This window comes from Megascapheus bottae, chromosome X (assembly GCF_031878675.1).
Source record: "Megascapheus bottae isolate mThoBot1 chromosome X, mThoBot2.hap1, whole genome shotgun sequence".
NCBI classification, from domain to species: Eukaryota; Metazoa; Chordata; class Mammalia; order Rodentia; family Geomyidae; genus Megascapheus; species Megascapheus bottae.
Genome location: NC_143547.1, coordinates 42102016 through 42174104, shown reverse-complemented (window position 1 = coordinate 42174104; position 72089 = coordinate 42102016). Strand labels below are relative to the sequence as shown.

The 72089-nt window shown below is 42.5% G+C and overlaps 1 protein-coding gene across 1 annotated transcript; it reads left to right on the top strand.

The window, feature by feature from the left end:
- The first annotated feature begins 37958 nt into the window (after nucleotides 1-37958).
- Nalf2 (NALCN channel auxiliary factor 2) lies at nucleotides 37959-64195 on the top strand. Its single transcript, XM_090327233.1, has 3 exons — nucleotides 37959-39247; nucleotides 62943-63114; nucleotides 63513-64195. The coding sequence occupies exons 1-3, from the start codon at nucleotides 38378-38380 to the stop codon at nucleotides 63896-63898; spliced, it is 1428 nt and encodes a 475-aa protein (XP_090183359.1). The 5' UTR covers nucleotides 37959-38377; the 3' UTR covers nucleotides 63899-64195.
- The last annotated feature ends 7894 nt before the right edge of the window (nucleotides 64196-72089 follow it).

Below are 72089 nucleotides of genomic sequence, written 5' to 3'. Positions count from 1 at the left end.
TTCCAAGTTCTAAGAGTGAGAACACAAGTGGTAAGAGAGCTGTATCTAGAACTCCTGGGGAAAGAAAAGAATCAATCCTATCATGATCATATGCTTTTTTTGCCCATCCTGGGCTTGAGCTCAGGGACTAAGCTCTGTCCTTGGACTTTCTCAAGGCTAGAGCTCTACCACTTGAGCCTCAGCACCATTTCCGTTTTTTTTCTATGTATGTGCTACCGAGATATCAAAACCGGATCTTCGTGCATGCTAGGCAAGCATTCTACCACTATGCCAAACTTCTGCCTCCTGCTTTTTGTTTTTGACCCAGCATCTCTTCGGAGCATCACCCCTCCCAAATATGCTTCCCTAATTAGAATCTTTCCTTCTGTTAGCCTTTAGCCTTTTGTGGTAAATTGTATTGAATTCAGGAATAAGACTTCAACAGGGAATGTCTTATCCCTTCTCATCCAATCAGGGAACTATAGTTCAGAACTTGTAGGTGGTGACAGAAGCCAGAAGGAAGATAGGAAGGGTGCATATTAATTTGTTCAAAATGGGTTAAGAAAGTCTTTCCAATGAACCTCCTCCATGATATTTTTGCTGGCCATGTAAGCCTGGAGCTGAGAGAGGCCATCTTTATTACCACAAACACTGCAAAGCAGGAAGTAAAGACAAAAGATTGATACAAGCCCCTTGCAGGTGGTTCACACCTGTAATTCTCGTTGCTTAGGAGGCTGAGATCTGAGGATCATAGTTCAAAGCCATACCTGGAAGGAAAGGCCATGACATGCTTATCTCCAATTAACTACCATAATAACTGGAAGTGGTTCTGTGGCTTAAATAAGTAGAGCACTAACCTTGAACAAAAAAGCTCAGGGAAAACACACAGGCCCTGAGTTCAAACTCTAAAACTGGCACACACACACACACACACACACACACACACACACACACAAACACACACACAGAAAGTGATACAGAGAGAAAGAGACCGAGCAGGGGATTCACAAAGGTGCTTGTTGATTCAGTCTGTGCTGTGTTCCAGCTATAACTGATGCCAGTTTCGTTACTGTCTGACAAGTTGGGCTTTTGTTGCTTGAAATTTCCTGGATGTAGCCCTTGATAAATATTGAAAGATTAATGAACCAATAAAAGCACCATTGTGGTAAATACATAGAACATTCTATCATTCTCCCAAAATATTCCCCACCACCTCCTCCATGTCCAGCCTTACAGTTCATAACTGGAATACTTTTGAACCTGTACCTCTAACCATGGTAGTTGTCTGCTCCGTGCCCTGCAATTACTTTCCATCCTTCAGGAAATTAAGTGTCCATTTATTTTTGTGCCTTTCAGTACCCTTTGTGCCCTAAATCTTGCACCTTGCATCATTTGGTCCTCTCTCAAGATTCTGTTGTAGCCACCTCGGCCTTCTCGTGTTTACAAAACTTGTCTAGCCATTTTCCACCTCTAGACCTTTTGTTGTAATTTCCTCTTCCTGGTATCTTCTTTTCCCTATTATAATAATGACTTATCACCTTTCAAATCTCTATTTAAATGCCACTCCTTCAGAGAAGTCTTCCTAAACATCATCAAAATAGACTTCTCTGATGACAGTCTTTCAAGGTATCCCTAAATACCTTGCTTCTGTCTTCCACAGCTCTTATTATCTCACATGGAATGTCTGTTTGTTATTCATGGTAGAGGGATCATAGATCTTTCCCCTTCCTTGCTGTATTACAGTGTTTACCATACATCAGTCACTCAATAAATATTTGTCACAAGGCTTAATGATGCATTAATATACTTAGAAGAGATCCTGGCATAGAAGTACATGTGTGATAAATATTATTTTCCTTTGCTAAGCACTATTCACCTTTCTCCATGTGTGAGAAAGTTCATATATAAAATGTTAACAGCATTTCTATTGGTGAAAACTGAAAGCTTTCCTCTAAAGATCAGGAAAAAGACCAAATGCTCTCTTTTTCCATTTCTAGTTAGCATAATATTGGAAGTTCTAGCTAGAACAATTGATAAGTAAAAGAAATAAAAAGGTTGGCTGGGCATCGGTGGCTTATGCTGGTAATCCTAGCTATTTAGCATGCTGAGATCTGGGGATTGTGGTTTGAAGCCAGCCTGTGCAGGAAACTCCCTGAAACTCTTATTTCCAATTAACCAACAATAAGCTGGAAATGGAGTTGTAATTCAAGTGGTAAAGTGATAGCCTTGAGCAAAAAATAAAAGCTTAGGGATAGTTCAGGCCCTAATTTCAAGTCCCAGGACCAGCACACACACACACACACACACACACACACACACACACACACACACACACACACAAAAGTATCCAAACTGGGAAGAAAACAGAAAAAGTATCTCTGGTCATAGATGACATGATCTTATAAGTAGAAACTGCTATTGATTCCAGAAAAAACAAAACATGAAAGAGCTACTACATATATTCAGCAAATTTGCAGGATGCCAAATCAACATGTAAAAGTCAATTGCATTTTTATACTGATGAACAATTCTGATGAAAGGAAATGAAGAGCTAATTCTATTTATCATATCATCGGAAGGAATAAAATTATTAAGAATGAGTTTAAATGAGGTGTCAAAAGACATGTATATTGAAACTACAGAAAATTTCTAAAAGAAATAACTTATAAATAAACACAAAGATGTCCTGTGTTCACGGAGTACAAAATTCAACAATAAGATGACAATGATACTCAAAGCTATTTGTACATTCAATCTGACACCTGTCAAAGCCCAAGTTAACTTTATTAGAAAAACATCATTCTAGGGGCCGGGAGTTTGGCCTAGTGTTAGAGTGCTTACCTAACATGCACAAATACATAGAAAAAAGTCAGAAATGGTGTTGTGGCTCAAGTGGTAGAGCTCTAACCTTAAGAAAACTCAAGTACAATGCTCAGGCCTTCCAAGCCCAGGACTGGCAAAAACAAAACAAAATGAAACAAAAGAAAAACAACTTCATTCTAATAGTCATATGAAATCTCACGAGACTCTAGCCAATCAAAATCCTTCTGAAAAGAAAGAATCAAGATGGAGAACTCAGCAGGCACTGGTGGTTCACACCTGTAATCCTAGCTACTCAGGAGCATTAGATCTTAGGATCATGATTCAGTGCCAGCCTGGGAAGGAAAGTCTTTGAGATTCTTATTTCTAATTACTTACCAAAAATCTGGAAGTGGAGTTATAGCTCATGTGGTAGAGTGCTACCCTTTAACCCAAAAGTTCAAGAATAGTTCCCATGCCCTGAGTTCAAGCCCCAGAACCAGCAAAAGATGAAGAACTCATATTTCTTGATCTTAAAATTTGGTACAAATCTACAGTAATAAAATTAGTTTAGCATTACAGTAAGAAGAAATAGATTAACTAATACAATAGAAACTCCAGGTATAAAAACTCATGAATAAAATAAACACCTTTTGTTTTTAAAGAGTTGAGCTTTCAGTTCTTTACCATTGAATATGAAGTTAGCTATGATGTTTATCATATATGACTTTTGTCACGTTGACAGAGTAGTTAAGGACTGGCAGTGGAAATCAGTATTTGGTATACTTATAAGTATGTTGCCAGACACATGTTAATGAGCAATGATGTCATTCAACAGATATTTATTGTATGCCAATTGTATGCTCTAGACACTATTCTATAATAAAGAGTAAAAGCATCACCTTTAAGCTGGGTGAGGTGGCTCACGCCTGTCATCCTAGCTCTTCAGGAGGCTAAGATCTGAAGATCACAGTTCAGAGCCAGCTAGAGCCCAAAAAGTCCATAAGGCATTATCTCCAATTAACCAACAGAAAACTGGAAGTGGTGCTGTGGCTCAAGTGGTAGAGTGATATCCTTGAGCTGAAGAGCTCAAAGACAACTCAGGGACAGCACCTAGGCCCAGAGTTCAATACCCCCCCAAAAAAATCACCATTATAATAACAATAAAATATTTTTTAAATTATAAAATGGAAAAACAGGAAGTAAAAGGTTTACTCAATAAGGAAAAATAGTCTTTCTTTTTTTGTGTGGGTCATGGGGCTAGAACTCGGCCTGGGCGCTGTCAATGAGCTTTTCAGCTCAAGGCTACCACCCTACTCCTGGGCCTGGGTGCTGTCCCTGAGCTCTTCAGCTCAAGGCTACCATCCTACCCTTGAGCCAAGCCCCACTTTCCATTTTCTAGAAGTTAATTGGAGATAAGAGATTGTGGATCTCTGTTTTTTCTTAAATAATTTAGAAGTTATTGTTTGTTTTAAAAATGTGAAATGCTTTTATATTCTAGTTTTTCACTTGGTATATTAAATGATTTTTAAAAATTCAAAAAAAAAGAGTCTCTAGTCCTTTTGTGCCCGGGCTGGCTTTGAACCCTGATCCTCAGATCTCAGCCTCCTTAGTAGCTAGGATTATAGGCATGAGCCACCGTGCCTGGCTCTTTCTTTCTTTCTTTTTTTTAAAGATTTTATTAACACTGATTTTTACATCATATTTCAAATGTCATTTTAACAAATAAGTATTCAAGAAGGGAATCTCTGCCCGGCACACTAAAGTGCCCGGGCACTAAAGGCTGTGAGAATCTTATCTCCAATTAACTTCTAGAAAATGGGAAGTGGGGCTGTAGCCTTGAGCTGTAGAGCTCAGGGACAGTGCCCAGGCTGAGTTCTAGGCCCATGACCCACAAAAAACAAAGGAAGGGAATCTCTATATGCAATCACTAGATTGCAAATCACCTAGATTTTAGAATATAATTAGAATTAAGCTGTGGCTTTGTATGTCATAGATACATATCAATCTATATAATATAACATGTCTATAGAGTATATATTCCATCACAGGTTTTTATGTCTATGTAGTTATGTTCTATTTCTCCAAGACCGTGTCCATAGCATTGGGTACCCAAATATTGAGTGATTGCTCTTGTACTGTTTGTATCTAATATCCACATATCAAGGAGACCATGGGCCTTTTGTTCCTTTTGTCTTGACTTATCTCATTCAACATGATTCGCTCTAATTTCCACTTCCCAGCGAATGCCATTACTCTATCTTGTCTGTTGGCTATGTAGAATTCTATTGTATATATGTACCACATTTTTTGTATCCATTAATCTGTAGTAGGGCATCTGGATTGTTTCCATCACCTGGCTCTTGTGAATAGTGCAGAGATGAAGATAGCTGAGCAGGTGTCCTTATCATATCTTGGGTTATGATGTTCAGGGTAGATGCCCAGGAGTGATATGATGGGACCGTAGAGAAGGTCAATTTTCAGTTCTTTAAGAAACCTCCACACTGCTTTTCATAGTGGCTGAACTTGCTTACAATCCCACCAACAGTGCAGTAAGGTTTCTTTTTCTCCACAACTCCGCCAGCATCTGTCATTGTCTAAGTTCAGAATATTGGCCATTCTAATTGGGATAAGTTGGTATTTTAGGATTGTTTTTATTTGCTTTTCCTTTATAACCATGGATGATGCGCATTTTCTCATATGTTTTTTTCTGCCATTTTAACCTCTTCTTTTGATGTCTCTCTTTAGTTTCCTTCCCCATTTAGTGATTGGTTTGTTGGGTTTGGGGGGATTAGTTTCTTGATTGGTAAATATCTCTTACCAGTTAGTTGGTTGTCTTTCTATTTTAGTAGCTATGCCTTTCTCTGTGCACAATTTTTTTTTAATTTTTATTGTAGTCTTGTTTGTTGAGTCTCTCTCTAATCTGTTGTGACCCTCGGACTATGTTCAAGAAGTTTTTCCTGTGCCTATGAGTTCCAGTATCTTTCCTACTCTATCATTCCGCAGTTTCAGGGTTTCAGGTCTGATATTGAGGTCTGTGATCCGTTTTGAGTTAAAGCTTATGCATGGCGATAGGCTGGGATCAATTTTTAGTTTTCTGCATGTGGCTGCCCAGTTTTCCCAGCACCAATAACTGAAGCTGTGTTTATTTCACTGTATATCTCTGGCTCCTTTGTTGAATATAAGTTGACGATAGGTATGTGGTTTTATTTCTGGATCTTCTGTTCCATTGATCTTCTGGACTATTTTTTTGTGTGTGTGAATTAATACCTATACTCTTTAAACTCCCAAGAAATAGAAGCAGAAGTAAACTCATTTTATGAAGCTAATATCACATTCATCCCCAAACCAGGGAAAAACCTAACAAAAAAAAGAACTACATACCAAAATTTCTATGAACACAGACACAAAGCTCCTCAGTAAAACAGTAGCCAACAGAATCCAGAAACAAATTAAAAAAAAAAAAAATTATACACTACGATCAAGTAGGCTTCATCCCATAGATGCAAGGCTGGTTTAACATTTGCAAATCAATTAATGAAATAAATACATCATATCAGCCAGGAGTTTGGCCTAGTGGTAGAGTGCTTGCCTAGCATGCACGAAGACCCGGATTAGATTCCTAGGTACCACATACGTAGCAAAAAGCCAGAAGTGGTGCTATGGCTCAAGTGGTAGAGCCTTATCCTTGAGAAAATCCAGGGACAGTGCTCAGACCCTGAGCCCAAGCCCAGGACTGGCAAAAATAAATAAATAAATAAATATATACATACATACATACATACATACATACATACATCATATCAATAGAGCTAAGGTTAAGAATCATATGATAATTTTTCTTAATGCCGAGAAGGCATTTGACAAAATATAGCATCCATTCATGTTGAAAGCACTAGAGAAAATAGGAATGGGAGGTTGGAAATGTAGCTCAATAACATAGCGCTTGCTTATAATGATTAGGCCCCAAGTTCAAACTTCAACACAAGTAAACAACAGAATGTAACGACAATGCACAAAATGAGCCAAGTTGTTTACAAATCATATATTTGATAAATGAATAATAGCCAAGATATGTGAATAATTTCTACAACTTATGAACAAAAGAAACAATCCAATTTGAAAATGCACAAATGTATTGAAAAAATATTTCCCCAAAGATGGTATGCAAATGACCAAAATCACATGAAAAGATATTAAATGTCTATTACTAACGTTTAATAAAAATGGAAAATAGTTCTTGTCAATATTTCAAGGGTAAATCAATAAATAAAATTTTCTAACAAGAAAATACTAAATATCACTAGTCATTAAAGCGATGGAAATCAAACTGACAATGAGATACTACTTTATAGCTATTAGTATGGCTATTGTTTAAGAAAATACAAAAATAAACATCAGGAAATAGGCTAGGGGTTCATGCCTCTTATCCTAGCTATTTAGGAGGCTGAAATCTAAGAGTCATGTTTGAAAGCCAGCCAAAACAGAGAAGTTCTCTAGACTTTATCTTCAATTAACCAGACCAAAAAAAAACATACTTGAAGTAATAGAGTGCCAGCTGTAAGTGAAAACAAGTCAAGCACATGAGAGCATCTGAGTTGAAGTCCTTTTTTATTTTAAGAAACAAGCACCCAAAGTGCCAGTAGCATGGCGTAGTGATAGAGTGTTTGCCTAGCATGCACGAAGCCCTGGTTTCCATTTCTTTGTACCACACACACAAAAAAGCCAGAAGTGATGCCGTGGCTCAAGAGGTAAAGTATTAGCCTTGAGAGAGCTCAAGGACAGTGCTCAGACCCTGAATTCAAAGCCCAGGACTGGCAAAAGCATAAAACACCCAGGAAATAAGTGCTGGACAAACTGGAACCCTCATGCATTACCAAGGGAAATACAAAAAATGTAGATACAACGGAAAGAAATTTGATGATACTTGCACATAGAATTTGCATGTTATCCATAAATTCCACTAATAAATGTATCCAAAACTGAAGTTAGAGACCAGGCCTGTGGCACAGCATGGATGAATGTTAAAAAGTGGTGTTAAGTGAAGTAAACCAGTCACAAAAGCACAAATATGATTCCATTTTTGAGAGACTTGGAATGAGCAAATTTAGAGACAGAAAAGAGAATAAAAGTCACTAGGAACCAAGAGGAGGGATAAACTGGCAGTTATGGTTTAGTGGGCACAGTTTATTTTATTTTTTTCATATGTTTTTATTGTAATTAATAGAAGGGTTACATTATATTCACCAGAGAGGAAGTGCATTACTTCACAAACATTAATATCCTTTCTCATGTTTTGGTCCCATTTCCCTCGCCCCACCCCACCTCTCCTCTTGTTTTTCCCCCTTTCCCTATCCTATTTCAAATAACCAAATAAGCATATATACAATATATCAGATAACAAGATAAGATACTGTAACAATATGAGATAACCAAGGGACAGCAAAAGAGATGAGAGATAACATAGTACATTAAAGACAACAATCCCTCATTATATGGCTTTTGTTTCTATATCCTGGAAGTCCTTTCATTTAGCGTCATCCTATATGGCCTTATGTATCTAGGTTTTGCCCTATTGTAATCCTCTGCTAGGAGAGTCCAAGGTTTGTGCTAATTATTGTAAATTAGGGAAACCATTGAGCCTATGTTCCTTTGGGTCTGGCTTACTTCACTTAATACGATTTTTTTTCCAAGTTTTTCCATTTCCTTACAAATGGGGCGATATCATTCTTTCTGATGGCAGCATAGAATTCCATTGTGTATAAATACAACATCTTGTTGATCCAATCAACTGAGGGACATCTGGGTTGGTTCCATATCTTTGCTATGGTAAATAGTGCTGCAATGAACATCGGTGTGCTAGTGGTAGAGTGCCAACCTTGATCAAAATGCTTAGGGACAGTGCCCAGGCCCTGAATTCAAGCTGCATAACTACTACAAAAAATGTTGAAATGGCAAATTTTATTTTATGAGCATTGCTACATTAGAATGCAAATAACAATGATGATATTTAAGACAGAATCCTTTCTTGCAAAGAATAAAGGATTGGAAGAAGATATTATACCATGCTGATAGTAACCAAAGAAAGTTATAAGTCATATACAAACATATCCATATGCATACATAATAAATAACTTCAGGACAAGGAAAGTTATCAGCGATAGAACAGACTTCCCATGATGATAAAGGGGTCCATATTTCACTTCACTCTTTAATGCAAATGTGTTAATAGAAGGTTAAAACACCTAAGGCAAAAAGCATTTCATAAGGAAATAGACAAATCTACAGTTTTCTGTGGCAGGTTTCAACAGACTTCTTTTAGGAACTGAGTAAAAAAAAAATCAATGAGGATATGGTGACACTGAAGAGCACCATCTATCAACTAGATCTAATTTACATTCATAGACTACTTCATCCAAGGAGAGCAGAATACAGGGGCCAGGACTTTGGCCTAGTGGTAGAGTACTTACCCAGCATGCACAAAGCCCTGGGTTTGATTCCTCGGTACTACATAGGTAGAAATGAGTCTCACTATCTTCAGTACCTGGGCTGGCTTTGAACCGTGATCCTCAGATCTCAGCTTCCTGAGTAGCTAGGATTTCAGGCATAAGCCACCGTGCCTGGCAAAACACCTATTTTTAAAAATAGAAGCCTTACCAAAAATGTTCTCATTCCAGAGTAGAATCAGACTAAAAACTCTATAAACAGAAAGATACATGGAAAAATTCCAAAAACAAAATAGAGATTAAGTCACACATCTCTAAACACATGAGTCAATGAACTCACAAGGGAATTTTTAAAACACTTTGAGCTAAATGAAGTTATAACTTGTCAAAGTTTGTGGGATGCAGGGAAATTTATAGCATTAAATGCATATATCAGAAAGGAAAATCTAAAAACAGTAATCTAAGCTTCCACCTATGAAACTAGAGAAAACAGAGCATCTAAGCAGAAAGCAAACAGAAAAAAGAGAAATAATAAAAATTAGAGCAGAAAAATTTAAGAAATTCTTTTTTTTTGCCAGTCCTGGGCTTGGGCTCAGGGCTTGAGCACTGTCCTTGGACTTTCTCAAAGCTAGCACTCTACCACTTGAGCCTCAGCACCACTTCCGGCTTTTTGCTATGTATGTGGGGTACCGAGGAATCGAACATGCTAGGCAAGCATTCTACCACTAGACCAAACTCCCGGCCCCAAATTTAAGAAATTCTAAAGGGAAAAATAATACAGAAAAATTAGCAAAAGTTGATTTTCTGAAAAGTTAGGAATGGTAGATAATATTCTAGTTAGGCTAACTAAGAAACAAAAGCCATATAACAATTGATTGTTGTCCTTAATGTACTATGTTGTCTCTCATCTCCTTTTCTGTCCCTTGGTTATCTCATATTGTTATAGTATCTCACTTTGTTATCTGATATATTGAATTTATTTGTATTTAGTTATTTGAAATTTGATAGGGAAGGGGGGAAAACCAAGACGGGTGGGGGGTGTGGGGGGGAGGGAAATGGGTACCAAGATATGTGAAAGGGTATCAATGTACGTGAATTAATGCACCTTCTATCCGGCAAATATCATGTAACCCTTTTACTAATTACAATAAAAAATGCAAAAAAAAGCAGGCACAAATTCCCAATATGGCAAATGAATGATTAGAAGGATAATAAAAGAATATGAACATTGATCAATTTCTTGAAAGGCCAAGAGCTACAAAAGTCATACAAGAAGAAAGAGCTAATCTAAATTGGCCTACATCTAATAGAGAAAGGAACCGTAATCAGCTGGCTGTCGTGGCTCACGCTTATAACCCTAGCTACTCAGGCTGAGATCTGATGAGCACAGTTCAAAGCCAGCCCGAGCACAAAAGGACCTAAGACTCTTGTCTCCAATTAACGTCTAGAAAATGATAAGTGGGTCTTAGCTCAAGGGTAGGGTGGTAGTCTTGAGTTGAAGAGGTCAGGAACAACGCCCAGACCCAAAGTTCAAGCCCTATTACCCACAAAAAAAGAAAAAGAAATCAGTAGTTAAGAGCATTATAAAAATGAAAAATGCAGGTTCAGATAGTTACACTAATAAATTCTACCAAACATTTCAAAAAAACATGGTAGCAGTTCTCTACAATATCTTCTAGGATATAAAATAAAGGGACTACCTCCTAATTCTTATGAGGCCAGCATTATCCTAATGATAAAGGTATTACAAGAAAAGAGAACTATACATTATCTCTCATAAACAAAAATTCAAAATTTTCTACAAAATAGTACCAAATCAAATCCAATAATGCTTAAAAAGATGCACAAGATCAGGAGTTTGGCTTAGTAGTAGAGTGCTTGCCTAGCATGCACGAAGACCCAGGTTCAATTTCTCAGTACCACATACATAAGAAAAAATGCTGGAAGTGGTGCTGAGGCTCAAGTGGTAGAGCTCTACCCTTGAGAAGGCTCAAGGACAGTGCTCCTCAGGCCCTGACCGCAAGCCCAGGACTGGAAAAAAAAAAGAATTACACACATGACTGAATGGAACTCATTCCTAGTAAACAAAACTTGTTTAGCATTGAAAAAAATCAATTAATGTAATCCATCATAACAACAGCCTAAATAATAAATACCATAATATCGTATTGATAGACACATACAATTTTTTTTGAAAATCTGACATCCTTTGCAATAAACTCTCAGCAACTTAGGAATTAAGACAAGTACCTAATTCTTATTGTGTAGTTCTTGGTCTTGAATTTAGGGTCTAGGTACTGTCTCTCAGCCTTTTTTCCCCTGAAGGCCAGAATTTTACCACTTAGGCCACAGCTCTACTTCTAGCTTTTCAGTGGTTAATTGGAGTTAAGGGTTTCAAAGATTTTTCCTGCCCAGGCTGGCTTTAATCTGTGATCCTCAAATCTCAGCCTCTTGAGTAGATAGGATTACAGAAGGGAGCTCCGACCTCCCAGCAAGATGTATTCAATTTGATAAAGAACATCTGCAAAAATCCTACTATTAACATCACACTTCATGGTGAGAAACTGGATGATTTTGCCATAAGGTCAAGAATAAGACAAAGATATATTCTCTCACTACTCCTGTTCGACATTGTACTGAGTCCTAGGTAGTTTAATAAGGAGAGCATCACATAGAGCAAGTTAAGCCACATATTCTTGCTCATTGATGAAGTATAGATCTACAACGATGATGATGATGATGATGATGATGATAATGACAGTAATGGTAATGGACACTGAGAGATGAAGAGAATCCAAGAACATTACAAATGCATAAACACTATGCTGTATTCATATGTATGAAGACATTAAACATACATAAATATGAGAACATTATGAATATATAAATATGTGATATTCATAGGTACCTATGAATACAATATAATGAAACCCACCAAATGCTATTTGAAAAAGGAAGAGGACATATGGAGGCAATGAAAATATGGCAGAGGGGTGAGTTGGTTCAAAGTGCATTGTGTATATGTAAGGAACTAACGCAATGAAACTCCATCTTATTACAGATATATGCTAATTCAAAAAACAGAGAGAATATACAAATTGGGAAGGAAAAAATAAAACCCTTTTTGGTTACAGATGGCATAAAAGTATCCAAAAATGAATCTAAAAAGTCAAGCCTCTTAGAACTAATAAGCTGCTTCCCTGTATACTAGAAATGAGCAATTAGAATTTGAAATGTAAAATACAGTAACATTTATAACAGCACCAAACCCAAAGATAATTACATGTAACTATCATAATGTGTGCAGAATTTATATGCAGAAAATGATAAAAATCAGATGAAAGAAATTTTATTTTTTGGTCTGTCGTGGGGCCTGGACTCTGGGACTGGGCGATGTCCCTGAGCTCTTCAGCTCAAGGCTACCGCCCTACCCCTTGATCCACAGTGACACTTTCGGTTTTCTAGGGGTTAATTGGAGATTCGAGTCTCAAGAACTTTAGTGCCCAGGGTGACTTTGCACTGTGATCCTCAGATCTCAGCCTCCTGAGTAGCTAGGATTACAAGTGTGAGCCACCGGGTCAGGATAGAAATTTTTAGAAGATTCAAATAACTAGGAAAATGTTCTGTGTTTGTGCATTGTAAGACCTGATGTTAAGGTCTATTCTTGATCTGTACATTCAATGTAATTCTTACTTTAAAAAATCCCAGCCATGCCAGGAGCCTACAATCCTAGCCAGGGCACTAAAGGGCACTAAAGGCCGTGATACTGTTATCTCCAATTAATCACCAGAAAACCAGAAGTGGTGCTGTGGATCAAAGGTTAGGGTGATAGCCTTGAGCTGAAGAGCTCACGGACAACACCCAGGCCCAGAGTTCAAGCACTACGACAGACAGAAAAAAAATCCAAGCCATTAATTTTGTAGATATAATCAGGTTCTAAAATTTAGATGGAGAAGCATAGATCTCTGAATAAGCAACAAATGGGAAGACTAATTGCCAAGCCTCAAGACTTACTAGAAAGCTAAAGTAATTGAGTCAGTGTGCTATGAGAGAAAGAATGCACAGAAGATATCAATAAATCAGAATCCACAATCGAGAAAAGAGACTAATGAAAACCTAGCTAATTGATGTTTGATTAAGGAGCAAAGGCTACTCAATAGAGAAGGGATAATATTTTCAACAACTTGTGCTGCAAGCACCTATGTATCTACATGAAAAATATGTAGAGAAAGACATTCTATCTTTCATAAATTTAAATCAATGTAGAACATAGATCCAAACATAAAGTACAATATTATAATCCAAGTTATGTGCATATGATCATATCAAATGATACTTATCAAAATGAACTCCAAGAAATGGAAACAAGTGTTTTTTTAAAAAAATATTATTTGTGGCTCTCTTCTTTTTTTCTCTTTTTTTCTTTCTTTCTTTTTTTTTGTTTATTGCCTTTTGTCACTGTTTTTGATTTCTGTACACCTTGTCTTCCATATAAGTTTATCTGATTTGGGTAGGGGGAGGGGAAGCACAGAAATGGTGGGACAAAGGGAAATGTATTCATTCCCTGACTTATGTAACTGTAACCCGTCCATACATCACCTTTACAATAAAATGTTAAAAAATTTAAAAAAAAACCTTCTAGACAATGAAGGAAAAAAAATCTGCGTAACCTTGGATTTTGTAATTAGATACAACACCAAATTACAAGCCACGAAAGTAAAAGATTGATATTAAATGCACTTTAGTAAACCTTTAAATTTCTCAGTGAAATACATTGTTTAGAATATCAAGACAAATCACAGCTGTGTGCCAGTGGCTTATGCCTGTAATCCTAGCTACTCAGGAGGGGGAAATTGGGAAGATCATGGTTTGAGGCTAGACTTTAGTGAGAAAGCCAAGGGAGAGATTGAGGCTCTGAGTTCAAGCCCCAGTACTAGCAAAAAAAAAAAAAAATCCTCCTTAAACCCATTAGAGGCGCACAAAGAGTGAATCTTTGAATCCAGTATGCATTGGGTTAACATCATGTAGGAGGACAATGACCCCAGGAAAGAATGCAGATTGTGCCAAGAAAATCTCACAGCATCACAAATATATGAAGCACCACTGAAAGGAATGGGGTCATAGAGTCTGACCTAAATAACTTGAGAAAGGTACGAGCCTGTGAGACTAGCAGGAAGAAAAGTTCATAAGCATTGTAATCTAGTTGATAAAGTCTATTTCCCATGGGGGAGCTATTTTTTAGCAATTCTGATAACAACTATGCTTGTATATTGAAACTGAACAATTAGCTAAATACATACCAGATGGTGGGACTACATTTCTCACTGTTGGCCTGGAAATTTGTAGATAAGGAAAACAAGGAGCAATCCATGTGGCAACACATTAGAGTTGGAGACATCAGTATGAACTCAGGTTCAACTTAATATAGATAGGGATAGTTACATGCAGAAGTGTTTGTACATATACATACTGGTTAATATTTTTCACTATATTTCTGCAATCTCTCAGCTGAGAGGACCTAACAGCAATGACAATGCAGGAGCCAAAAGCATATTTAGCATCTTGATTTCTAATGCCATTCTTCACCAAAATGAATGAAGACTCCAGAAAAATGTATGACTCTAGGTCCAGGACAGGAAGAAATCATACAGGATGAGTCATCTAGAATCTCAAAAGTGAGGAAGTGATAACACACACACACACACACACACACACACACACACAGATTGATTGGGGTATATAAGGAGACATAGGAGCCTAATGAAAGAGCTTCTGAGAGCTAAAGCTAGAATAAATTTGAACAAAATAAAGTAGTATCAGATTGTACTGAAAGTATAAAATGAAACTCCATGAGTCATTCATGCTGATAAGTGAATACACTAATAAATTTGGAAAATAAACATATCCATGCACAAGATTTAAAATAATTTCTATAGATTAAGGACAGAGAATCCCATGCCCCAGTCCTCCTAACGTGTAGGCAATCTATAACAATTTCCTTTAAAAAAAAAAAAAGAATGGGACACAGAAGGGGAGGGGTGAGTGTAAGCTTACCATCACAAAAAAATATTGAGGAGGCCAATATCAATAGACACAAATCATTTTGATAATGTCTCCTGAATGTGATGTCATGAAAACAGTAATTCAACCATGTGCTGTTCCTCCCAACAGTCCATAACCCCAGGTTTCTCTCTTGTCTATGAGAAACATCAGACAAATACCCAAGTAAGGAATTCTGCAAAACACCTAACTAGTATTCCCCAATTATCAGGGGAACTACAATAACCAAGAGGAGTCTGAGAACCAAATAGATTTAAGATAAAAGCTAAGGAAATCTGAATACAGTATGAGTTTTAGTAATAACAATGCTTCTGTACTAGCTCTTTAATTGTGACAAATGGATCATGCATATGTAATACTGTTCATTATAAGAGAAATTGAGTGTAGCTTTTAAGAAACTAGAAGGACTTAGCCAGGCACCTGTAGTTCACAGTTGTAATCCTTGCTACTCAGAAGCCTGAGTTCTGAGGATCATAGTTTAAAGTAAGCTCTGGCAGGAATGTCCATGAGACTCTTAGGTCCAATTAACCACCAAAGAGCTAGAAGTGGAGTTGTGGCTCAGGTGGTAGAGTACCAATCTTGAAAGCAAAAGCTAAGCAAGAATTCAAGCCTCAAGTACAGCACAAAAGAGAAACCAAGACCATCTTCAAATGCTTGATATTTGATAAGCTAAAGATGGTAAAGTCTACCTTATGTGTTTCTTATTTGCATTTGTTTAATGAAAGATGATATGGCACAGCACTTTGGGGATGTATATTTTTGTGGATGCATATTTTTTAGTGATTTTCCTATTTGTATCTTTTTTTGCCAGTCCTGGGGCTTGAATCTAGGGACTGAGCACTTAGACTTTCCTCAATACTAGAGCTCTAGCACTTGAGCCACACAGCAGTACTTCCAGCTTTTTCTGCGTATGTGGTACAGAGGAATCGAACCTGGGTCGTCGTGCAAGCTAGGCAAGCTCTCTACTACTAGGCTACTCTCGGCCCTCCTATTTGTATCTTTTGTTCACGTTCCCATTTGGAATACCTTTGTTAGTGGTTTGTGTTGAACAAAATTAGTCATTATAGTGCTCTCTCCACATCTGTGATTTGCCTTTCAGTCTTCCTTTCTGAAATTTTCTGATGCATAGGAATTTTTATTTTTATGTATTCAAACCTGTCAATCTTCCCTTTATGGTTCATGCATTTCATATCATGCTCAAAAGGGCTTCTGTTACTCTCAGAATAGAAAACAATCCACTCATATTTCCTTCTACTGCTTTCATTGACCCCCTTTTCACATTTTTATATTGTCATACCAAAATTTGTATGGTACAGTAAGACATTAAGCCTCATTTATTTTTGAAACAGATACCTAGTTCTACCAATTGTATTTATTGAAGACTTCTTTTCCCAACAAGTTGCAATGAAAGTTCTGTAACAATAAATTCTACCTAGAGAGACTTATTTCTGGATTTTCTACTCTAATTTTACTGTTCTCTCTCTATTCTTATGATAACACTACAGTATTTTAATTATTGTAGCTTTGTAATAAATTCTAATATCCAGCATGATAAATCCTCTTATTAGTTTGAATTTCCAAAAATTCCTTGCCATTTTTTAATCTTTATTCTTCCAGATAGACCTTAGAATAATTTTGTAAAGTTTCAAACACTAAATACAAACCCCAAACTTTTGTAATATTTATTGATATTTTTTACTTACAAGTTAATTACAGAATAATTGGTAGCTTTCACAATAAGGAGTACTCCTAAGAACAAGGTATGATTTTCCATGTATTAATGTCTAATTTTAGTGCCAGGTGTGTAGCATGGTTTGTGAGTCAATAACCTAACATAAGGCCCTGGGTTTGAGCCCCAGCAGCAGAAAAAAGGAGTCTTATTTTTGGAGTGATAAAAAATCAGGGCCTTTTTGTGTGTATGTGTCTTGGATTATGATTTGATCTCAGAGACTCATGTCATTCTATTTGCTTCTCACAGCTGGTGCTCTACCACGTGAGCCACACACCAGTTCAGCAATTTTCTGGTTTATTAGAGATGGAGATTTGAAGACTTTTCCTGTCTAGAGTGGCTTCAAACTTTGATCTTCCCATTCTCAGCCTTTTTAGTAGTTCCAGGCATGAATTACCAGTGACCAGCTTAATGTCAGTTTCATCTAAAATATTATTTGACTATATAGCCATTATTTCTGTTTTACTAGTTGTCTTTTAGTTTTGCAAAAATAATCAAGTGTGGGCCAGGAGCATAGCCTAGTGGTAGTGTTCGCCTAGCATGTATGAAAATCCTGGGTTTGATCCCTCGGTACCACTTGCTCAGAAAAAGTTGGAAATGGTGCTGTGGCTCAAGTGACAGAGCACTAGCCTTAAGCAAAAAATAAATAAATAAAAATCAAGTGTGTGCATATATATATATATTCTTATTTTCTTCAGAGTTTATAAAATAAATTGAGGGATTTTTGTCTTATTCTCTAGGAGACGTGTATGAGATTGGATTTATCTGTTTATTGAATATTGATAGAAATCACCTGTGAAATCATTTATGTTGTAGTATTTGGAATGGAGGGGGTAGAGTCTTAACTAATTGACTCAGCTTTTAAAGTTTATAGATTGTTTCAAGTTTTATACTTTTTTCCTGTACTATTTTAAATTATATTTGTTAAGCTTGTCATCCAGTTTGTTCAGAAATTCAGATTTATCACAGGGCACCGGTGGCTCATGCCTATAATCCTAACTACTCAGAAAGCTAAGATCTGAGGATTGTTGTTCAAAGCCAGCACAGGCACAGAAGTTAGTGAGACTCATCTCCAATGAACCACCAGGAAATGGAAGTGGTACTATGGCTCAAGGGGTAGGGCGGTAGCCTGCCTTGAGTTGAAGAGCTCAGGGACTGCGCCCAGGCTCAGAGTTCAAGTCCCATGACTGACCCCAAAAAAATTCAGATTTATCAATATAATACAGTTCATAATAATAACTTATTATTCTTCAACTATTCTAGATATCCTGGGCTTCTAGTTAGGAACACTTTAACATTTTAAAAACTACTTATAGCCTCATATTATTGGATTTTAAATGAAGTGAATGAAATACAGTATTATAATTGTTGAATTATATCCATCTACATTTATTTTGATCATCATTTCTGTTTTGTATGTTTTAAAGGTTCTCTATCTTTTTACTACAATCTGTCCAAATATACTTTATCTTATGTGGCCAGGGATATTGTTTGTACCCAATTGATACCCAAAGGCCCAAGTGGTGAAGTTTTAGTCACTAGTCTGTAGTGTTACTGGGATGTAGTAGAACCTTTAGGAGGTGAAAGGAAGTTAGGTCATTTGGGTCATGACCTTGAAGGAGGCATTGAAACCCCCTAGCACATTTCCCTAGCACATTTCTCTCTCTGATTCCTGGCTACCATGAGGTAACCAGTTTAGCTCCATCTCTTGCTACTTGCTGTGATGTTTTGCCTTACCACATTCCTCCAAACAATGGATCTATCCTATCACGGACTAAAACTTCTGAAAATGTCAGCCAAAGTTAACTTTTTCTCTGGTATTTTGTCAGAGTGACAGATACATTCTGCCTACATTTTCTTATAACTCTTGAAGGTACCAAAACATGTCTTTCATCAGTAAAGAAAAATAATGCTGGACACTGGTGACTCATGCCAGTAATCCTAGCTACTCAGGAGGCTAAGATCTGAGGATCATGGATCAAAGCCAGCCCGGGCACTAAAGTCCATGAGACTCTTATCTCCAATTAACAAGCACAAAACAGAAGTGTCACTGTGACTCAAGGGGCAGAGTGCTAGCCTTGAGCTGAAAAGCTCAGGGACAGAAGCTAGGCTCAGAATTCAAGCCTCACAACTGACCCCCCCCCCAAATAAAAGAAAAGAGAAAAATAATCAGCCATTAATTTTTGAATCTGGTTCTCTCATTTTCTGCATTCTCTCCACCTATACATGTAATTAGATTTTCTCACTCTGTTATAAACTAATTCATCCCTTCTCTTCCTACTGAATATACCCATAATTGAGCAAATAACACAATAGTCAACCAAAAGAGAACTCTGTGAGATAGAAAAAGGATAGCAGACTTGATAGAATGGGATAAAACTTGTACAATCAATATGTCTGAATATAAAAAGAATCTGTATAAGTCAGTGGTTCTCAACTAAGGGTGATTTTTTAGTTAATTTTATTGTCAGGGTGACATATAGAGGGGTTACAGGTAGGTAGTGAGTACATTTCTTCTTGAACATAATTATCCCCTCTCACATTTTTCTCTCCCTTTCCCTCCCGCAATCCCCAGGTCCAGGGTGATTTTTGTCCCCTGAGGACAATGGCCAATTTCTGGAGACATTTTTGGTTGTCACAAGTTGCGAGAGGTGGGTTCTGGTAGAAGAGAAGATGATGCTAATTATCCTCTAATGTGATGACTGTCCACCGTTCCACAACAAAGATGATGTGGCTCCCAAATGTCACCAGTATGGTTAGTGACAAACTCCGTTACCTAAATCAATAAGAAACGGGCAAAAAAAAAAACCCACTATTTTTAATGGGCAAATAAACCAAACAGAACTTTCACAGATGAAAGGATTCCTAATCTTTAGTCTTTGGTATCAGTTCAACCCACAGGATGCAACTACTCAACAAGAACAATGAATAAAATAATAACACTAAATGACAAGAAAAATGTAACAGCACTGAACTTCCCATAATTAGCATACATATACAAGTATTTGAAAAGGAGGTTGAAATAAGCCTGTAAAGTTATACATACTCATTTTTATTTTTACGTGTTTATCTTCAAAGATATAAAAATACATTCTCAAAAGGTACATACAACAATGCTTATAGCATCTTTATTTGTAACAGCTCTAATTTACAAACACCCCCAATATCCATTAAACAAGAGGAGAGATAAATTGTTGTATATCCATATAATGAAATACTCTTTACTATTTAAAGAAAATAAAGTTAAAAAAATGAGAGGGGCCTGAGTTGTGTCCTAGTGGTAGAGTGCTCACCTAGCATGCGTGAAGCCCTAGGTTCAATTCCTCAGTACTATATAATCAGAAAAAGCCAGAAGTGGTGCTGTGGCTCAAGTGGCAGGGTGCTAGCCTTGAATGAAAAATGTCCAAGGACAGTGCCCAGGCCCTGAGTTCAAGCCCCAGAATGGGCAAAAACAAATACAAATCATAGGATACCCCTTGACATCAGGCAGGATAGCTACAGTCAAATTCAGGTGATAGTGTTGATGAAGATGTGGAAAACTCAGAATTTTTTATGTTAGTGGGGGGAGGGGGTTGGAAAATGGTGCAACTACTTGAAAAAGGGGGTTGGTGGTTTATGCCTGTAATCCTGGCTACTCAGGAGGCTGAGATCTGAGGATTTTGGTTGGAATCCAGCCTGAGCAGGAAAGTTCCTGTGGTACTCTTATCTCCAATTATCCACTCAAAAAATGAAAGTGAAGCTGTGGCTCAAACTGGTAGAGTGCTAGCCTTAAGTACAAAGGGGCTCAGGAATGAGGCCCTGGGTTCAAGACCAATGACAGACAAAAAAAAGAGAGGTAGCAGTTTGTCGAGCAATTAAATATATTTGACTTAACAATTATACTCTTAGTTAGCTAAGAGCAATAAAATATATAACCATGGAAGAACTTGTATATGAATATTTATAGCAGCATTATTTATGTTAGCTAGAAGATAGAAGAAACCTTGTGTTCATCAACTGATAAAGAGATATACAAAATGTGGCATATATATACAATGGCATTTTATTCTGCCATAAGAGGGGGTGAGAGAGGGATAGACCTCAGTGGCAGAGTATTTGCCTAGCTTATCTACAGCCAGTGCAGGGAAGGAAAAAGAAAGGAAGAGAAGTGAAAAGGAAAGGAAAGGAAAATAAAAGTAAAGATAATAATTAAAGTAATGCTACATGCTACAACATGCTAAATTAAACAAGTCTATCATAAAAGACAACATGTTATATATAACCTCATTTAGATGAAATGTCTACAATAAGTGAACCTGTAGAGCTAGAAAGTATTCTTCTGAGTACTTGGGGTGAGATTGGATGGGGGATGGTTAAGAGATACAGAATTTCCTTTTGATATGATAAAACTTATAACAGATTGTGATGGTGGTTGGACAGCTCTGTGAATACACTAAAAAACATTGACTTGTACATTTATGTGTGAATCATATATTATATTCATTTTATCTCATTATAGCTGCTACAGAAAGAGAACGGAGTATCTGATTCACAAACACCCATCATCTGATGAAAACAATGAGACTAAAGAGCATAGACTCTGCTATTCCACTTACATGAGATTCTAAAAGTGTCAGAAAATATATCCATGGTTACAAACTGAAAGTGAAAATGAGAGAACTTTCAAGTGTGGTGGAGACATTGTATATCTTGATTTATAGTGAAAATAGCATATATATGTATATATGTATATATAGAGAGATGTGTACTAGAACTCATTGGAGTTGTACACCTAATACATGTATGATCCATTGTATCTGAAAGTGGAGACAGGAGAAAAGAAAACAGTGACAAAGTAGGAAGGGGGAAGCTGAGAGAAAGAGAGAGAGAAGGGTGAAGCAGGTTTAAATAATGTTCATTAAATAGAATCTGTACACTTGAAATCTGATTGAATAGAAAAGATCAGAGAGAAAAAGGGGCCGCAAGAAAAAAGGGTAGAAGAATAATATTGTAAAGGATTCCTGACTTGAAAGTTAAAGAGCTCCTCCAAGGCCCTGGTTAATAACTTCACCTCTTCAAGCTTTCTTAGGTTTGTTTATTCATGTTATACAATAACAACAACAATAATAATATCTCTTTCATGAGACTTTAATGAGGATTATGATGCCCAGATTTCTAAATTACCCCCCACAAGCATTTGCTCCCTCTCTGAATGAGATCAGTCTTGAATACAGAAAGCAGTTGTGTAAAGGAGAGCCAGAGAAAGGATAAGCAGAAGTTTCTTAGCATACTGACAGCTAAACTTGAAATCTAGGAACAAGTTTGCTAGTTCTACACTTAGGAGTCATCATTTCTCTACCAGATTCTTTGTTCTTTAGTTCTTTTTTGTGGTGCCAGGACTAGGCCTTGAACTTAAGGCCTTCATGTTCTTGGTGAGCTTTATCTACTCAAGGCTGACTCTACCACTTGTGTCACCATTCCACTTTTGACTTTTCTGCTGATTAGAGATAGTCTCAGACTTTTCTGCCCAGGATGACTGCATTGTGATCTACAGATTTCAGCCCTCTGAGTAGCTAGGCTACTGCCAGGCTCTATATTAGATTCTTAAGATAGAGAGAGGGGATGCTGTTAGCATCCTTACTCAGAGATCACCCTTCAACTTTTTATCATTACCAAGACTACCAAGCTTGGCTTTGGAATTACTTTCTCTGAATGGACAGATGGAGTTGTATCCTCTGTGAGTGCAATAGATATTTCATTAAATTGGTAGCCCCTATATCTTTCTATCTTATCAAGTCCCTGCATCCCCTTCCATTCATACACCAATTTCTGCAGAACTCTGAGGATGGCTCTGGGGAATCTCTGGCTTGTCAGAGCCACCAGGCAAAGCACAATAGAATCTGAGTCATAGTTTCTGGGTTAAATTGAGGGATACTTGTGAAGGACCATGCTCTCTTTGAGATGGGTGTTTGGGTGTCATAGAGGCTTCTGGCCTGAGATTTTGAGCAGAAGAACTAAGAGAAATCATATGAGAAGCCATCCTATTTCTCCCATCTCCTTTGTCTGTTCATTTCTTACATCCCAGAATGCTGATCTGAGAAGTCCAGATATAAACCAAAAGGAGAAACAGTTTCTCAGTCATGCCAAATTTCACCAACTTCAGGAGGTGACTGAATTGTGTTCTGACCCTGTCCTGGACAGCCATGTTCCTGGAAGCACCGAGGGAAGAGGAAGCAGTAAAAACCTTGGGAAAGGGATGGGAAATTTGAGAATCTAACAGCCTTTTTTAAGCCTCAGGTGAAGAGAAGTAACTTCAGTTGCCATAGGGGGGCAGCAGAGGCCAGTCTACAGACCCCTGAGTGGAGATTAGGAACTTGTGGGTTAAAATATTTGGATCTGTGAACTAAGTAATATACAGGACCAACTCAATCCCACGCCAACCTTACGTCCCTGTAAGCCAGGACAGACTTGGCTCAGTGAGGGGAGATGTGATCCAAAGAACAACCAGAGAATCCAAAAAAAGGAAAGGTTCCAGGACAGTAAGACAGCCCTGGGAACCCAAAATGTCACCACAGAAGAGTCTATGGTTAGGGAAGAGGCTGCTATTTACATATAACGTACTTCAGCCCTTACTGTCTATGCACAGAAATCTCTCTTGCCCTCATTAACTCTCACATAAGTACATTCTTTACCATGATTGATATTCCAGGCAGATGCCTCCCAGAATTGCTCAGAAAAGCTGCTACAACTCCAGCAGATCATCTAGTAATGACTTTTCCCCATGTCCTCCATGCTAGCCTCTATAGCCTGGAAAAAGATACCTTCTTAGTTTTATAGTCCATGGATTTAGAGTTTCTAGATATTGTAAGGAGAGAATTCAGTGATTCTGGAGAAAAGCTCATTTCCCCCCTACTTTAGTCTACAGGTGATTTGTTAAGGAAGGGGATGAGACTGGTAACCCGGGTCTGCTTGATTAGTTACTAAACTCTCAATCCTGGCCATTCACATTCTAAAAGTGAGCTGAAAGCCAGAAGCATTCCTGAACCAGGGGAGTTCCAAAAGCAAGCTCAGGTTTTAGGACACAAAGAGAATCCCTGCAGATATAACCAGGATAAGCAGGGTGAGATGCTGTCCATTCTGGATACCACACAGCTCATACAATTTGGCTCAAATATGAGTTCAGATCATCCAGTGCAAGCACTGAGATTTCCCTGGGGGAATGTCCTATGGAAGCCTCACTTGCTTTCCTCCTACTTTTCCAGTTCACGTGTCAAGTCTGGATCTACTCCAAGGATCTGGCTTCCTTCCTGCAAACCTAGGGATGAAGTCATTTCCTTTCCTCCTGAAAGCTGCTGTTACCATTCTATCAGTTTGCGGGGTGGGGGGGGTGGCGGGAACATGGCATTTCTTTGGGTGAGATATTGTCATTCTAACATTTCTCCTCAAATAAAGCTAAAGGCAATCCTCACATAAAGGCTTCAGTTGACCGTATCAGACAAGACAAAGATAAGAAAAACTATGCATTGCACCTGCCAGGCTTTGTGACTTGTTAGAATGGACTAAACCTAAAATGACATAGGCTCCAACGTCCAAAGTCTACAGATAGCTGCAGGCTGGGGATTTATATCCCAATTCCCCTCCAAAATGGCCACTTCAATTTCTTCCTTCCCCTTTCCTTATCCTGAGGATGGGGGATTATATGTCCCTACTCTCCACCCCCGACCTACCCTAATACCACACATTCCTCTGAACTCAGTCAAGAAGCAAAGACACTCAAACCCTGTTTCTCTATTTGAAGAAACCACATCTCTGGAGATGTTCACCCTGGGTGGTGACAAGCGCCCAACCCACAAGCCTCTGCTATACTTAGAAATGGTTCCCTCTGGGATTTTCCTCCTAGCAGAGAATCAGACTTAATATCCTGCCCATGAATGTGTCTCTAGCAATAGAACAAAATAGAAAGATACCAGGAGAGAAGCAAAGTAGAATGCTTAGCCTGTCGTGCGATGAACAGTACAAGGTGGACATGTAGAAGATATTGTAGCGCCCTCAGGATAGTTCATCTACACAACAAACTTAAGAAGCAGTTGTGGCACACATTTGAAAGAGAAATGGGCTCTGATCACTTGTACTCAGTCTAGGATGTAAAGCCAGGCCTGTGTGACTGCAAAGTGGATGATGTTTCTAGGATCAATGTGCTCTTCTTTTTAAGATGAGGAGGGGAGGTATCGAGGGCTCCCAAAGCCTTAGGCCACTTATAAGATCAATGGACCATGACCCAAACTGCAGGAAGAACATTACATTTCAAAGGACAGGACAACCTCAGGTTGGGGTTAGAGGCGTGGCTCAGTTGATAGAGGGCTAATCAGTGAGAGAAAGCATCCGGTACTGAGTTTGAGTCCTGGTCTTGGATATGAAAAAGAGAAAGAGAAAGAAAAAAAGAAAGAGAGAGGGGGAGAGGAAGGAAGGAAGGAAGGAAGGTAGGAAGGAAGGGAGGGAGGGAGGGAGGGAGGGAGGGAGAGGGAGGAGAAGGACAGCCTCAGAGCCAAGGTGAAACATGTGCCAAAGTATATATCTTATACCCTCCCCCAAAGGCAGTGAAGATACAGGTTCTTAGAGTTCCTGAAAGAGAGGCCCTTGAGTCTAAGCAAACTAAACTTGGTTTTGTCTTGAACTCAAAGCCTAAGGATACATGTGAATCAGTATCCAAAATGACATCAATGGTAGTGCTTGGGTCATAGTTTGAAGCCTTAGGACCTCTACTAGACTCCCCTCTTTACTCACCTCTCATAGATGCAGGAGGGTTAGATCAGCAGTGGTGTCACTGGAAGTGATTCTGGAAGATGGAGTTCCTTTCTTGCTCCCTGATTCTACCTTTTACCATCTCCATGAGGACACATTCCTGGGAATAATGATGCAGATTGGTGAGCAGGGGTGTTTCTTTCCTTTCTAAGCTATCTGTGCCAGGTCTCAGATGAAAAGCCTCTCAAAGTTTTGCTCTGCCTAGGAACTGGCTCTAAAGATGGTCTGAAGAGCAGTGCTCGATTCTAATGCTTTCACTACCAACTGTCTCTTGTCCAATGTGAAGGATGGAACCATTTCTCTAGAGAGAAGAATCCCATTGCTTCTCTTGATAAGCAGCTTGGACAGTTTGAATATCTGCTTTCCCCCTAAAGCCCAAGGGCATACTTTATTCTTATGGTTTTTTGTTTTTGTTTTTTTTTTCAGTCATGGGGCTTGAAATAGGGGCCTGGCTGCTGGTCCTGAGATATTCAGCTCAAAGCTACCCCTTGAGCCACCGAGCCACATCTGGTACTCTGGTGGTTAATTGGAGATAAGAGTCACACAGTCTTCAGTGCCTAGCCAGGCTTTGAATTGCAATCCTCAGATCTCAGCTCCCTGAGTAGCTAGGATTAGAGTTATGAGCCACCACGCCCACCTGGTCACACTCTATTCTTACTTCTGTCTTTCCTCTGGTAAAATAATCTTCCAGACTGGATTACAAAAGGTCTTGGGGATGAGGACATACAGGAGAGAAGCTCTTGCTCCCAGTATTAACAAAGTTGGCCCCATGACAACAGGGCTTTATGACTTGACAGATTTTTCCCTCCCTCCTCCCCTTTCTCTCTCCAACCCCCCCTCTCTCCTTTTCCCTCTCCCTCTCCCTCTCTGTGTATGCACACACCTGTCCTTGGGCTTGAATTCAGGGCCCAGGCACTATCCCCGAGTGTTTTTTTTTTCTCAAGGCTAAAGCTCTACCACTTGAGCCACTTCTCTACTCGTGACTTTTTCGGTAGTTACTTGGAGATAAGATTTTCATGGAAGCCATGAACTGGTGTCTCACACCTGTATTCCTTGCTACTCCGGAGGCTGGTATCTGAGGATCATGGTTTGAAGCCTGCCCCAGCAAGAAAGTCTGTGGGACTCTTTCCTCCAATTAACCTCCAGAAAAGTGGAAGGGGTGCTGTGACTCAGAGTGGTAAAATGACAGTGCCCAGGCTCTCAGTTCAAATCCCATGATCGACAGAAAAAAAGGAATCTCATAGATTTTCCTACTTGTGCTGGATTCAAACCACAGCCCTCATATCTCAGCCTCCTGATTAGCTAGGATTAAAGGTTCGAGCCACTGGTTCGTGCTTCACAGGCATCTTATGATCTCTATTGTAACATACACAGTCTCAAACATATGTCAGTGGGTTAACAGTGTCTGAGAGGGACACGAAGTTTATCATAGATTTCCGACCACTCCCTCCCCCCCCCCCCCCCCCCGGGGCTTGGTGCAGGCAATCGGAAGTATTTGTATACAATACTCAAAAAATGCAGAAGACATTTAACACTCAAAAATAAAAAAATATGTGAATAAAGAAGACATTTCTGTGAGAGATAGAGTGAAGGAACTTGACTTCACCAGGAAGAATCGCTGAAGGAATCTGGCCCTGAGGAAATGTTGCTAGAATCGAGATCTAGGAATTGGATGACACAGCCATGCAATGGATGCCTCCTGTCGGGGTCCTTCATCCCCAATCACTCTTGAGGAGGGATGGGGAAAAGCACACCCCAACCAGTCCAAGCCGGGAGAGGAGAGGGCCCACTGTCCTCCCGCACTCAGCCTTGCTTCCCGGAGCACGAACAGAAACGCCATGCAGCTTCATCAAGGCAGGAATCTCCTCTAAAACTCCCCTCCTTATATTTGGTGCAGTAGCCTATCAGCACAACAGGTGGGCAGGATAAAGAGGTCCACTTGTTTACCCCTACTACAGGTCTCAGCAGAAAGTTATTAGAATGGCATTACTCGGCCTCCAACAGCCGCCAGTGATGGGTAGAGACTGAAAAGAATGTTCCATGAAAAGGAAACAGTATGCCCCAGGATGCTGTGACCAGTGAGGAATGAATGAGGTGATCCATGGGTCTAGAATTATAAAGTAATTCTTCCAAAGCTTTTTTTTTCCCCTGAAACTGGAATGCGAACTTCGTATCTGAAACTTGCTTTTGCTCACTGGCTGATGCTCTGTGAGCTGAGTCACACTTCCAACCCCTCTTATAAAGCTCTTTACAAGAAATATTTGGAATTGAAATGGTCATTTTTGGCTGAAGGACTGAGCATAAGGTAGAAAGAGTGTTGTATGCTGAGACTGGAGAAGCAAGTTTAGTCAAGAGCTTACATGACATGTTAATAATTTTTCATTTCAAATGTCATAGGGAATTATTGGAATGTTTTTATGCAAGATGGTATGAAGATGATATGATCAGATGTATTTAACTTTTGTTTTTATTTTATTTTGTTGATACTGGGGTTTCAACTCAAGACCTTACACTTGCTAGGCAAATACTCTACTATTTGAGCCACCTCCAGTCCTTAGAATGAACTTAGAAAAAATGCTTTGGCAATGTAGAAATGTCGTTGTCTAGGAACAGTGTGGATGTGTAAAGAGCTTATTGTAGGAGATAAAATGAGAGATGGTAATAATGTAGACAAAGATGGTGGTTGGCAGTGTAACTCCAAAGATGGGTATGTACCAGAAGGCCTTTGAAAAAAGTAAAATACTGCATATTTAGTGTCAGATTGGATATGAGGATAAGAGATTCCCAGGATGACTCCTAGTCTTCCGTATAGCATGACTGAACAATTAGGGGGCAGGAAGGCAGAAAACCAAATTGAAGAGAAAAGAACATTGGTTTAGTTTTCCATGATTGAATTTGCATTGTTCTTCTGTCATTTAAATGAAGATATAGACCCTAGAAGCAAGTGATGAAATGAATGAGCTTTCCCAGGGAAAAGACAGCCTCGAGGACCTCCAACATTTAAAAGGCAGAGAAAAATAGACCCTTAAAGGAGACTGGGAAGTTCTCAGAAAAGCAGGAGAAAAATAAAGGAAAGAGACTACAAGAAGAAAGTGTCTCAATAAACAGGAGGTAGTCAATAATGTCAAATGCCAATGAGGAGTCAAGTAATAAAAGAACTAAAAGTGGCCTCTGGATTCGGTGACCTGAAGGTCAGAGTGGAGATGAGGTGGAAGTGACATTGAAGTAGGCTAAGATGAAAGCTAGACAATTCTTTTGAGGAGTTAATTTGGAGTCAGGGGTGGTAGAGTACATGTGGATGAATGTGGAGACATTTGCTTCTCTAAATTTTAACTAAGAAAGTACCAAGATATCTAGGTGCAATTCCCTGGGTTGGTAAGTGTGAAAATGTCACCCCTCTATCTCTCAGCCCTTCTGTCCCATCTCACCCACATCTTCCAAACACTTAAGAAGTGGAAAAGGTGATCATGTCTGTGAATATAGACAATTATCCAGAATCATGCCTTTTCTTTATTCTTGCTTGTTTGCCAGTACTGGGGGTTTGAACTCAGGGCCTTCTACTTGCTAGGAGGTTGCTCTCACCTCCAGCCCTGATTAGACTGGTTCTTCCTTCCCTCCCTCCCTCTTTCCTTCCTTCCTTCCTTCCTTCCTTCCTTCCTTCCTTCCTTTCTTTCTTTTTGTGGGTCATGGGGCATGAACTCGGCCTGAGCGCTGTCTCTGAGCCCTTTAGCTCAAGGCTACCACCCTACCCCTGGGCCTGGGCGCTGTGCCTGAGCTCTTCAGCCAAAGGCTACTACCCTACCCTTGAGCCAAGCCCCACATTCCATTTTCTAGAGGTTAATTGGAGATAAGAGTCTCAGATCCTTTTGTGCCTGGGCTGGCTTTGAACCTTGATCCTCAGATCTCAGCCTCCTGAGTAGCTAGGATTGCAAGTGTGAGCCACCGCGCCTGGCTTCTTCCTTTCTTTCTCTTTGTCTTTGTCTTTGTCTCTCTCTCTCTCTCTCTCTCTCTCTCTCTCTCTCTCTCTCTCTCTCTCTCTTTCCTTTCTTTCTTTCTTTCTTTCTTTCTTTCTTTCTTTCTTTCTTTCTTTCTTTCTTTCTTTTCTTTTCTTTTCTTCCGTGCTGAGCCTGAAGCTTGGGCACATGGCCCAGGCATTGTCCCTGCGCTTTGTTACTCAAGGCTTAGCATTATCACTAGAGCCACAGCTCCATTTTGAGCTTTTTGTTAGTTAATTGGAAACCATAGTCTCATGAATTTTCCTGCCCAGGCTGGCTTCAAACCAAGGTCTTCTGATCCTAGTTTCCTGAATACATAGGATTATAGGCATGAACCACCATTACTTGACCTGGTATTCTTTTTAGATAGAAATCTACTACCTGCTCTGTTACACACCTGGGTTCAATTTGCCTATTTAGATTTCTTGTCTAGCTAGGATGGCAGGCACACTGTGTCTATCTCTACACTGAGAAAGAATCTCTTTAACTTTTATCTAGGTTGCTTTGAACCATTAATATTTCCTGCCTCAGACTCATAAGTAGTTAGATATACATTTATGAGCCACCTGTGCCCAGCTAAAACTCTTCTTCTGAGAGGAGACAAGGTAAGGTGAGCTCATGGACTCTGGAGTCAGAGTACATGTATTCAAATTCTGTCACAGCTGCTTACTACTTCTGTGACCTCTCTGAGCAGTGACTCAAACTGTTAATTTCTTCATCTGAAAAATACACACAATAATAATTCCTATATAACATAATTATTGTCACAGAGGTGTGTAATGGTAGCTCACACCTGTAATCTCGAAACTTAGGAGGGTGAGATCTGAGGATTGAGATTCAAAGCCAACCTGGGTAGCAAAGCCCATGAATGTCAACTGGCAAAAAGCCAAAAGGAGAGCTATGGCTCAAGTGATAGAGTACTAGCCTGGAGCAAAAATAGCACAGGGACAATGCCAAGCCCTACATTCAAGCCTCAGGACTGGCACAAGAATAAAAAAGAATTATTGTCATAGAAAAGTTAATGACTTTATAGATGCTTATCACAGTACTTGGTACATGTTGAGCCTATATGTAAATACTACATTAGTATTTATTTGGATCATTATTTATTCTCTCATCCTACCAGTTAATCACTTGATATTACTCTGCTTGCTCTAATCTCCCTGGCTTGCAACTTGATCTGAGTAAGCACTTCTGAACCATCACCTAAGTGAGGTTTGTTTACCACTAGTTCAAATAAGCCCAGGGCCTTCAGCTATTTCTCATGTGCTCTTGCTGTTGCTGTACCAGCTGAGTAACTCAGCTTTGGACACCTTGTATTTCATCACTGTATGTTAGTGTAAATGGATTGTCCAGAATGATCACAGTGCTCCAGGTGGGATGTGACAAGTATAGAGAAGCAGAAAACCATCACATTCCTTGTTCTGGTTTTATACTACTATTAATGCAGCCTCAAATCTAATTACTTCTTTTGGCAGCATCATCACTCTGTTGGATTGCATTGACTTTACAATCAAATCAAGGTCTTTTTCCCATATGCTGTTGTTAAACCAGACAGGTCTTTTCTAACCTGGGCTAGAGGAAAAACACTCAGCTGCAGTTGCTAGGAGAATGTCTAGTCCAGTAATCAAACCACTGTATCTAAGGGAGTTTAGAAATAAAGCCATATGGTCCAGACACCATTGAGGGGTTGGAGATCATGACAATTCTACTATCTTCCTGACTTTTCTTCTTTACTTGTAGAATACCCAACATTTGCTCAAAGTATTGTATTAGCTGGGTGCAGTGGCTCACACCTTGTAATCCTAGCCACTCAGGAGGCTGAGATCTGAGGATCTCAGTTCAAAGCCAGCCTGGGCAGTAAAGACCCTGTGACTCTTACCTCCAATTAATTACCAGAAAACCAAAAGTGGAGGTGTAGCTCTAGGGGTAGGGCTATAGCCTTGAGCTGAAGAGCTCAGGGAGAGTACCCAAGCCCAGCAGGGAGAGTACCCAAGCCCAGGGTTCAAGCACCATGACCGACAAAAAAAAAAGGGTATTGTACTTCTCAGTTTCCTTCACATTTAGCAATGTCCTTATGATAGATCAAGTAGATATACAACAGTGTCACTGCAGAGAATTTCTCTTCCAATAAACAGATAAACCTTCTCTGCAATGTCCTATGTTCTTAGCCTTCTTGTCCCCTGATTTGTTTCTTACTTTCTGTCTAGAACAAAGATATGAAATCCAGAGCTGCAGCCATTCACTCAGTCAAAAATAAGTGAATAGAAAGGATAGTGCAGATAAAAAAACCAGGGACTCTCTCTCTCTCTCTCTCTCTCTCTCTCTCTCTCTCTCTCTCTCTCTCTCTCTCTCTCTCTCTCTCTCCTTCCTCTCTCCCTCCCTCCTCCCTCCCTCCCTCTCTCTCTCCTTTCTCTTTTTCTTTGTAAAATAGGATCTCACTATGTAATCCAAGCTAGTCTTGAACTTTTAATCCTGCTTCCTCAGCTTCCTAAATAAGTGGAATTACAGGTGACTGCTGCCATCCATGTCCAGTCAAATTCATTGGATTGCTACATGAGCTCTGGACCACTTATTAAGAATGTTTGTTAAATGATGCAAATATGTCTTTATCTGTTTGATTTGTAAAGGTGTCTATTGCTTGTGATCAAAAGCATTCCTACGAAGAAAATAAGGGATCCACATAGATGGCGAATGTGACTATAGCAATCAGGAGAGGTGTTTAGAAATACAGGTGGGTCTAGAGATCAGAAGAATCTCTCAGTGATCATCAGTCATTAGGTGGAGTTTCTGGTTCCCCAGATGGCAGACTAAAAGAAAAGAGCAAATTCTGAGCCATGTCAGGGTATAGGTAGATAGGCAAAGACTTAGATTCAGGATAAAGGACTGAAGGCTAGGAATAAGAAGTTAGGACTGGGGCCGGGAGTGTGGCCTGGTGGTAGCATGTTTGCCTAGCATGCTCAAAGCCCTGGGTTCGATTCCCTGGTACCATATACACAGAAAAGGCTGGAAGCTGTGCTCTGGCTCAAGTGTTAACCTTGAGAAAGCTCAAGGACAGTGCCCAGGCTGTGAGTTCAAGTCCCAGGAATGGCAAATAGAAAAGAACTGAGGACTGAGGTAGAGGCTCAGTGGAAACCTGACATCAGACTCAGACCAGCTTCAAAGGAACAACCTGATCATGCTGAGCTCAGTGGGCAAGTTAGGGCAACTTCAGTGTTCTCAGGTGTAGCTTGCAGACGGGAGGAAAATTACTCCAACTATACAGGGAAGATGGCATCCAGACAGAATCTGAGGAGCTTCAGTTCAAGCTGCCCTTTAGCCATCTTGACACTTAGAAGTTTTTAGATTCACCATTTATTACATGCCCTTCTGTTGGTCTTTTGCCCATGACCTTTAAAGACCTGGGCTTAGGAGAAAGCTCTTGTGTATCTACACTGGTCTCCAAATAGCTCTTGCTTTATCTTCCTAATTGTCAGTATTTTCATTGTGGAAAACCTTTCATACTTTCCTGTACTCCATATTGTCTGTCTCTTCACCTGTCTGGTTTGAAGGTGTACTTCCTGGGCTATGTGATGTGTCTGTAGATTAATTCTCCTTTATCTTCAGCTGGGCTGGGGGACATGTGGGAAGGAAGGGTTGAAAACAAGGCTACCCAGGGCCTACCAGTTACAGGAAGTAAAGGATCACTCTATCTGCCCCAGCCACCAATTAAGGACAATATTCTCCCTGACCTGATCTGGTTTGTGTCCCCTAGACTGACAGAATGACAGCCTCCTCTGACTGCTGGTGTGCTACCACTTCTCCTTTTTGTGCAGCAGGTAGTGTGGTGGGTAAGTTATTGTTATATTGTGCTTCTGTGATAAATGGACTTTCATGATACACTTTTTGCCATGTGTGTGCTGGGGGGAGACAGAGGGAGTCTTGCCTGAGTGACTTCTCACAGAAAGCTTCAGTGGTGCTCAGAGCTGATAGCCTAGGACTGGCAGGTTGCTCTTTCTTTGGCACTCAAGAGTGACAATCACCATGGCTCTGCCAATCAGCTTTAAACTAGGTATCTGTAAGTGATTAGACTTCTTTGTTAAACATAACTCTGAACTCTCCAAGGACTAAACAAAGAACGGCTCAGAAGAGACAATTCCTAAATGGGCAAGGGCAGCTGTTCCAGTGTTATTAACTAGATCTCTGACTTTTCACTTCTATAGGCCACATCTTGTGTTGCTTTCATCTAGGCCAGCTGTAAGTCCCTTCAATTCTACTCCTTTCATTTCCTTTCTATATGCATATGCATTGGTTCTCTCCATTCCCACCTTGATGCCTTTGTTTAGCTAGCCCTCAACCACTCTCACCTGTCTTCTAACCATTCTCCGTGCTTTCTACATATGTGGGAGGGAGTGGCTGGGTACTGGGGCTTGAACTCAGGGCCTGAGCACTGTCTCTAAGCTTTCTCACTCAAAGCTGGTGCTGTACACTTTTGCCACATCTCCACTTCTGCCTTCAAAATGCAATCCTCAGATCTAAGCCTCCTGAGCAGCTAGGATTATCACTGTAAGCCACTGGTGACACACTTAAGGCTAGGTCTTTAAAGGTCATGGGCAAGCAGAAGCCAGAGGCTCATGCCAACAATCTTAGCTAATCAAGATGCTGAAATCTGAGGATCAAGGTTTAAAGCCACCCTGGGGAGAAAAGTCCATGGCATTCTTATTTCTAATAAATTATCAAAAAGAAAGCCAGAAATAGTGCTTTGGCACAAGTGGCAGAGCACTAGCCTTGAGCAACAAGAACCTAAGTGACAGTATCCACTCCCTGAATTCAAGCCCCAAGACTGGCACTACCCTTCCCTCAAAAAGACATAAGCAAAGATCAACAGAAGGGCACATTATAAAGGGAGAACCTAAAATCCTGTAAGTATCAGGACAATTAAAGGCAGCCTAAACTTTAGCAACTTTTGCTCTGCCTAGATGCTATCCTCCATCCATTCCTGTCCCCATAGTTGGAAGCACTTTCCTTCTGTCTGTAGGCTACATCCATCATAACCAAGAAAATTTTATATTCACCCAAACAGCCTACTAACCTTTGCATTAGGTTGCTTCTCAGCTATTAATCTGGCAGGGGAAGAAAAATCAAGGGGAAGAGAGGGCCTAGAGTGGCCCACTACTCTTTGCAATAGGTAAGCTCTAACCAACCTTGTCAATTATTCCTCTCCATTCCCCTATCAACAGAGGTGAAAACCAGGGAAGCTGGTTACTGGATAGGTTAAGCCCATTCCAATTCAGTCTCCCTGTAGTAGCCAAATCAATCTTTTAAAAATAAAAACTCATCTTGTCACCTCTTCCTAAAAACTCTTCCGTCTTGTTCATGACTTTTAGTACCCTTGACATAAACTCCAACTACTTAGCATGGCACCCAGAGCTCTTCATGATTTGGTCCCTGCCAAATCCTCAGGCTTCTATTTGGCAGTGCTCCTACTTCCCTTCTAGTCACGATGAACTACTTGGCAGGTTTCTGAACATGCCTTTCCTAGCTGTGGTACTGGGCTTTTACCTATGATTTGCCTATGGCCACATTGCCAGTCCCCATTCATCCTTTACGAGTTCAACTCATCTCCCACACATCTTTTTACCTCTGTCAGTATTGTTGATGCCTACCTACCTAGTATGCCGTATGGAGCACAATACACCCGTGACAGATGTTTGTTAAATGAATGTATAGATATCTCAACTCAGGTGATCATGGGCAAAATCATCTCTGAGAGACAGTAGAAGGGTTGACTTGTTCCTCTTTCCATAGAAGGGAAATCTCTCATCATTGTCCTATTGAATAAGGGTATGATTCTTTCCTTTTGCCCCTGGAGTTAAATGGTGAGCATCTCAAAAGCAAGGCTATGTTCAGTCCACCTCAGTATCCTTTGTCAGTTCCAGCAGTGTGCTAACATAGTGACTGAATAGGCCTCTATTCAATGTAAATAGTTTTGTTTGGTGTCTCCTCTCCCTCTACTACCCATTAATGATGTGCAGCAACTATTACAGTTTTGTGTCACATTTGTGGCCTCACAAACATACATTGTTGATTTTCATGAATTCCTTCACTTGTAACCCTTACCTGAAATATTGTGGACACTCTTCCAGGAACCAGCGCCTGTTCTTTTTCTTCCAGAAACTTTTCATGACCTTACTATAGTCAACAATTTCTTAATAGACCTAAGAATTCCCAGTAATCTCCTTTGCCCTTGGTATCTTGTCATGTTCCTCAGGGAAAAAGCACAATTCAAAGAGAAAGGATTTAAGTCAGAACTATAGTAAATTCAGTGATGGAATCTATGTTTTCAATCTATGAATTTTTCCACTGGCGTGGATGTATGTATGTATGTATGTATGTCTGAATTACTTATATAGGCTGTGATTTACTTTAAACCAGGTCCATGTCTCCTCCCCTTTCATCTTTCCATGGCTTTACTTAATTTTTAGAGGGCTCTTACAGCTTGTCTTTCTATCTAGCTGTATCTGTTAACTTAGGCCATGTAACCTCTGTAAATCTTGGCTTTCTTCTCTGCAAATGAAGAGTAGCACTTATCTTATAGGAGTATTTTAAACATTACTAGGTGTGTAACCGACACAAAGTATCTAGTCAGAATCCAGCACATACCATCTGGTCAATAAAGGCTATTTTCTTTATTGTTAGTACTCTTAATATTAACAAATCTTTGCCTGTAATAGTTGGTTGAAAAACTAGAACACAAGAGTTAAAGAGTGTAGGAAGGAGCAAGGAGAGGAAGTAGATCACAGGAGCAATTTGAGATGTTGGGGAGTGCAAACAAGGTTAGTGGCGCGACAGGACGTTTATGTATCCCAGTTCCTAGTGCCATGTGACTCTGTGAGGGCCCCAAGCACATGGTTCCATCCCGGCAGCGCGGCACAGCTTGTCTAACTCTTGCACAGCTTTTGTAAGCAGCCTGTAGGGGGAGCCAGTAAGCCAGTGCCGGGGTTGGGGGGGGTGCTGCTGGAAATCTTCCTAAGGGCAAAAATGACACCCCACCACTACTATCCATTTAGCCCCACTGTCAGGCTTCCTTGAGGAAGCTCTCTAATGACAGCCTTATTCCATAGCCAAACTGGATGGGAGCTGTCCTTCAGCACCAGGGGCCGCCTTGGCCTCGGGCAGGACAGTAAGGGCGACAGCAGAGTTAGGGACACGGGACCAGTAGGATCAGCGGCGGCCGGCTTCGGTGTCTCCTAGTCATGGGGACAGGAAAGCGACCCAGGGAGACAAGGAAATACTAGGGAGACACTTCTTGATTCCTGCCTCCTAGAATCACCCTCAGAAGTCTCCTCACCCTCTGGGGACTGAGGGGAGCGAAGGGCCGCCCTGGGGACGAAGGCTGGCGCCGGGGTTGGTGGGGGAAGGGGAGTGCCGGGGCCTGGGACTCAGCGTGTGGCGTGTGCACGCGGGGAGCGGGCGGATGAACGGAGGCGCTGAAGTGAATGGAGTTGGGGGTGAATTGGAAACATCCCCAAACAGCACAGGCTGCGGCCGGCGGGGGTGGGTTGGGGGGGGTGAGGTGGGGGGAGAATAGTCCTGAGGCGCAGGCGCAGTCGGGGCCCCAGACCCGTTCCCTCCTCCTCTTCAGTGCCTCTTTCTCCGCCCCGCTCCCCCCAAACACACTCGCACACGGGCTCTCAAGGTGTTCTCCGCACAGCGGAAGATGGCGACAGACTGAGGGGGCATGGCCAGCAGGAGCCACGGGGCCGTGCCTCTGGGCGGCCGCCACAGCGGTGTGAACGAGAGGCGGAAGCGAGAAGCGCACTAAGTAAAGCTGGGTGTCGGCGTCCGGCGCCTGTGGCGCTGCGGGGAGCCAGGTGGCCCGCCGGAGCCGGTACTCTGGGAGCAGAGGGTGCAGAGCTAAAGCGGAGCCGGCCCGGGACCGACCCCGGTCAATGACCGGAGCACAGGAGAAGCTCTAAGGGTTGACCAGTAGTCCGGCCGACTGGCCTAGGAGGGTGCGAGTGAGGCAGGGAGCAGCGCGGAGCGGACAGCGGGCGGCAGGGCAAGAGCGGTGTGGGGCGGCGGCGGGGCTAGGGGAGCTGAGAGAAGCTGTGCGCGGCGCCGGTGGGGCCCGCAGGCAGGCGCTGAGGGGCGCAGAGCTGCGCTGAGCCGAGACGGCCGGAACAGAGTGCCAGGCGGGCGGCCCGCCGGGGTGGAGTGCAGTGGTGCGGAGCCGAGGACAGCTGAGGGGCCCGACACTATGAGGAGTGCGGCGCCGCCGCCGCAGCCGCCACCGCCCCAGTGTCCCGCACCGCCCCCCGCAGGGACTCTGGGCAGCGCCTAGCGGGGGCCGGGCGGCGGCGCCCCGGCGCTTAGCGAGGGAGCGCGGGAGGGGCGCGGGGACGGCTCGAGAGCGCTTCAGCACCCTGGCCTGAGTGAAGGGGTGGGGAGCCCCCGAGGCCGGCCGGCCTGTGACACCATGCGGCCCCCGAGATAGACCCTGGACGGCACTGAGAAGCGCGGAGCGGTGCGCAGCCAGTCCGCTTCAGACGAGACGGCCGTCCGGCCTCGCGCCTGCCTCCTCCCTCCACCCTGGACTCCTCTGAAATATGTTCTGGGGCGCTTGGATGTGGCCCGAGAAAGACGCCGCCGCGCTGACGATCTGCTGCTGCTGCTGCTGCTGCTGGGCTCCCAGGCCGAGCGACAAACCTTGCGCCGACTCTGAACGGGCGCAGCGATGGCGACTGTCCCTGGCGTCCCTGCTCTTCTTCACCGTGCTCCTCGCTGACCATCTGTGGCTGTGCGCGGGGGCCCGGCCCCGGGCCAGAGAGCTGAGCAGCGCCATGCGGCCGCCCTGGGGGGCCGGCCGGGAGCGGCCGCCAATTTCTCCACGAGCGCCGCAACCGCTGCCGCCACCGCTGTCGTCGCCAGTTGAGCCCAACGCACCCCGGGGCTCGTGCAGCCCCCGACACAGCAACCTAACCAAAGCCGCCCCCGCCCCCGGCCCCGGGCCGGTCTGCGGCGGCATTCCTGAGCCTATGGGACTGGACGCAGCTTGCACCAAATTGGAATCTTTGCAGAGACTTTTCGAACCGACTACTCCGGCACCCCCCCTGCGGCCCCCTGACTCGCCTTCCCGTGCCCCGGCCGAGTTCCCCTCCGCCAAAAAAAACTTGCTCAAAGGCCACTTTCGGAACTTCACTCTCTCCTTTTGCGACACCTACTCGGTTTGGGACTTGCTGTTGGGCATGGATCGCCCCGACAGCCTGGACTGCAGTCTGGATACCCTGCTGGGGGACCTGCTGGCTGTCGTAGCCAGCCCGGGCTCTGGAACCTGGGAGGCATGTAGCAACTGTATCGAGGCTTACCAGCGACTGGACCGACATGCTCAGGAAAAATATGATGAGTTCGACCTCGTGTTGCATAAATACTTACAGGCAGAAGAGTACTCCATCCGGTCCTGCACAAAAGGCTGTAAGGTAGGAATAGGCAATCGCGGCCACGACTTCTGGGCCTGAGAAAAGGGGTCAGGGAGCAGACAGCTTCCCTCTCTCCTCACCATTCCCTGAACAGCACTGTAAGCGCCGCCCAGAGCCCCTCCCAAGAGAAGGGTCCCATGGGTTCAGGATAGGTAATCAATCACCTGGCCAACTTCTATTTATTCGGGTTTGGACTTCTTAGGGCTGCGCCTTCCTGGAGCCCCACCCCTCAGGAGGAAAGAAGGGGGAGAGGTCATGGGTCTTGGGCTGGCCTGCTCAAGAGTCTTCCTGAACCAACCAACCTTCCCTCCCCCAATCCTCAGCCAAGCTGCCTCTCTCCTGCTCCTGGGTTGAACTTCCTAGGACTGTCCAGTTCAGGGGAAGGCCAAAAGTGGACAGAAGAACATTTTAGCAACCAAATCAATACCCGTTGGCTCCTGATACTACTGGTGGCAGAGCACACCACACTGCTGACCTTATATGACCTGAGGTAACTCGCCACAGCCTATGCAGGTGGAGCCTAGAGGCACCTGCCTTCTCCCTAGAACAGAACCTGCAGACCCTTGTCCTCTGACAAAGGAAGTCGTGGGGCACAGCACACACCAGCTGTAAAAAACCACCAAAGGTTGCTGCAATACAAAACTCCCACTACCTTCTATCCTAGCATCCCAGGTTGGTGATGGATGGGAAGAAACTACCTTTTCCTACTGCTATCCACAGGCATCCAGAGGAAGCAAGAGGGAAGGCAGCTGCAGAACAGGCCTGCCTAGGGAAGAGCTGAGAAACTTCTTCACCAGAAGGGTTGTTCTGAATAGTATGTGGGTGAGGGCTGTCAATAACTGGGTTCTAATGCTACTGCCCTCTTCTCCTCACCTGGCCAGGTAGTCTGCTTTGGGGAGGAAACAGAAAAGGCAAGGTCATAGGGTCAAGTGACAAGGAGACTAGATATGATAGTGGCTTCACACATTCTGGAGCTAAGGCCAAGTGCTGAAGGGAGAGATGGTTGCTTCCTAGCCCACCTCATCTCCCTCCAAGGCTTTGGGGAGGAACAGAAATTGTCTCCTTCCAGTTAGCATGACTGTCATAGACTTCTGCAAGGTTCCAGCTCTCTTGGAGGGTTCCATCTAGATTTGGGGCAAAGGATTGTGGAGGAAAGGGGTAGCTCCGTGATCCTGACTTCACTTTCTCCTCCCTTTTCCTGTTCTCGTAACCTAGCAGTCTCCCTCCCTCCTCCCTCAGCCTCAGCTGACTCACTGCCTCACTCACACTACCAAATGAGATATTCCACTTCTTAAAGGTGTACAGACAGACACATACACAGAGAGTCAGAACTCTACCACCACTAACCCAGGCAAAGTCATGTAGACAGCCAGAGAGTTTTTTACAACCTCCAACAGTGCCACAGATGCAAACACTGTCACACACACACACACACACACACACACACACACACACACACACACACACACACACGTTTCCCCATAGTGTCCATAGTGTCAGTACCAGTTGGTGGAAGTGCTGTCACATGAAGAAGACACATTTTGTCACACAGAAACATACCCTTAATATCCACCATAGGCCATTCTCTCAGTGGGAGGGAAGAAATATAGTCCTCCAGAAGATGGAATAAATGATTGCAGGGTCTTGTTCTCTTCTGTCCAATCCCATGGCCCCAACTGTGTACCTCCCCATTATCATCAGGATGAATGACAGCCAAATCATAACTTTCACATGGGGTTTTCTTTATGTTGCAGTTTGCTCCAAGTCCCATCTGATTCCATACTCAATAGTAACTCCTCACATTGTTTTTCCCAAGCAGTTTGATATAAAAGAGAACTGATCTGATTTAGGAGGCCTCTACAACTTGTTAGCTGTGTGACTTTGTGCAAGTTACTTCCCATCCCTAAGCTTTCATCTCCTCATTTGTTAAACTAGAATCATAATCCTTGTTCTACCCACATCTTGAGTTTTCTCTAAGGTGTAAATGGAAAGAGGTAACTAATAGTATTTTGTAATAAGAATTTAACATCTAACATTAATACAATGAGTAGGAGTTTCAACCTCCTCCGCACATGTTAGGAGGCAACAACTACCTAGGAATGTTAGTGATATTAGCACCATGACCCCAATTTGCAGATGGGAAAACTGAGGTGCAGAAGTACTGAGCATTTTACCATAAAGTCACACCACCAGTGAGCAGAAGTTCTAGGACTATAAATTATATATTTCAGTGCTAAGTGCATGACCTCTTGTCAAGTTCCCTAAATCCCTCCCTCCTATCTATTGTCTCCTTGTCTCTGACCTGTGAGCTAGTGAACTCCTTCTGCTCTCCTGCTACCTGCTGTGCAGACAGAAGGGCAGTGCCAGCTCTTCAGCGCTCTTCCTGTCTTTCCCACCTCTTCCAAAGCGATCTTCCTCAACTGAGGCCTGGAACCACAGGGCTATCAGTTCTGACTGTATTATGAATACTAAATAGAGGAGAAAGACAGCCCTGCTCTACTTCTTGCTGTCCCCTTTTTCACAGTTCCGCATCCCACTTCCCTCACAGCTTTCTTTGTCCATCTCTGATCCTGATCCTAAGCTCTGACCCTGTCTGTCCAGCCCCTACCCTAAATGAAATTGCTGTCAGCAGATGCCCCAGCCTCACAGTCAGCGCTCTTTAGTGGAGAGCTCACAACCAAAGGCCAGGATGAAGAGGCATCTTCTCATCTGGAAACAGAGCCTGGAACCTGGTTTTGAGCCATGTGACCCAAGACCCTCAGGGCTCTTCTTTAAAGAACCTTAGTTAAATCCTTCCTGGGTGGCCCCAAAAACCTTGTTTTCTCCCTCTGAGATATCTGCCCCTGTTTTTGGGCCCCACAGGGCCCCACAAATCATACCTGTCTTCACTGCTGTCTGTGACACCTCCCAATTTAGTACCAGCTGCAACATTTCCTTAATGTGTGACTGACTTCCTCTCGCACAGCAGGGCAATGTTAGCTCAGGCAGTCTGATGCCATCCCCATCTTGGTCTCTCCCAGCTCTTGGGACCATGCCTGACCCCCAATCATCTCCTTCTGTACTCCAAAGTTCCAACTATCCCTTAGCTGTGCCTGGGAGTATTGGACAACCACCAAATTCCCCCAGCGCTCCATCTTCCCAATCCTGCCATGCTCCTGTCCCTTATTTCTTACACCCCCAACTTTGCCTCTTTCTACTCCCAATTCAGAGCAGACTAGTAGGAGTAGTAAAGATGGGAGAAAATTCTTGGCCTCTTCTGTCATAGCTCTTCATTCAAGAGGGGCTAGTAGCCACTAATGGCTGCATTGATCAAGATTACTGCCAGGGAAGATGTAATAGTTCTGCTCAATTCTGAATTGATCCATACCTACCTACCACACTGTTTGGTTCTGGGTCTCAAACAAGTCAGGTCACAAAGTAGGCTGGGCTCCAAATTCTCCTGGAGAGAGTAAGATCAGTTTTACTCAGAGAAGAGGAGACTCAGGATGATATAATCTGGTCTCAGATCCTATACCTCAAAAGAGTTGTTCTGGTACAAAAGAAGAAATACGTCCTGCTTGGCCCCAGACAGACTTCATGGTTAGAAAGGCCTGTCTTCCATCCTATCTTCCTCTTTTCTTACTGGTGTAAGCTTGAGCTAAGTACTTCAACACTCTGAGCCTTCCTTTTCTCACTTGTAAAATGGAGCTAATTAATCAAAACAGCCCTGTGTGGTCAGTATTAATGAGAATTCTGTATAAGAGCTGAGTCTGGCACATGAGAGGCACCCACTGCACAGTATTTTCCTTCCCAAGGAACAGGCTGCCTTAGAAGGAGGTTCATTCCTGATCTTCGAAAGGTCTGCCTTCATTCCTGGGTAAAACTAGTATAGAAGTGATTCCTACCAGATTATGGGAGTAGGATTATATGGCCATTGGACCAAGTGGCCTCTGAGATCTCTCAGTGCAATGTTTAGATGGATGAATATAGTCAGGTCCCTGAACAGTGGCACTGGATAGGGAGGGATGACAAGGAGGTTGGGCCTCAACACCCACACCCACACACCCACACACGGAGAGTGGGGGGCTGCCAGAGCCTGCACCTCGCCTTCTGCCCATACCCACTGGGGCCCTGCTCTTCCTCCACTCCGGCTGGCAGCTGTTTCTGCCTCACTGCCTTCTCTCCTCCCACCTGCCACAGCTTTCCTGCCAAGCAGGACTCTGGTATAATGGTGAGAATGGGGGCTGCTGAGAGCAGGGAGCTCAAATTACTGGGCAAAGGGAAAGAGCCCCAGGTTGACCACTGGTCCCTTGTTGTCACCTATGCTGACATTCAGAAAGCATTGCACCACAAGTGTACTTCCTAATCCAGAGCTCTTGAAGCTTAAAGTGGTGCCCTGATTCCTGTTTAGGGGTGGAGGAAGAGGGAGGCAGTCAATAAGCAGCTAGCTGCCTAGGAACCCTGGCAAATCCAGCCTTGTGGGAGGGACCTCCAGATCCATAGGCATTCATCCTCTCATTACTGAGGATTATGAACATGGGGCTCTGAGAAGGACCAGGAACCAGGAATTATAGAGCAGAGACAGAGACGAGGCAATGCTTATGGTATTACAGCACATAGGCTGGGAACGGCAAAGCAGTCTCATGCTGGAACATACTTCTCCAGATTCCCATTCTGAACTACTCCTACCATAACCTCATGCTTCTCCCCCATTTTAGCCCATACTCAACACTCCCACACATATGCCAGTGACCCACCACCTGCCTAATCTCCTATTTGACACCATTTCCAAACAATACATGCTCCTTATTTTCTAATCCTTATCCACTGTACTCACAATCCTTTGCTCCTCTCCAAGCTTACCTCCATTCTCCTACACACTCTAAGTGTGAGCCCTTTCCATCCTTTATACCAAATTCCACACTATCTTCTGGCTTCCCTACCTCACCTCCTTGGCACTGCGCCTCCTGCACTCACACTTCCAAGCCCCCTCAATCCGTATATGCTTCACTTTCCACTTACATTTCCCCTCTCCCTCACTCATCCCCCATCTCTCTTCCTGGCCCTCATCCTCTCTTCTCCTGCCCCTTTCTCCTTCCTGCTCCCCTAACCCTCTCCCTCTCTGCTCTCCTCTCTTTTCCTCCCTTCTTTCTCTTCACTCATGTTGGACACGTGCATGTGTGTATATGCACACTTAGGCAACAGATACTCATATACATATGCACACGCATACACATTTCCCAGTCTTCATGGCTACTTCCCATCCTTCCCGCAGGCTGGTGCCTAACTACTATAGTCACCATAGCAACGGGAACTTCCAGAAGGATATACTGGTATCTCCTGATGATGGGGGTTGGGAGAGTTAAGGAAAGAAGGGAGCCTAGCAGCCTCCCACCCAATATCATGGTCTGGCTAGAAGAGTCTCCTGGACATGGTGAAGGTGGAGTAAGGAAAAGTATGATAGAGGGTGGGGCCTGAAATCAAAACAGGATGATCTCTGAATTCATCACAAAGAAGAGACAGTGCTTCTAAGCCATGTGGGGTATAATCCAGACATTAGAAGTCATTAGTACCTCAGGAAAAGGTATTCCCACTATTGTAGGGTGGGGTGAGGTAGGGATGCAGACTGACACTTCACACTAACGACTGGGAGTTTTCCCTAGAAAAACTTCTCCCTTAGGGCAGTTCTTTTGTGTTTCTCATCCTCGAATGTTATTCACCTGTGGTGTGCCTATACAGACTGGGCCTCCAACCCATCCTTCCAGCTCTCCTCTCAGTCACATGTGGACCCTTGTAGCATATGTTTCTGAAATCTAGGGGTAACCTCAGCTTCTGAGGATAAGTCTGAGCCAAGAAACACCATTTTCCTATGTTGACCAGGTAGATTGGGGAAATGGTTAAGTTTGGCTTCTTATGGTCACAAGGTGCAGAGTCTACAGTCTGAGCAGGTAGCAAGGGATGGTGGACTAGCCTCTTGTTTCTGGGCATAAGAGGGTTCAGAGTAGCCTGAATTCCTGAGACTTTGAGCTGAGTAGGTGCTTAGAGGGGAGAGCAAGGACACCAGGTAAACTGTTCTTGTGGAGTGACAGGGATTGTCTTGGCCAATTCTCCTGCTAGAATGGATTCTGGACAGAGAAACTGGAGCCTGAACTATAAGTCTTTGGGCCAGAAGATGAAGCCAACTGGCTCCAAAGAAGAAAAGGATAAGAAAAGGAAAGAGAAAAAGAATATATAGGTGGATGCCAATGGTACATACCTACAATCCTAAGTTGGTCAGAAGCATCATAGTTCAAAGCCAGCTGAAGCAGGAAAATACATGAGATTCTTATCTATAATTAACCACCAAAATAAAAAGAAGTGAACTGTGGCACAAGTGGTAGAATGCTAGCCTTAGGTGAATAGCCTAAGGAATACGGCCTAGGCCATGAGTTCAAGCCCCCAGTACACACGCACACACACCTACACACATGCACGCATAAGTAAATATACTTACACAAAAGAATATATATATATATATATAATTTAACCCTGACAATTATCTTAGCAGAAAAGTACTATCATTATCATCATTTTACAAATGAGACAACTGAAGCTCAGTGAGAGGAAATGATCAACCCCAGGCTACATAACTAGAAAGGAGGATAGCAAGGATACAAACCCAGGTCTGTCTGTACTTTCTCTAGTGCATGGATTTGTAAAGAAGATATTAATAATCCCCTCCAACTGTCAGAGGCAATTCCCAGGTGGCTAGAGTGAGAAGCTGGACTGACTGGAGGGCGGTTCAGCAGAGCCTATTGGCAGCTTAATGTGGCTCAGATCCAGAGTGAAGATTCACCAGCATCCTTTTTGTTCTAGATCTCAGACTTTTGTCCTTGAGACCCTGTAGTAATTACTGATATCTTGGGATAGTGATGGAAATATAGTCATGAGTATGAGAGATATTTACTCCCTCCTTGTACTACAGGCACAGCAAGAAGGAAGGGAGGAGCCAGGCTCCTCTTGCCTGGAGAGACAGTGTCTCTATTAAATTCTCAGCTCCAATCTGAAAAGATCAACCAGGGAAATAAAGAATAAGATGCCCTAGGCAGGTCTAATGCAAGCCTGACCCCTATCCCGTCCTCAGCATGTGCTGGTAGAGCTGGAAGGCAAAACAAATGCACTGAGACCTTATCACCTCAGCCTGCTGAGGCCTGCCATGGGATTTGAATGCCCAATTGCCACACCAGGTTTTGAAGCTTAGACTCCTAGACTTCTCCTGAGTGTCAAAGTACAGGCCAACCCATTGAGTTCTACCTGTAGAAGGACAGTTGGTATGAGTTTTACCACTTCCTGTTTTCCTTGGTTTGAAGCAGATAGAATGGCTACCAGGCTGATTTGTGAAAAGTGAGCATGTCTGTTTAGTGTTGAATTCTATTAAATCTTCCGACCATGTTAATCTTTCAGAATTATTATTTGGAATTATTTTTTCAAGTATCTTTTTCCTGATTACAAAAACTGTGCTTTAAGAAATTCTGGAAAATAAGAACATGATAGGAAAAGAAGTCCAAGAGGGGAGGGCTCCAAGACGTCCCAGGGATTTTTCATTGTGTTAAAGTAACATCGAATTCACTATTTTCACTGCTCAATGCCATTGAGCTCATTTCCAGTGTTGTAAATCATACAACACTGTTCATGATCAATTTCTAAAACATGTTTTATCCTTGCAAACAGGAATTCTGTGCTCATTAAACAATAATTCCCCATTCTTCCCTCTGATCCATCCCTGGTAATCACTAATCTACTTTCCAACTCTGAATTTGGTTATTCTAGGTAGTGCATAAAAATGGAGTCATATATTATTTATTCTTTTTTCTGTCTGGAATATTTCATGTACCATGATTTCAAGATTATTGATGTTTTAGTATCTATCAGTCCTTCATTCCTTTTTGTAGTTGAATAATATTCCACATTTTGTTTATTCATTTGTTGTTGGACCTTAGAGTTATTTCTACCTTTTGGCTATTATGAGTAATGTTATCATAAATGAAAATATCTGTTTAAGTCCCTGCTTTGAGTTATTTTTACTATAATCAGGCATGGAATTGCTGAATCATATGATAATTCTGTGCTTTAACTTTTTTGTTTTTTTTGTTGTTGTTTTTGAGACAAATTCTTATTGAGTAGCCCAAGCTGGCCCCAAAATCACGTCCTCTTGTCTCAGCTTCCCAAGTATTAGGATTACAGTTATGTGGCATCATGCCCAGATTATGATTAACTTTTTAGGTACTGCAGTCCTGTTTTCCATGGTGTCTACACCAACTTAAATTACATTCTATACCATTTTACATAAATATCAGCAATCTACAAATGTTCCAATCTCCACATTTTTAGCAACACTTGTTATTCTCTGGGTTAATTTTACCATAGCCATCCTGGTGTATCTACATGTTGCTACATAGTTGAGACAGTTTTGCATCTGGCTTGTACATTAAATACCTTTCTATGTAATTAGATATTCACAAGCATTATTCTTGATGAGTATACATAACTACTACAAAATTTATTTAACTGATGCCCTTACTGTTAGATATTTACATTAATTCTGACTTTTAGATTGTTTGGGGTTTTGAGATAGGGTCGCTCACTAGGTAACCCAAGCTGGCCTGGAACTCACTGTAGACTCTAGGCTGACCTCCAGCTCATAATTCCCATTTCAGCCTCTCAAATGCTTAGGTTATAGGCTTGTGCCCAGCTTTACCTCCAACTTTTTATTATTAAAATAATGATTATGAGGAATATGTCTTTTCATATATTTGTGTCAGATCTATGAATTATTTTTTACTACTAAATGCTATCTCAACCATTTTCTTATTTCACTATTCTGAGTTTTTCAAATCACAGAAAAATTTATGTTCATTGTACCACATCTGACAATATAGAGGCTTATAAAGTAAACATTAATAATCTCCCTATTCACTCACTCCTAGTCCCACTGCCATGAGGTCACTGATGTTAACAATTATGTGTGCATTCTTCCACCCCTCTCTCTAGGCTTACATAAACATCTACACACAAAAATGACTATGTCTTCCTTTGTTTTGCATACAAATAGGAACATAAACATCAATTCTGCAGAATGAAGTTTTGAAACTAGATTTACAGAATCAAAGATTATTAACCTTTTTAATGCTCTTGACATACATTTATAAATTTCTTTGAAATTACTGGATTATTCTAGTTTATGCTCTTGCCAAAAATGTGAGACTAATTTTCTTGCAAAACAATATAGCTTTGGCTTTTCATTTGCATTCCTTTGGTCAGACATTTGTTTTTCTTGTTTATAGACCATTTGTATTGCCTGCATGTAAATTGTCTGTTTCTGTTTTTCTTGATGATTTCTATGTATGAATATTGCAGATCACATTTGTGTCAGATTTTAAAAGTTTATTATTTGTGTCTTAGAACTGAAAGAATGAGAAGAAAGGAAGCTATCCCAGGCATTCCATACCCTTATCATATTTGATTCTTACATCTGCCTTGTGAAATGCACACATATTTTCCCATTATCTGTTAGAGTAGACGGGCTCATAGAGGTCAAATGACTATCTCAAGGTCATCCAGCTAATAAGAGTTGAAGCTTAGATTTGAATAGAGGTCAAATCCAGTGATTTGAATGCTAGAAGACAGTGGTTGTATTCAATATATGCTTATGGCTTACACTACAGGTAAAGCTTTGCACTATTACAGATATCATTTATGGAAAAGGAAGGGTAGCTTCTTCTATTACCTTTATTTAGCACATATGGAAAGTTATGTATCAGAGAAGTAAAGTTCGTTGTCTGAGATATTATTACTGAGAGCTTAATTGGGGATTTTGATTGCAAGGCTGTCTGAGTTTAAAGATGTTTGACCCTGTTTTCCCACCACCCGTACTGCCTACCTTTGGACAATCTCATTGGATTCAGATTGAGGTCTGGAAAAGAAAAGCAATTGGCTCCTCAGAGATTTAGTGACTGATACCCTGTCTTCTTGTTGTGACATGCCCAAGTTCACACAGCCAGTTAGTGGCAGAGAATGGAGCAATGGCTTTTTGAAGACCATTTATGAAGTAAACTGTGGAGAAGGGGCAATTATGTGAGATGTGTGGCTGTTCTGAGACATTTCCAAAGGAGTCTTCCAGCGTAAGAGCATCAAAATAGTAGGATTTGTGACTGGAGAACTCATCTTAGGTAAGACAATAAAACATTTCAATTGAGACAGTGTCCCTCCCCATATCAATTGCCTGTTATTAGATTCCACATAGATTATAGCCTTAAACTCTGGGTAGGAAGCTGATGGGTATGGAAGAAACAAAGTTTCTCTCTCTCTCTCTCTCTCTCTCTCTCTCTCTCTCTCTCTCTCTCTCTCTCTCTCTCTCTCTCTCTCATCTCTTTCTCACTCCTCTCTAACTAAGTCTAGAGTTTTCTTCATGACTTGGCTTAAATTTCTATCAAAAATCATTTTTTGAATGATAACCTTCTGTGGTGGTACCAAATTGAAGGAATTATTCCAGGGCAGTGTTAGATGTAGGAATCTGAGCACTGAAGTATAGGTAAACTTGAACTGAAAACCTACTTTTAAATCTGTCTTCTCTGTAAAATAGTTATGAGACCTTGAATGTATTCCTTAAATTCTCTTGGAACCTCACTCTCTTCACATTCAAAACTAAGCAATAGGGTTGGTATGTGGCTTAAATGACAAATCATGCCTATCTTAAAGAGTATAGTTCCTGTGAGATGAGAACTGCTCACGTAATGCTAGTCCCATATTATTACTGGCTGTGCGCCTTGGGCAAGTTATTTAAACTCTTTGGTCCTCCTTGTCCTTATCTGTAAAGATCTCCCTGTACCTTAGGGGGTGATTGTGGGGATTAAATGAATTAATAAATGCCAGGATCAAGTGCTTAGAACAGAGTCTGGCATATAGTAAGCACTTAATAAATGGTAGCTATTATTCTCATCTTAATTAGGTGCGTTTAATCCAACTGATTGCTTAACACCCTCTTGAAATTCACAACACTGAGTTGGACTGCTTAGGAGAAAAGAAAGGTATCTTGGGAACAGAAGGTAATGTGTCTGGGGAGAGGGAAGTTGGGGCTAGAAGGCAACTGGGAAGGTGAGTATATGAGCAAAGAGTGCTTAGCTGGCTTAGAGAAGAACAAGCATAGATGTCAGTCACCTTTGATCAAGTCTCTTCTTTTTAGTCTCTTATCTACCTAGCAAGGCATAGTATTGGGTGAAGGAAATTAGGCAGGGACAAGGTGCTGGTATTATGGTGAACTTGGTGAAGTCAGAAGATTGCTTTCTGGGCAAACAGGTATGCCTGGGAGGGGAGGAGTGTGTGCAACACCAGGGAAGCTATAGTTGCCACTGTCTCCCTCACACTGTGCCCTTGGAGACCTGAACAACCATTGTACCCAGTAGCCCCAGAAGCTTCCCTCCTTTCATCTTAGTTCATTTCTCAGTCTGTGGAACTTCTCATTAGCCCTGCTACCCTGTTAAGCTCATAAAACCCAAGTTCATAGTTCAGACACTTGTTATAGAGTAGATGATTCAGGATAGGGCAGGACCTCTGATACAGGGCCATTTGGGCTGAGTCTGGACAAGTTAATTAGATCAACTGTTGGAGATTTTGAGTTTGTTTCTATTTAACTTTTATTTTAAACAAAGTAATACATTTTCCTGATTTTCACAATCATATGAAATGCTATATTCTGATATGTACCTCCACATTTTTAAATGTTCTGCTGGTAATACCATTTCTTGATTCTTCTGTCTTAAAAAAATCTTTATGTGTGTGTGTATGTGTGTGTGTGTGTGTGTGTGTGTGTGTGTGTGTGTGTGTGTGTGTGTGTGTGCATATATCCAGCCCATTTTGCTTTAGCTATGTTTTGACTGGAGTTTATCTAGAGTTTATGTCCCGGCTGGCCTAGACATTGATCTTTCTACTTATGCTTCCCTTGTAGCTGGGATGACAGGCTCCTCCAAAGTCCAGCTCATCTGGTTATCTGATTAGAAGAGAATTTAGCACCATAGGTGCAGATATGCTTCTGCAGGATTAGCATATCACAATTTCTTGTTTCAACAGTATAATTTATTTGCATTACTAGGTTTATAAGTAGTATTATTTTTTGTCAGTCATGGGGCTTGAACTCTGGACCTGGGCCCTGTCCCTGAACTTATCAGCTTAAGGTTACTGCTCTACCACTTTGAGCCACAGAGCCACTTCTGGTTTTCTGGTAGTTAATTGGAGATAAGAGTCTGGGCTAGCTTTTAACTATGATTCTCAGATCTTAGCCTCCTGAGTAGCTAGGATTACAGGAGTGAGCCACTGGCGCCTGACTTTATAAGTATCATTTATAGCTGAGTCATGTAGACTACTGTGATTACATTTCTTTATTTTTTTTAATTTTTTTTGCCAATCCTGGGACTTGAACTTGGGTGCCTGGACTTTCTCAGGGCTAGAGCTATACTACTTGAGCCATAGCAACACTTCTGGCTTTTTCTGTGTATGTAGTACAGAGGAATTGAACCTGGGGCTGTCAGGCAAGCACTCTACTGCTAGGCCAAACTCGCAGATTGTGATTATATTTCTTTCCTGGGTCAATTTGTTTTAACTGGGTCAATAGTTAATAATTGTTTTACTTGCTGGTGCCTGTAGCACATGCCTGGAATCCTACCTTCTCAGGAGGCTGAGATCTGAATATCGCAGTTCAAAGCCATCCCTGGCACTAAAGTCTGTGAGACTCTTCTCTCCAATTAACAACCAAAAAGACAGAAATGGAACTGTGGTACAAGTGGTATAGCGCTACTGTTAAGCAAAATTTAAGCTAAGGAACAATGCCCAGGCCCTGAGTTCAAGCCCCAGTACTGGCACATATGTGCACACACGTGCACATAAGAGACAAACTTCATTCAAAACATAACTAAATGGGCTAGATAGATGCACACACACAAACACATAAAGATTTTTAAGACAGAAGAATCAAGAAATGGTACTACCAGCAGAACATTTAAAAATGTGGAGGTACATATCAGAATATATATAGCATTTCATATGATTTTGAAAATTAGGAACATATATTACTTTGTTTAAAACAAAAGTTAACTAGAAACACACATACACACACACACACACACACACTAATTTTGTGACTTTCATCGATCAACTCTAAAAGTCCATGAAAACACATCTGTAAACACATTTTTTTTCAGTTTTTCCCTTGAGCTCTTTAGTCTGGAATAATTACTGGAAGCTTAGGTTTGTTTTTTTTTTTGCCAGTCCTGGGCTTGAGCTCAGGGCCTCAACGCTGTCCCTAGACTTTCTTGAAGCTAGAGCTCTACCACTTGAGCCTCAGCACCATTTCCAGCTTTTTTCTATGTATGTGGTACCGAGGAATCGAACCTGAGTCTTTGTGCATGTTAGGCGAGCGCTCTACCACTAGGCCAAACTCCCAGCCCCTGGAGGCTTAGTTTTAAAGTACATGTCCAACACTTCCAGGTATCTACATCCTCCATTTATATGTCAACTTCCTCCCTTTGTAACTCTGAGAAAAATGCATATACAGGTACTATGTGGGGTACAATCCCTGTCCACTAAGAGCTTATCGTCTTTGGAATGTTTGATTATGCAGAGGTCTTGCCAGAAGAAGGCTTGGAATCTGTCCTGGGACTTGGAATTAGGCCATTTCTTTGGTCTCACACTCCAGGCAGGCCTCCCTCTCCCTATCTTTAATGAGTTATTATACAGTCCCCTGGAGAACAAATGGGATTTTAGGCTGCATTAACAGAAACTGTTTTTAGGACAGGAGGGCTGATACTCCACTATATTTTGTGCTGAGAGACCCTATCTGGGGATTGTTTTTAGTTGCATAAGACACACATACAAGACATCAACAACAAAATGGGGAATTTTATTAATGTGAACAACCATATAAAGGAGAATACTGGAAACTACATGATACTGTCAAAAAACTGAGGATGTTTGGCTTCATGGAAGCAGTCTATACAAAGCTATCTCTATTTTTCTTCCCTCACATTACCTTTTCAGTTTTCTGCTTTATGCGTTCTGTACTTGCTGCTCCATTGAAACTATATAATAATAATAATGATAATAATAATAACAATAATGAGAGTGACTCAAACTAATGTTATCTATGTAAATCTTTATCTGCTGACTACTTCCCATTTGAAATTCTTTCCCCTCTTAATTTATAGAATCCCTTTCTTTTCTATTTCTCATCCAATCTCTGGTTTTTGTTATTGTTTTGCTTGTAGAACAAAGGCTCCAACCCAGGGCATCATGTATGCTAGGTAAATACTTTACCACTGAAGTACATCCTCAGATCTCCTCCAGTCTCCATCTTCAGTGGATTTTCATCATCAGTGGATTTCCTCTACTGATGATCCCTTTTTCCCTCTACTGTCTACTCATTTGGCTTCCAATGTTGCTGTGTCAGTCAGAATATGCTAGATTATACTATAGTAGCAAAGAACCATAAACATCATAGTATTGACAAAACAAATAGTTATTGCTTGCTCATGATACATGTCTTAAATTAGCTCACAGGAAGCTCCTCTTCATGATAGTCAACAAAATATCTTGCATAATCAAACACCATTTCAACTCTGCTTCCATAGTCAGAAGCAGAGGAAAGTATGTGGCAAACCATATACTATTACATTAATCTTGTCAGAAGTGATCAATGTGTCACTTCAAATGACACTTAATTTACTTGTGTAAGTCATATGGCTACTCTTAACTGCAGACATGAAAAGCATAATCCTACTGTGTTCCTAACTTCTTAATTCCCGATAACTCCCAAACTTTATCTAGACACTCCTTCTTAGCCAGAGTAAAGCCTCCCCTTGATATTTCCATGTAGCTCCTATGTGTGCATGTATGCACTTTAATGTCAATCTTACCCAAACCTGAACTCATCTTCACTCTCAAATCTACCATTTCTTCTATATTGGTTTCCTTATAAAAATGAAATTACTATTCATCCAGCAACCCAAGGTAGAAATCTGGTCCCTGTCCTAAGACCCTCTCAACTCCCTCATTTTCCACATTTGTGAATAATTGTTTGGTCAGGGTGATGTATAGAGGGGTTAGAGTTAAATTCATCAGGTAGTGGGTACATTACTTCTTGAACATTATTACCCCTTCCCATGTTTTTCTCCCACTCTCCCTCCTCCACCTCCCCCCAATCATCTTGTTTTTCCCCTTCGTTGCCCTATTTCAAATATATAAATGTATAGACAATATATCAGGTAGCAAAGTCAGATACAGTAATAACATGAAATAAATCATAAGGGAAAAAAGAGAAAAGAAATAACTTCACATAGTACATTAAGAACAACAATCACAAAGATAAACCTCATGCTTCCATATCCTGGAGTTCATTTTGCTTAGTCTCATCCTGTATGGACATACATACATAGATTTTGAGCTATTATGATCCTGTTTGGAGAATCCTAGATATATACTAATTGTTAAATGAGGGAACCCTGGAGCTTATGTTCCTTTGGGTCTGGTTTATTTCACTTGGTATGATTTTTCCAAGTCTTTCCATTTCCTTACAAATGGGGCAAAATGGGACCGGCAAATTGGCCTATTGGTAGAGTGCTGGCCTAGCATGCACGAAGACCCAGGTTTGATTCCTCGGTACCACATACATAGAAAAAAGTTGGGAATGGTGCTGTGGCTAAAGTGGCAGAGCTGTAGCCTTGAGGAAATCCCAAAGACAGTGCTCAGGCCCTGAGTTCAAGCCCCAGGAGTGGAAAAAAGAAAAAAAAATAAACAAATGGGGCATTGTCATTCTTTCTGATGGCAGCATAGAATTCCATTGTGTATAAATAACACATCTTCCATTTTTTTCTCTGCTGCTACTACCTCAACTGAAGTCTTTCTCATCTCTTAAATTGTCACAGTAGTTTCCTAACTTATTTTCCTGCATCCAGTTTCAATGTCTACATTTTATCTTCCATATTTCTATCCAGATAGAAGTTTTAAAGGTCAGTTACAAATGTAAACAATTTAAAAAATGTGTTCAGAAGCCAGTAGCTCATTCTTGTAATCCAACCTACTCCATAGGCTAAGATCTGTTTGAAGCTAGCCTAGGCAGGAAAGTTTATCAGACTCTTTATCTCTAATTATCTACCAAAAAAGGCCTGAAGTGGAGGTGTGCTAGTGTTGAGAATAAAAGTTCAGGGACAGCACTCTGTTCCTGAGTTTAAACTCTAGTCCTGGTGCACTCACACACAATCACTTATGTTTATTTTTATTTGTTTTTGTTTTTCATTTTTTTGCAAGTCCTGTGGCTTGAAACTCAGGGCTTGAGCACTGTCCTTGGGCTTTCTCAAAGCTAGAGCTCTACCGCTTGAGCCTCAGCACCATTTCTGGCTTTTTTCTATGTATGTGGTACCGAGGAATTAAACCCAGGTCTTTGTGCATGCTAGGCAAGCACTCTACCACTAGGTCAAACTCCCAGCCATCACTTATGTTTTAAGGCAGCATTTTGCTTTGCGTCCCAAGCTATCTCAAATTTGCAATTCTCTTTTTTTTTTGGCAGTCCTGAGCTTGAGCTCAGGGCCTGAGCACTGTCCTTGGACTTTCTCAAGGCTAGAGCTCTACCACTTGAGCCTCAGCACCACTTCTGGCTTTTTTCTATGTATGTGGTACCGAGGAAACAAACCCGGGTCTTCATGCATGCTAGGCAAGCAGTCTACCACTAGGCCAAACTCCCGGCCCAAATTTACAATTCTCTTGCCTCAGCCTAGCAAGTAGTGAGACTTCAGGCTTGTGCCACCAGACTTAGCATAGACTATCTTTAATTATACATTTCTTAAAAGTTTATTAAAGTTCTTTATTACCTCAGCATCACAAAATATTGATATTGTCATGGCCTTCTTGTGTAGCCACATCATACCCCAACTTTGTACCTCATAATTACACTAAATTACCTACAGTGTCAGAATCCAGTACTCTTTCATGCCTCCTTGACTTTACACCCATTTATTCTTTTTTCTTGAGATATACTTTATGCTCTCCCTAACCTACATTCTGATTTCTTCTTTTTTTTTCAAGTCCTAACTCAAGCTTCTTTCTCCTGTTCTTCAGTCTTCAGCCTTCAAAACATAGTCTATCATATGCTACCACTGTACCAAGCACATATTACTTACCATAGCAATTTGTAATGATTATTTTCATATAGTGGTCTCCCTGCTCCTTGAAGACAGGCATCTTATCTGAATCACACCTATTAAAGCTCCCAGCACAATGTCAGGCACTGAGAAGATGTTCAGGGTATTTTCATTGCCTGAACAAATGAATGAGGAAACTGGATGCACAATTGCCTGCAGTGCTGACCTGGGCAGGAAGGAAGGTGACTGCTCTGCATAACCTCTGATAAAAAGTATGAGCTAGAAAGAACCATGAATGAAGCCACAGGGAGGCATTAACTCAGCTTAAAAGAAGGAAGAACTTCTTTAACTGCTAGAGCTGTCTGAAGATATGGGCTGCCCTAGGAGAGAATGAGCTTTCTGCAACAAGGTTTACAGTGAGAAGCTACATAGTACTTGGCAGTGATGTTGGAGTGGAAACTGCTATAACAGATAGGACAGTGGAATAATGGTTCTCATTCCTAGTCCTTTCCATTCTAAAGCAGATAGGACCCAATCTCCTCTGTTCACCTAATTGACATGGGTTATTCAGGCCCTTTTGGAAGCATACTCGCATTACTACCCTAATACTACTTTTCAACAAAGCTACCCCTAGCCAAGCTGTGCGCAGCTAGCCTTTGTAGGCAACTGCCCTAAAAGTCTTGACAAGCACAAAAGCCTTCTGGAACTGGGCTGGCATTACATTCTTATCTATGTCTCTAGTCATCTCTCCCATCTTTCTCCTCCAGGTCAGGCCACTTTGATTCAGGACTGCTCATCTATGAAGCAGGGCAGCTGTTGCTTATTTTTATAGCCACTTAAATAAAGTCCTATTATCTTCATGGATTTGCCCTATAATACCTCTAATCCTATTCTGACTCTGCCAAACCCACTGAACAATTGCTGTCCCCAGAATGATATCCATGAGAGCTTCTTCCTCTCGTTGGAGAAATGGATACCAAACTTATTGTTCTTATCCACATCTTTAAGAGCCCAGTATTTGACTCTCTTCAGAACTTGCCACCTGGGTCCTTCACATCATTCTAGCCGTGCTGGTCAAGGGAGCACAAGGAGGCATCACGTTACCTTCTATGGTGCCTCTTCTATCAAGCCCTGGAGAAACATGAGCTTGCAAGGGATTGACTTGGCCAAGACAATCCCTCTCTCTGCGCCTGAGTTTCCCCAGGGTTGAGGTAGTTACTAAAGTACACAGTAGATTTCATCTCAGGCTCAGCCCCCATGGTGGCTATACTTCCTTCCACAAGAATTACAACTATAGTTTCTGGCCAAGGGTCCCAGGAGCACATTAAGAAGAGAAGCAGCCATGAATAGAAGGTCTATAGGGCGGATTTGGATGGGCAAACAGTCCTAGAGAAGGAAGCAAGCTAGATAGAATTCAAGAAGAAAACTATGTACTTCTTGTAGCTCTCCTCTCTGGAGGATTCACCAGTCCAATACCAAGGAACTCAGAATGGCCTCCTCTTTCTAAATCTTCTGACCTGGAGCACCAGCTTTGGGATATGAGTGTGCATTCATGCAACACTTGGGGAAGTCAGGCATTTTTATGTGGAGGAATGTAAAGAGCATACTCAGGCTAGGGCTGCAAGCCTAGCAGAGGGACTAGGCTGGCCAGGTCTTCCCACTTTTCCCTAAACTGGTGACCACAGAGCCTAAGATGGATGAGGGTCCCCTTTATCTAGAGCCCCTCCCGTTTCCAGAGTGGCTCTGTCACCCAGCTAGGAGGGAGAGTGGGACAGCCTTCCCAGCTTCCTTTTTGGGTTAATTGGTGTTCCCTCTAGTTACTCCCTACTTCCTTCCCCTCCCAGTTCCCATAGCAACTGGGCTGTAGCTGCCAGAACTTGATTGAGCCCAGCGGTGGCCTGACTAAGGTGGGGAAAGGAGGGCAGTACCAGGTCAGGGCTTCCCATCCCACCTACGCCTCCCCCTACTACCTTAAGGGCTTAGGATGGTCCAGCTCAGAGGATAAGGCAAGATAGGAAAACCTTACTTCCAGGCTTCTGAGAGGCCCAGAGCAGGCATGATTCTCCACAGTGCCTGTCCCCACCACTAGGCCCTTGTGTCTTGCCCTAGTTTAGAATTCGGTTGCTGGTAGGGTGGTTCAGTAGGAAGATCCCTAGAGTTAGGTTGGCAAAACCAGGTTTGAGGTTCTTCCCTCTGCCACTATCTTTTATGCCTGTAGAGGAATGAGGCCTTCCACCTTTCTGGACCTGTTTTCCCAGCTGTAAATGGTTCTCCACCCTGACAGCATACTAAAATTGCCTGAGGTGTTTTGTGAAACCGTAGATGAGTGAGCCACACCTACAAGGACTTTGACATTGTTGATCCTGGGGTTGAAAAGAGCTTGGCATTCGAAAAGCTCTCTGAGTGGTTCTAACATGCAGATAGAGCTGAGAAACTGAAGAATAATGACCTCCACAGGTCTCCCAACTGTTTTCGAATTATGAGACATTTCCTCCTTTTCCCTGTAAGCTCCACAACTGTCTTATGCCTGGCCCTTCTGGCTCTCACCCTGTCCTCTCAGATGGGTACCCAGGCCCTTGTGACTATCTCAGCGAGCTAGTTCCCTGGCTCAGATCTTATATTGATGAGACAGAGCAAGCTCAGGTTAAGAACATCTTGATGGTTTGGAAGCATGACTTAAGTGGTAGAGCACCTGCCTAGCAAGCTTGAAGCTCTGAGTCAAAACTCCAGTATAGCCACATTTAAAAACAAAACAAAACTATCGAAGCCAGGCACAATGGCTCACACCTGTAATCCTAGCTACTCAGGAGGCTGAGATCTGAGGATCTTGGTTCAAACTTAGCCTGGGAACTAAAGTCCGTGGGATTCATCTCCAATTAACCACTAGAAAACAGGAAGTGGAGCCATGACTCAAGAGGTAGGGTGGTAGCCTTGAGCTGAAGAGCTCAGGGACAACGACCAGGCTCAGAGTGAAAGCCCCACAACTGACAAAACACACACACACACACACACACACACACACACACACACACACACACACACACACACACAGCTATCTAAACTATCTAGACAACAGAGACATAATTTGAGGTGGGCTTATTGCCCTGGATGGGAGTAACGCTGAGAGCCAGGCCTTTCACTTAAGACCCCAGGCCACCTTCAAGCACATGGACCAGCAATGGTTCAGGTGGCCCCCCGTGTCACCAAGGAACTGGATTACCTTTGAGTTCCATGTCATTCTTCTTCCTCCATTCCCCTCATTAGCTCCTTGTATGTTCCTGCCTCACCACCCACAGGCCTGGTGTCCTCCCCAGGCAATCTGCTCACCCACTTGTTGCCATGGTGACTCTCGCTGGGGGTGTGGAGACTGGGGGGGTCATCTAATTAAGGAGAAAGGCCGCACTCCCACTGTCAGGCCATCCCTCTCCCCTCCCCTGCCTCCCCTTTCTCCCTTTTTCCCTCCCTCTGAGAGCCGAGAAGGGAGTGCCTACCGACTATAGCTTGTTATTGGGATAATTGCAGTTGCCAGTGAGGAGGCCAGGAATGCCACAAGGGCCTCTCATCTAGGAGCAAGAACATTGATCTGGAAGAGACCTGAGCCACTTTCCAATGGCCTTTGAACCCCCACCCCATCCATAGACATGGAATGGGGGGGTGATCCTCCACAATTTGGGATAAAAATGAGGTAGGCTTTGGGCCCAGGCTGCAGAGATACACAAGCAAATGCTGTAGACAGAGACTCAACTCATATTGGCACTTGGGAGCCTAGAAGTCAGAGGGCAGTCTCTGAGGTGTTAGGGCTCTTCACTTTCAGATTTTACTTTCTTTCCTACCTTGTTTCTATCTCTCCTCTCCTTTTAGACTCTTCTCCTTCTTTCTGTATACTTCCATCTTTTTCAGCTATCCTGATTCCTTCTCATCTACCCTTGATCTATCTTCCTCCCTTTCTTACTCTTGCCTTAGCAGCCCAACATCATCTTACCCCTTTTCTTATGCCTTCACCTGTCCTAATCTCCCTATTTTTTCACCTCTCACCTTCAAACCCTCTCTCTTATTTTTTTCACTCATAGTTCATGCCCTTACCACCCTCTGTCTCTCATTTGCCAGGTTTCTTCCCAGCAGCTCTACTTTTTCCTATGCCCATAATTGCCAGCATACTTTAGTACCTTCTTACACTTTCTTACACATTTATGTTTTATTTCCTCATCCCACTGTCACTTCCTCTTTCCCTGTAATCGCTTTCACTGCTTCCTTTACCCCTGGCTCTCTCTTAGACTACCTCTAACCGGCATCGATTCTTTTTAACCCCCCCATTCTCTTTCCTTTGCAGATATATTATATCCTAATAATATCATCTTTAAGGATTTATGTAAGTAGAATCAATGACAAGTATGTAAGCAGAGCTATTCAGTGGAGAATTGTCCTACTATACCAACAAACTTAAATACCCATGGACAGGGAAGTGGTAGCTTCTCATCCCATTCATACAAAGTCATTCTCTGCTCTCTTGGTATACCATGTAATCATCCTTATTCCTGACTTTGCTCAAGCTATGTCATCATTATGGAATGTCCCTTTGTTTCATTTCTCCTCTATATGTAAAATCCTACTTTGAGTCCCAGCTCGACTATTAGTCTCTCCCTGGACTGTTTCCCAGCTTTTCTACTTACTCCCATCTAATAATGTATAGGTCATATGCCAGCTATTCAAGTTACATGTAGTCTACTTATAATGAAGTTTCCATGGGGGAGAGATTGTCCTCATCTACTCATCCTCTTCATTCAAGTGACAAATACTGTATGAAGACACAATGGCTAATAGAAAATGGTTAACAGACAAACCCAGATCTACCCACATGCAACTCACCTTTCAATGGAAATCAATAGAGGCAAAACAAGGGTGATAACAAGGTAATACTTGCTAGTTGTAGTGAATAAGGATTGAAGAAAAAAGAATGGTGAGGACAGCATCTTCCGGTGTAAGTGGCTATGGAGACCTAGTCTGAGGAAGTGATATTTAAACTAATACCTGAAATATGAAAAGGATATTGTCATACAGGTGAAACATGATAGTAGTCTGCACAAAGGTATAACTATAGAGCCCCCAAGGGTACATTTAACAATGGCTACAGGTTTTTGCTATTGTTGTTGTTCACAATGGAGAGGAGAAAAAGTTCCTGGCATCTAGTGCGTAGAGGGCAGTGATGTTCTCAGTATCCAACAGCACATAGGATAACCCCCAAAACAAAGAATTGTCGGACTCAAAATGTCTATTGCTGCTGAGAAACCCTGGGCTTGATGCAAGCAAGGGTATTGAGCATGGGGGTGTTCTTGCTAGGACCGATTATCTGGTAGCAATCGGCTTGATGAGGGACACCAAGTACATCCATGAAAGTGAAGCTGCAAAACAAAGATTGCAAAAGCAATGGCATTGTGTCCATGATGCTTGTACTACACCGGGGCTGAAGCCAACAGGACAGAGCATGTATTAAGTGGATCCCAAAAGCACATGTGGTGCTGGGTATGGCAGATTCTGGTTTTTATTAAAAATAACCCCTCATATTTGTATTGCCCTTTAGAGTTTACAAAACATTTTCTTATGTGCCATATTATTTGATCCACATAATACTCTAATGAGGAAGATTATTCTCTCCATTTCTTTCTTGAGTTTAGCAACTCAGTTCCATCAGCCGAAGAAATGTTTGCCAAACAGAATGCAACTGAAATCGGCCACATTATATATACACGTACCCTTGGATCAGTCAAAACACCTCTGAAGTAAACGTAAGATGATAGGATAGGATGAAGTGGTGATTGTTAAAGCTCCTTCCATTCTGACATAGGACTAATTTTGTGGGTTTTGCCAACAAACAAAATTCTGTTTTGGATGACTGTATATTGGGGAACTTGGGAGTCCTGCCTATGAGATAAGAAGTCTTAAGAGAGGATTAGGGGCCATGATACAAACACTTCTTTCTCCCCACCTCTTTGGATCCTGGAGTAAGTTGGTTAGGCATTTTTTGGGGGGGGGCAGTTGTGGGACTTGGAGTATGGGCCTGGGCGTTGTCCCTGAGCTCTTCAGCTCAAGGCTACAACCCTACCCCTGAGCCACAGCACCATTTCCTCTTTTCTAGTGGTTAATTGAAGATAAGAGTCTCACGGACGGGCCGGGAGTTTGGCCTAGTGGTTAAAGTGCTTGCCTAGCATGCACAAAGACTCGGGTTCAATTCCTTGGTACCACATACATACAAAAAAGCCGGAAGTGGTGCTGAGGCACAAGTGGTAGAGCTCTAACCTTGAGAAAGTCCAAGGACAGCGCTCAGGCCCTGAGCTCAAGCCCAGGACTGGCAAAAAAAAATCTCACGGACTTTAGTGCCCGGGCTGGGTTTGAACCGCAGTCTTCAGAGCTCAGCCTCCTGAGTAGCTAAGATTACAGACATGAGCCACCACTCCCAGCTCAGGCCTTTTTTTTGAGAGGCCAGAAATATTCTCCCTGCTTCCCTGAATGCAGGAAGGGACCGGCATGTGGACTAATTCTCTTTCCTCTTCCCACAGGCTGTCTACAAGGCTTGGCTGTGCTCAGAATACTTCAGTGTGACCCAGCAGGAATGCCAACGCTGGGTGCCCTGCAAGCAATACTGCCTGGAGGTGCAGACCCGATGCCCCTTTATTCTTCCTGACAATGAGGAAATGGTGTATGGAGGGCTCCCTGGTTTTATCTGTACAGGTAAAGGCTGGGCACTGGTAAGAGGGAGGAGGTGTGGATCCAGGGTGGAAACCAGGTGAGAGGAGTAGGAGCAAGAAGGAGAAGAGTGGAGATAGGTTAGATGGAGATCAGTGGTTGGATGAGTAAGCAGCAAAAGCCTAGGTTGAGATGTGACCAAATAGAATAGGAAAAAAGACCAGGGTAGCTGTTCCATTGCAGAGTATGTTCAGGCAGGGAGTCATTCCCAGAGAAAGTGACTAGAATACCTGGGAGAGTAGGGCTCAGAAAGGGAAAGGTTCAGAAGGCCATGGGGAAAGAAGTTGCATTCAGCTACATGAGCTTTGCAAATTTCTCCAGGTAAGGCAGAGCAAGCGACCCCATCCCCAGAACCCCACCCCACCTTCCTTATTCATTGGCAGGGTTGCTGGATACTTCACCAAAGCGGCCGGAAACCAAGTGCTGTGACGTGCAGTGGGTCTCTTGTGAGTCGGAGAAGAAGAAGTTCAAGGAGTCTGAGACCCCCAAAACCCACCACCAGCAATTCCACCACTCCTATTTCCACCACTACCACCAACAGTACCACCACTACCATCCCCGCCATGACCCTCCAGGCCGAGTCAGCCACAAGCCCTCCCTGCTGCCAGTCTCTGGGGGCTCCCGCCTCAGCCCTAGCAGGATCCGGCTCTGTGTCCTTGTCCTCATGCTCCTCCATACCATGGTGTCCTTCTCCAGCAACCATGGTGGTGGGGGACTGGGGCTGGAGACATTGCCTGCCCTAGAGGAGGGCCTGACACAGGAAGAGTGACAGGAGTAAGGGAGGACAGACCTCCACCACACACTGACATCAGCTCCAGCCCCCCCTTCAGGTGGGGGGGAGGGAGCTCCTCCCATGGGAGGTGCAGGACCAGGTGGGAAGTTGGGGGGAAAAGGGGGTCAAATTAGCCCCCATCCTACCCCTATCCCCAAAGCAGCTCCAATAGAATGGCCAGAGGGCCCCAGGGAGCTATAAATTCATCCGGGAGCAAAAGGTAGGAGCAGCAGGTGCCCCCTCCCAAGCCCCACCTATGGGACTTAGCAAAAAAAACAAAAACAAAAACAAAAATAGGGGGAGTAGGGGCTGGAATTGCCCACCCCTGCTGAGAGCCCTGACCCCAGGGAAGGAGGCTGCTCACTCAATCTCAGCCCTGCAGGGAATGTTGGGGGGTACAGAGAGGAGAAGCTCTTTGCCCCCTCTGCATTCCTTTTGTTGCCAAGATCCTTAATTCTCTCCTGCCCATATCCCTACAGGCAACGGCAGACAGTGCAATTGCCCTCCTGCCACTTTCAGCGCACCTTGGCCCATGTGGGGCTATCATAAGTGAAGCGTCAGACTGGAGGTGCGCCCAGTTGTAGCTATATCGGGGCCCCAGTTAAGCTATGCCCTTAACCCCCTAGGCAGTGAGGGGTAAGACTGAGGTATGGAATGAATGGGGAAAGAGAATGAAGATAGGGAAGAAAAGTATAGGAGAGATGTGAACTGAGGGCCTGAAGAGATGGCCAAATGGGTTCCAGCCACCTGGCCCAAATGAGAATGTGGCATCAGGATCCCTCTGGGGAAAGAGCAAAAGAAGGCTGAGGGCAAACGGTTGGATTGCCGCTGTCTGGAGGGCCATATCTTATAGAAGGTGCAAACACTCCCAAGGGCCACTCTTGCCCTGGAGATTTTGGCCTTGGGGCCAAGGACCTTTCATTTCCAATCTCCATGGGGAGAGGGGACTTGAGCCCAAGTGGGTCAGGCCTGGCCTGGGTCCTCATACTCCCTTACCTTTTCCTAGCCCAGGCCTCCATGAAGGAGAGTGTGTTGGTTTTGTCCTGGCACTCTCCAGAGATGAGCCTCCCCCATCCTTACCCTGTCCCTATCCCCAGCCTACCAAAGAGTATCCATCCCTTCCCTGACCCCATGGGTTACTAACCCAACTGTGGAACAACCAGACTCCTACTCACTCTGTAGCCAGTCCCTTTCTCCAGTCATCCCTGTCTTTGCTGGAGAAAATTCACAAGCTAGCAAGGGGACCCGTTGATGAAAGATACTGTGCTGTTTTCCCTTTAAAAGCCTGGATTCTTTAGTTAGGCTAGGGAGTAGATGAGGTAAGAGGGCTGTTAGCCCAGCAATGGCCTGCTAGGAAGGGTAGGCTATATTATCTGTGACATCTAAAAGCCAAGAAAACTGACAAGAGCAGAAGTCCTGCCTGGTGGTAGCTCATTCCTGTAATCCTAGCTATTCAGGAGGCTGAGATCTGAGGATTGAGGTTCAAAGCCAGCTCAGGCATGAAAGTCTGTGAGACTCCTATCTCCGATTAATCACCAGAGAACTGGAAGTGGTGCTGTGGCTCCAAGTGGTAGAGCACTAGCCTTGAGCTAAAGAGCTCAGGGACAGCGCCCAGGCCCAGAGTTCAAGCCCCATGACCCCCACTCCCCCAAAAAAGAACAGGAGTCCTAACTGTGTGGGACAGGCTTTCAGTGCCAGAAGGTTTAGAAGGACACATGGTGTCCTATCGTTAGGAAGGGTGGTCCTTGAGTTATGTTAGAGGCTGGGGTGGGAAAGAAAGCTAAAGTTGCTCAGATTAGGGACAAATAGCCTACCTAGGAGAGAAGGACTCAACTGGGTCCCAAATTAGCTTCATGAGCTTGGGAAGTCCTTCCCTGTCAGTTTCTCATATCAAACCTGTCCTTCCCCAGCCCTGTGCCCTGTCCATAACCTCCTGTTTGGCCCCCAACACTTTGGGCCTGACCACATCCCCCATCCCTAGAGTGCTCTTTTCAGCTGGGGAGGGAAAGAGGTGCTGGCTCCTTTCCAGATGTGCTCATGTTTAAGTGAAAGGCAGGCACTTGGGCTCCAGAAAGACTTCAGTTACTGCCTTCTAACTCCTGCAGCTTCAGGAGGGGAAAAGGGACTGGGCAGCAAAAGGGGACCCTATGGCCCTAGGGAATGGGCCCTTGGAGACTCCCATCCTCTCTTCTCCCTCACCAAGTGCCCAGGAGACCCCTGGCTCAGACCAGCCCAAGGCCTTGCCCAGTGGCAGTGGAAAGGGGCACCACACTCCACCTCAAAGTCATTTGACTGTCCCCATCCACCCTCACCCCCCCCCCGACCTTCCACCACCTCTCCGGCTACCCCTGCCCTTCATCACAGGCAGCAGAGCCGGGCAGCTTTCTTATGCCATTTTCTACACTGTGCTTCATGAGTAGGACTTTCTTGCATTAGTTCCTATGATTGAGTCCACACTGGTTTCCTAGTAGTTCCCACCCCTTCCTCCCTTCCCTGGCTACAGTTCAGTTGTCTCTGCCCTCCCTCTTACTTCTGCCTCTGTGTTCCAGTGAGAGTCTCTGTATGTGTACTGCTTTCTGTTTTGTTGCATTGTGGAGCAGAGACCTCTCTGCTCTTGTTTAACCCCATAAAGAAATAAATGGTAAGACTTGATGATAACCCCTTCCCCTTGTGGCTTTGTTTTGTGGAATCTAGTTTGCAGACCCTATGCCTAGCCCATCAGCTCAAATCTCAGAAGAAAATGTAAACTATATCATAGGCCACTATACATAGGAGTCACAAAGCCAACCCCCATCAGAAAGAAGGCAGATAATTAAGGAGAAAAGTGTCCCAGGCTGAGGAAAATACACACCCAACCAGGAGTGGTAAGAACTGAAGGGTACATGTGAAAAAGGAAACTCTGACCTAAGCCTAGTCTTGTGAGAATGTGGGCCCACTGTTGCCAAATCTTCATCGTTTACATGAAGGAGGACTCGGGATTTCACTCTTAATTCCTAAGTGATGGCTCAAGTCTGTGAAGCAGGTAACCAATCAATCTTCCTCAATGTGGATTAAACAATGCAGGTCCCACATGACGTGGAGACTCCCACTTCCCCACATTTGTCATGGCCTCTGGTTTTAGTCTTGTCCACTTCCATACTACTGCAACAGGCTCATCGCTTACCACAGGAATGAGGGACACTCAGAAAGAACTGGATTAGAGACTGCTGAAAAGGTCTTCTGCCACTACACTTACCACAAAATGGGGGAAAGGAAAGCTAAGGTACGTGTGGCTTATGTGGTAGAACACCTGCCTAGCAAACACAAGGCACTGAGTCCAAATCCCAGTAGAATAAAAATAAAATAAAAGTCAAACCAAAATCTGGTGGCTCATGCCTGTAATCCTAGCTACTCAGGAGGCTGACATCTCAGGATCCCGAGTCAAAGGCAGCTTGAGCAGGAAAGTCCATGAGACTCTTGTCTCCAATTCACTACCAAAAAGCAGAAGTGGAGCTGTAGCTCAAGTGGTAAAGCTTTAGCCCTAAGCAGGAAAGTTCTGGAACAGAGCTCAGGTCCTAGCTTCAAGCCCTAAGAATGGCACCAAAAAAGCCAGAAGTGAGGTTGTGGCTCAAGTGGTAGGGCACCAAACTTGTGCAAAAAAGCTAAGAGACAATGCTGAGACCCTGAGTTCAAGTCCCAGTAAATAAATAAATGAATTAATAAATAAATACATGTGCTTGCTCTGAGCCTCTGGCTTACTTGGCCAAGAAAATCCAAGTTCCTCCCTCCCCCTTCCCAAAGCAGCAGATCATGGAAGCCGGAATATAGTCCCTGTAGCTAGACTCTGATTCATATTCTAATATTCTCCTACTTCTGTGACTGGCCAAGCCTGGGTGTGCTCATCTATTAAAGGGGTTATTGTGAGAATTAGATGATGTCCATAAGCACTTAGCACGACAGCTGGCATAAAGGAACTACTCAAATGCCAATAATGATTATCGTCATTAGTCATTCAGTCTTCTCCTTCCGTCACCCCCACCTCAAGTGGTCACCAAATTCTATCATTCTCCCTTTGTAATATGTATCAGATTCTTCTTGTTCCTCCCCATTCTGACTCCCACTAAAGCTGCTTCAGGCCTTCAATAGCTTTTGTCTGGACTACAACAATAGCCTAACTACAGTGCAATGTTAACCTCTTGACCAAATTATTCTGGCTCTCAGCCATTCTCCACCTAGCATTGTGCCAGGCACTTTGCAGGCAGTCAATAGGTACTTTGTAAAAGAACTGCCGCCATGGTTGAGTTTCCTAAAGAACATAGCTAATCTTCCTATAGCAAATGGTGTTACACTACTCTCTCTCTCTCTCATTCTCTCTCTCTCTCATTCTCTCTCTCTCTCATTCTCTCTCTCCCTCTCATTCTCTCTCTCTCATTCTCTCTCTCACTCTCTCTCTCTCTCATTCTCTCTCTCTCTCTCTCTCTCTCTCTCTCTCTCTCTCTCACACACACACACACACACACACACACACACACACACACACACACACACACACTGCCTGGAGAAGTAAGTGGAACATTCAGAGTATGACATTCAAGGCTCTTTGTTTCTGGTTCTATCCTACCAGTATAATCTTCTACCACAGCACTCCTGGACTCAGATCTCAGCGCATTCATTTCCCAGCTGCTTAATGCACCCTGCATTTACTCCCTTCTCACCCTTGGCTCATATTGTTTCCTCTGCCTGGAATGCCTTCTCTCCATTACTGCCTATTGCCAGCTTAGCTAGGTTTCAAAAGGCCAGCTCAAATACCACTACCATGGTGAACACTTCCACATTCTCCATCCTCACAAACTGAAAACAATCTTTTTCCCACCCTCTGTATTTTAATCATAATACTTCCTATATCCTGCTGTGTTCGACCTCTTCGTTCATTCAAACATCTAGCTATTGAGCAATTATGATATGTCAAACACTGGACTGAGTGCTAGCTGTGCAGCAGGACACAGACACATTATAGATCCACAAGATAACATAACCTTTAGCATTGAGCCACCATGATGTACTCTCTATACCATTAGCATTTTGTTCTTGCTGTATTTTCAAGAGAAGTGAGCCAGACTTTCCAGGCCTTGGGCACAGGAGAAAGAACCGAAAGATCCAAGGACTCAACTCTCACAAATGTAGAAGGTACTCATCCACAGTATTGCGAGTTCAATGGCTGTGACAAGCAAGTAGCTACCTATGAGAGCCTGTGTCATTCTTTTGACCTCTGGTCAAAGCTAATCATTATAATATCCTACAGCTACTTTTCTAAGCTCCCTTCTCTTGTGTGGCCCAAAATCCGACAGCCTCCCCTCATTCAGGTCAGTTCAACTGCTGCCAGCCTCCATTTCTTCCAGCTCAGCTTGGAAGAGAAATGAGCACTTCAGTGGCTCACAGTCCTGGCCGTGTATCAGAGTCACCTGGAGAGTTTCAGCTGGATCTCCACCAGCAGAATATGAGTGAATGAGTCTGAATGAGAGCTTCGGGCTCAGTACTGTTTAACCAGTCCCACAAGTGGCTCTAATGTGCATATAGGCTTGGCAATTGCCAGGTAAAGTGAAGGGCTGCAGCTAAATAAAGATCTTGCAATTACAGAAAAAGTGGTACTAGAAACAGCCATTTGAAATGGGGACACATTTTTCATAGTAGAATGGGGGGAAAGGACTTTTGGAATTTTGTTTTTTACCTTGAGACATAAAACTGGAAATGTGAAAAAAATATTTTCGTTGCCATTTAGATAACCTGTAAATAAGCATCAATGTAGACACACTCTTAGAATGAATAAAGAATGAATTGAACAGGAGAGGATAATGTAATCTTCTTGACCAAACTGCATGAGAGCAGAATATTGACTTTTGTAACACAGTCGTCAACAGAGTTTTTGTTTTGTTTTTTCCAAATTTAGAGAGCTGCTTCAATTCTCCCAAGGACCTCTTGTAAGCCTTTGAGAGTTGAATCATTCTCTTTGAAGCCATCATCCCATTATAACCCAGGTCAATTTCCTCTTCTGCCAGTGGTAACTGGTCCATCTCTGCCAAGCTCTCATTTATCAAGGACTTTACATAACATTAAAAATAGTCTTCAACATCACTTTCATTGACTTCATAAACTCTTGAATCGTTTTCAAGACCCAAAGTTTCACCCTAAGATTTATTTGCAATTGTATATCAATTACAAGAGACTAAAATTACCTTAGTATAATGGGTGTAGATAAGCATGATTGGGGCGTTACGTGGGAGGAGGGAGGAATTTAAATGGAGCTAAGTAGGTGAACCTTTGGGCTGGGAGGTCCATGGTAAAGCACTTGCCTAGCACATGTGAGGCCCTGTGTTCCAGCACAATGCCAAATGTGAGGATTTTTTTTATGTTATGAAAACTTTATCCTAAAAATTATATAGATATACATGTAGATAGAATGGGCTGGTTCTGGAACTTGACCTGGCACTGTCCCTGAAATTATTTGGCTCCATTTCCGACTCTTTTGGGATAGGACATTGGAAATAAGAGTCTTATGGGCTTTCTTGCCTGGACTGATTTTGAATCATAATCCTCAGATCTCAGCCTTCTAAGTACCTAGGATTACAGTAATAAGCCACTGTTCATATCTGAAGCTTATATTTTCATTATCTTTAAGTAGCTGTACAAAGGGGTGACTGTTCAAGAAATCAGTTTATAAGTACAATGCATTGTGATCGATACCACCCCTTTCATTATTCTCCCTATCACTCCTGACCCAACCCCTCCCTCAATTTTCTTAATTTCATGGGATATACATTGAATATTATGAGTGCATACTTTATGTTATGAAAACAGCCTTTTCTGATGATACTAGAATTTGAACTCAGAACCTTATACATGCTGGCCCAGTGCTCAGCCACTTGAACTATCTTGTAGCCCACAACATTGCATTTTTACCAAGCTTTGTGAAGCCTATTTTCTTTTGGGTTATCTCTAAATGGAAGGGCTACAATTATTGTTATGAGGATTGAAGATATTTACTGAAATGAAGTATGAAAAGACATTGAGCCCAGTTGATAACAGAAAGCCAACTACTAACCTCCTGATTTTTTTCCACCCACACAGTTTAGGCTCTTTTAAAAGATAGTGGAGGATAAAAAAAAGGAAAAGGGGAAAATCCCAATGAGAACAACTAGAAGGAAGAACTGCTCTAGGCTCAAGTTTCTACTCTACTGAAACTTGAGCCTAGAGCAGTTCTTCCTATCACATCCATTGTGGCAGGCTACACAATGTACTCACTGAACACTGAAAGCCCATGGGATTAAATAGGCTATAGGATGGACATCCAAAGATAATTCAGACATGAATCTGCCCTTAAGAAACTCCTGGGTTGGACAGGGAGAAAACACTGAAAACAGATCACTCAAAATACTTGTAGAATCTAGGATCTGAGAACTTGTCCAATAGTCCAAACAGTCATCAACTCCTGGTCCCAGCAATGGTATCCCAAGTGGTATTCCTACTTACAGTCTTGTACTGCACTTAGAAACATGTCTACCTATTTAAATAATTAATTTACTTACTTACTTACTTACGTGCTGGTATATTAGCTGAATGTACCAAGAAAATGAAACTTTGTCAAGTTCACTGTCTCTTCAGTGTCTTATTAAGTGTCTATTGGGCAAATAGCTATAGAAGTGGTTGGTTCATTTGAGTAGGAAATAGTGGTATAGGATGTGTACAGTAAAATATGGATATCAATGGCTTGAACTCAAGTCGTAGCCACTGTCGCTTAGCTTTTCCAAAAGCTCAAGTCTTGTACACTACCAGTTGAGCCAGAGTTCTACTTCTGGCTTTTTCTGGTTAACTGGAAATGAGAATCTCCTAGACTTTCCTTTCCCAGGCTGGCTTTGAATCATGATTATCTGATCGCAGGCACATGGGTAGCTAGGATTACAGTCAGGAAACACTGGTACGTAGTTTAGAGCAATCCTTTAAAATGGGAAAAGCAGATTATGATGATTTTCTCCCTACTGACATCCTCCCATATACTATTGTACCTGTATCAGAATGAAACCCAAATTTCTAACTATGGCCTATGCACAGTCTGTTAATTTCTTTCCTTGCCTCTTTCACCCAGCATACTACTTCCTTTAATTTCTTCAGCCACCCTTCCTGGTATCTTTTCCTCTTCCTTCTTTTTTTGGGG

Coding starts and splice junctions, on each gene's coding strand:
- Nalf2 (XM_090327233.1), top strand. CDS start 38,378: ATGTTCTGGGGCGCTTGGATGTGGCCCGAGAAAGACGCCGCCGCGCTG. Junction 39,248..62,942: donor CCTGCACAAAAGGCTGTAAG/GTAGGAATAGGC, acceptor CTCTTCCCACAG/GCTGTCTACAAGGCTTGGCT. Junction 63,115..63,512: donor CCCTGGTTTTATCTGTACAG/GTAAAGGCTGGG, acceptor ATTCATTGGCAG/GGTTGCTGGATACTTCACCA.